The sequence below is a fragment of the Coffea eugenioides genome, chromosome 3 (assembly GCF_003713205.1).
Source record: "Coffea eugenioides isolate CCC68of chromosome 3, Ceug_1.0, whole genome shotgun sequence".
NCBI lineage: Eukaryota > Viridiplantae > Streptophyta > Magnoliopsida > Gentianales > Rubiaceae > Coffea > Coffea eugenioides.
In genome coordinates, this window is record NC_040037.1 from 40,132,177 (window position 1) to 40,204,265 (window position 72,089).

General features: G+C 36.1%; 4 protein-coding genes and 1 long non-coding RNA gene across 13 annotated transcripts in view; 1 reads left to right on the top strand and 4 right to left on the bottom strand.

The window, feature by feature from the left end:
* Positions 1-5,327: 5,327 nt before the first annotated feature.
* On the bottom strand, positions 5,328-6,542 carry LOC113764473. The gene is made up of 3 exons (XR_003467624.1): positions 6,031-6,542; positions 5,649-5,709; positions 5,328-5,517 (listed from the first exon to the last, which is right to left on the bottom strand). It is a non-coding gene; the product is annotated as an uncharacterized LOC113764473 (long non-coding RNA).
* Positions 6,543-12,368: 5,826 nt separating this feature from the next.
* Positions 12,369-27,664, top strand: LOC113765711 (LRR receptor-like serine/threonine-protein kinase ERECTA). 9 transcript variants are annotated; one of them, XR_003467764.1, is made up of 12 exons: positions 12,369-12,460; positions 12,629-12,676; positions 12,773-12,844; positions 13,022-13,093; positions 13,218-13,284; positions 25,644-25,732; positions 25,853-25,924; positions 26,007-26,090; positions 26,178-26,246; positions 26,518-26,618; positions 26,932-27,245; positions 27,571-27,593. XR_003467764.1 is itself a non-coding variant. In XM_027309957.1 (12 exons), exons 1-11 carry the CDS (start codon positions 12,387-12,389, stop codon positions 27,135-27,137), a joined length of 942 nt encoding a protein of 313 aa, XP_027165758.1. In that variant the 5' UTR covers positions 12,369-12,386; the 3' UTR covers positions 27,138-27,173; positions 27,571-27,628. The 9 variants fall into 9 exon arrangements, 7 of the variants coding, with proteins under 7 accessions (XP_027165758.1, XP_027165756.1, XP_027165757.1 ...); XM_027309957.1 differs by having other exon boundaries at positions 13,218-13,289; positions 25,661-25,732; positions 26,932-27,173; positions 27,571-27,628; XM_027309955.1 differs by having other exon boundaries at positions 26,932-27,173; positions 27,571-27,628.
* An 8,944-nt stretch (positions 27,665-36,608) lies between these two features.
* LOC113765780 (pectinesterase 2-like) lies at positions 36,609-38,686 on the bottom strand. The gene is made up of 2 exons (XM_027310029.1): positions 37,780-38,686; positions 36,609-37,490 (listed from the first exon to the last, which is right to left on the bottom strand). Exons 1-2 carry the CDS (start codon positions 38,669-38,671, stop codon positions 36,802-36,804), a joined length of 1,581 nt encoding a protein of 526 aa, XP_027165830.1. The 5' UTR covers positions 38,672-38,686; the 3' UTR covers positions 36,609-36,801.
* A 5,742-nt stretch (positions 38,687-44,428) lies between these two features.
* On the bottom strand, positions 44,429-46,441 carry LOC113766829 (pectinesterase 2-like). The gene is made up of 2 exons (XM_027310989.1): positions 45,574-46,441; positions 44,429-45,239 (listed from the first exon to the last, which is right to left on the bottom strand). Exons 1-2 carry the CDS (start codon positions 46,439-46,441, stop codon positions 44,551-44,553), a joined length of 1,557 nt encoding a protein of 518 aa, XP_027166790.1. The 3' UTR covers positions 44,429-44,550.
* A 24,453-nt stretch (positions 46,442-70,894) lies between these two features.
* The window catches only part of LOC113765808 (pectinesterase 2-like), a 1,991-nt gene continuing 796 nt past the window's right edge, over positions 70,895-72,089 (bottom strand). The window contains exons 1-2 of the mRNA XM_027310059.1: positions 71,992-72,089; positions 70,895-71,616 (exon numbers count right to left, since the gene is read on the bottom strand). The exon at positions 71,992-72,089 is cut by the window's right edge and continues 796 nt beyond it. Of these exons, the coding sequence (XP_027165860.1) occupies positions 70,928-71,616; positions 71,992-72,089 (787 nt within the window). The 3' untranslated portion in view covers positions 70,895-70,927. The remainder of the gene's footprint in view (positions 71,617-71,991) is intronic.

The following is a 72,089-nucleotide window of genomic DNA, read 5'->3' on the forward strand; positions in this document are numbered from 1 at the left end:
AAGGACTGATTAGTACGTAATTGGCAATAGATTATCTCTATTCTCTATGGTGCTATTTATTAATTTTTTTTCCAAGATTTTTCATGATTCAAAACAAACAAACACGAGTAGACCCTTTTTGAATAAAATTTTAAAAGGAAAGAAAAAGCTTACACATAGATTAAAAAAATTCAGAGTAGCAAAATGTGATTATCCAAAGCTCAGATGGTTAAGTGCAACACCAAGCTATTCGTTAATATTATATTGATTTCACAATCGTGATATTAAGGACTGATTAGTACGTAATTGGAAATAGATTATTGTTAAAGCGAATTGCACTTCCTCAGTAAAAACCTCTATTGAAGTTTTCATCTAGAGCTGAATGCAGGTTTGAACGTCAACCACAGCCTTCGAGTTCTTTTTCTTGTTCTTCTTCTTTTTTTTTTTTTTTTGGTAGAGAATATAATTAAATAAAAAGTAAAACGTAGTTTACTCCTAACTATTACATCCCAATAAAAAGTAAAACATGTTCCTCTCACATCCTCATTCAAAACAGAATAAAGTTCTTGAGGAATGGTCCCAAGATTAGTCCATTCCATTCCTTACTTTTATAAAGAGAACTAATCCCAAGATGAGTCTTAGTCTTACTAAAAGATAAAGATGGAAACAGGAGACAGTATAAGATAGTGACAATCAGAACGAGATCGAACTTCTTTTATCTCTGTCTTACTATTTATTAATTTTTTTCTAGGTAGGAGAAGATTTTTCATGATTCAAAGCAAACAAACACGAGTAGACCCTTTTTGAATAAAATTTTAAAAGGAAAGAAAAAATTATATATAGATAAAAAATCGGTGTCTACGGTAAATTCATAATGCATTTTGTGCTATGTTAACTTTGAAACTAAATTGATGTCTTGATTTTATTATCTTTATATTCATGCATATATGAGTTGGGATTTTTTAGGATGAAAGGATTTGATAAATATGTACTATTGGGGATACCTTATTAATTTTGTTCTACTTTATTCAACCAACTTTTCCTATATTTTTTTCTTATAGACCAGGAAATCAAGATTGTTTCAGGAATAATAACTTCTATCGTTTCAGGAAAAAAAAAAAGGAAATCAAGATTGTTTATGTCGGGAAGATAAGAGTGGGCCAAATAGACAGACGACCGAGTTTTTAGATTTATGGACGACAGTGTTCGCTGGTGTATTAAGAGCCTGTATTTTTCATGATAAATTATTTAAACTAATGTTGATGATTTAAGTGTTGGTTGAATAAAATAGTGGTGTCCCTATATTGGTTCCGTTGTCTTGATGGTAGATAACAAGCATTGATTAGAATTTGAGAACTGAACAAGTACTAATATGCATGAGATGACCCTTCCCTGGTTAGTAGGCATATCAGTTGATGTTTGCAACTCAACCACCCACTTTGGATTTACGATTTGAAATGCAAACCAAGACTTGAGACCGAGCATGTTACTTCTCTGTTTGCAAACCAAGTCTGTGGCCAATTAGCCATGAACTCAAGGGGATTAGGAGTTGATGGATGCCTTCGGCTTTAATGTCTCTGTTTTGTTTTATTCTGCACTGAAAGGTTGATAAATATAGAAATATAAACCAAGCTAGTGTTGATTGATTAGTTTATTTTGGCCACATGTCATTTCTTTATTGGCTAGTTTTATTGGCAAGTCTAAAGTTTGTGACATGGGATAAAATCTCATATTGGTAGTACTAATAAGTTGGGGAAGTCCGTAGGGTACAGATGTTGAATAAAGCCTTTGCGGTGTTTTGTTCATTTGTACTTTTGTAGCCACAACCTCCTTTGATTTGAGTAATAGAAGAGAATTTCTTTCCTTTGTCCCATATATCAAATTCTTGAGGGTTTATGTGTGTTTATTTGTTTGGGTCCTACGATAAATTAAACTACTGAGAGAGTGATATTTGATACTCAGAAGACCGTTATGATGGTTTCATGTCATGATTTCGAGATAGAAATGGATCATCAGACTATCTGGCTAAGGTCAATGTTTTAAAATTCGGACGGTTAACTGAACAGGTGAGGCGTTCGGATCGAAGTTCAACCAGTCGGACTGGTTCAACCCTGATTCAATGAATTTTTTTAAAAATAATTTATATAAATATATATGCACAAAATAAGACATGCATTGGACTAATTTAAAACTTTATATGATGAAAAATTAATATTTTCAAAGAACTTGGATTTTCACAAATAAATTTTTTAAATTATAAGTTGAAACAAATAAATTTCATCTCAATCTTAATTGAATTTATCAAAATAATAATGTTAAATCCAACTCAAAAATACCACAATATTTTGAAATTATACAAAATTCACATCTATGAGAATTAGACATTGTGAGTTTAAATTTTAATTCAAGTTTTTGATATTTAGTTATTGCAACTTAAAAAATAAAGAAGTTTTGAATTTGGAGGAAGTCAAGAAAATAGAAAATAAAAATACAAATTTGATAAGGGGCAAAAAATGAGACGAAAATGAGTGAATGTGGCATTTAATAATTAGTTTTTAGGGTTAAGGAAAACATATTCTTTTTTGAATTTTTTTTTCAATTTAATAGGCAAAAACAAAAAAACCGTCGGTTCAACGGTTCAATCTGATTCACACGATTCGTACAGTTTAATCTGGTTTTTAAGTATAATCAACCCAAAGCATAAATCGAACTGGAGCCAAGGCTGGTTCGAGATCCGACAGGTCGAACCGGCCGGTCCGATCCGGTTTTTAAAACACTAGCTAAGGCTGAAAGGTACCCATCTCCATTTTGGACGTGTTATTTTCAGAAAATGTTATTATCTGAGTTGTTAATCGTATATATATATAACGATATGTCAATTTCTTCTAGTTCTCTTGTTGGTATCCATTACTTGTATCGATATGTCAGCATTAGAAGACTGTTGTTCAACTTTTGTGAAGGTAGGAAGAAATGGGAGTGCCATGAAAATGAAAGGTATGCTTATGCACCTAATGTTTGAATTGTTTATTATTGATACAAGAGGGGATAACCCTATTTATGGAGGAGGAGGAGTGCACAAGAATTTAAAATACATGAATTGACTATAATTTTTATCAATTTAGTGATAAGATATTCTCGTAAGTAGTGACAATTATATCATTTCAAAAGTCGTGATAATTTTATTATCTCGAAAATTGTGATAATTTTATCACCTCAAAAATCATGATAAGCTTATTATCGTTTAGGAGATGGGATGAATGTGATAAAAATTCATAATCATTTATTATTTCATAACAATTAAAAGCGATTGCAAGGTGAAAAGATGAGGCAAAAAGCGAAAAGGTGAGAAATGCTTCATTTTTTATTGTGACTGCAGAAGGCACAGCGTGGATTGAACATTTCACTTATACTTTATCGTCAAAGTTTATCTGGATAGGCTGTGATACTGTGAAGCACAAAAAATGTGCTAGACTAAACTTTGACTTAAATGCAAATATCTTTAGATATATCACTTTTTTTTTATATTTATTTATTTATTTTACTGTTAGTGGGAGATTTCGAATTCGAAACTTCTAATTCACATTCACTCCTTTCAAATCATCCAAGCCATCCCACCACCCGACTTAAATGCAAATAGTTTTTATTTTTGAAAAAGAAAGGCAAAAAAATTTTATTAATGAGCTTGCTGGAATTCGTCCAGCACCAGTTGCTTTACGAAATTCGAAGAGGAGTTCCATAGAGATTCAACAGAGTCGGATGTCTTAGCAAAATGTGCTAAAACATGCGTGACTTTGATTGCCTCTCTAGGGATCCAATCTATATTTAAAATATTTTGATCTAATAGTTATATATATATATATATAACTTTCAAAATTAGAGCGTATGTGATACTATTAGAATAAAAAAATTTGCTTATATTGCCAAAGATACGAGATTGCCACAGCCATCGACATCGACATCGTCTGCTGGATGCTTAAATTGCCACCCCTTGAAAGCACTCTCAATTAAGCATGAAATTGAATTCATAAATCGTTAATTGCATGAGTCGAACGGTGAATATTGTGATAGTTTTGCTTAGTAAATTTTGACTATTTAATTTCCAAATCATAAAAATACAACTTTTGCACGCAATTGAATTTAAAATTTGGTATCAAAATCTGTCATGGAAAAAAGGTAGTCTCAAGATTAGATCCAATGTGAACGTACTATAGTAAAATCTCTATAAATTAATACTCGATAGATTAATAACCTCTATTAAATAATAGTTTTTTCTGGTCCTGATTTGGCCTAACGAGTTAAATGAATAATTTTGATAAAATAATAAGATAATAAAATTTTTTGAAAATCCTACGTAACCCTTTGGTCCCATCGATATCATAAATTAATAATTCACTAAAATTACACCATATTTTCTTATTTTTCAAAAATATGAGTCTATTGTTGATTTATGAATGCCTTTTCAATGGAAAGTCATAGTTTAACAATGAGATATATAAAAGAAATTGTTTTTTTTTATTATAAGAAGACTACCTTATCATTTATACCGTAATATTGTTAATGTAATTCATTGTACATATTTAATAGAATGGAACTGGACATATATCATTTAATATTCCTAAGAAATTTTGACCTCTTTATAATAGAAAAACAATATTAGTTACATACATGCATTGAAGACATTTATAGAATTAAATTATGCTTGCAAATCAAGTAGATATGGGTTGATTTATATTCCTTAGACTTTTAGCCTCCTTTTATTAATAGAATAATTTATATTTTTATAAAATAAAATAAAACTTTTGTTGATTAAATGGGTGTTTCTTTGAATTGTAAGTATGCTCGATAAATTAATAAATTATCAACTTATTGATTAACTAATACCTCTTTAAATTAATAAAATTTGTATGGTTCCAAGGTTTTTAATTTATAGAGGTTTTACTTTACCATTAGTTCCAGCAAGGTTAACAGCTTCTCTAGATTAGCAGCATAAGCTTCAGCCAGTTCCACACTTCCTGAACTTGAAACTTAGTCACGAATGATTACCCCAATTCCTATGCATTTATTATGCGTAGCGACAGAGGAGTCAAAATTCACTTTATAATGAAGGGATTTTGTTTTTGTGTGTGGTTGGGGGGGGGGGATGGGACTAACGTAATGGATGACCCTGAGATGTAATACAAGCAGGTTGTAAATTAGTGGGAAAAGCTTTATGGTTGTGAGTTGCAAAACTGACAATTGATAAAGGATCTTGGAGTTTTCCAGCAGAGAGAGCTGCTGGACTATTACGCCAATAAAATATCATTCATCCAAAAATTCCACCAAATACATCAACAAATTCTATCAGCCAACAGAATGGTCTCTGATGAACAAGATGATGATGATAATAATAATGTCCTTATGAGTACGATCGAAGACAAAAACAAGTGAAAAGTAATGGCCCTAGATGATAACAAGAAACTGCATATAAATTTATGAAACAAGCATCCAGAATTGCTTCTTGCTTCGTGAATTCACCACAGATTCGGCATAAACAACCCCCTGTAGCAATCAAAATCAGTCATATTGAGACATTAGTCCCAGAATTGAATGAAACACTTTAGCTTACAATCATAATCTAGAAAATAAAATTAGAAAGTTCCAACTGAGCTTTTCATGTTATAGATCTCAACCTCGTTTCTGTGAGCACCAATTGTCTGGGATATCTAAATCAGGGCTTTTCATCAATTGAACCTGTCAAAAGACAAAGAAGAATGCTCTCAGAGAACAATAATCAAACATGGTTTGCTAAACTAAAATATAAGAAATTACAAGTGGTCAATTATGAAAACTTCCAGAGGTAACAGAATAACATGTACCTAGTTTCAAGACTATCAAAAAGGAAAAGTAATAAAAAAAAGTGAATTCCTATTAAGATTTAAAAAATATTTCCAATCCAGCAGTTTAAAGTTCTTAGAATTTTTCAGCTAGTTGCGTGTCTTCAAGTAGATGGAAATGGAGAAATTGTTAAGAATCCATTAAATAGACTAACAAGTTAGTGAAGAATAAAGTAACCTGATGATTTTGAATATGAACTCCTGATAACAACTTTGATCTGCGGAGTTACTTCCTTGATCTTGTTTGCGGACTTTTCTGCGGACTGCTCACACCAGTGAACTTCAATTGTTTTCAGCGTGGTTATGTACGCAAAGTCATCAGGAATTTCCACAAGTTCTTTGCAATTTTGCAAGACAAGTGTTTGAAGTTTGGGAAGTTGTTCGTAAGAGGCAGTCCATTCCACAAGGTTCAGTGTCTCTAAGCTCAAGAATTTGAGTTTCTGGAACTCTTCGTCCTCCATTTCCCATGTTGGCCCATCAAAGGCACCGGAAAGTAACTTCAGAACTTCTAGGTTTTCTAGTTTTCCAATTGCAGAGATATGACTCCATGGTAGGTGAAAGTTTGATAGAGTCAATTCCTTTAGATTCTCCGGGAGATTGAACTTGCCATTATTAAGAGGGCTCCCGTAGTAAAATATCTTGAGTGACTCCAAATGAATTAGATGGTCCAATCTGGGAAACTGATTGCCATTCGTGGATGAATCTTGTGATTCAAAAAATATGCAGCTCAGTTTGCGAACATTCAGAAACCTCTTTATCATCCTGTCTGCATCCTCACCACAAGAAAGAGATGGTCGAGATAAGGTGACCAAGTTTTCTAATTCGGAGCGGCCATCAAGCTGTTCTTCATCATCCCAGTTGAAAGCAATGTGAGGAGTAACATAAAGATGCCTTAAACTTGTCATGCGCCAAATAGTACTAGGTAAGATGATCTTACCACGCAAACCTTTCACGATAAGAGTTTCCAATCTCCTGAGACTGGCTATCGATGGTGGAATAGATCGCAAATAACCCCCAATTGCTAAATATCTTAGATGAACCAACTGTTCTATTTCTGCAGGAAAAGAAACACCAACATTGATGCATTCAAAATCCAACACCCTGAGTAATTTGAAGTTCTGGCGAATGAACGAGATGTCATAAGGGCATCTGGGTTCTGAATCTGTGGAGGCGAAGAACAACAAAGAACGTGTGCCCGGGCCAAAAGGTCTTGATTCAACAAAATGGCTGCGCTTCAATGACATCGCCAACCGATAGGATGAAAATGAGACAGGACGTGAATTATGGTGAAAATCAAATTCAAAACCATAATCTGAACTAGGAAACGATGCATATGGTTCACTAGACCTGGTTACTGACTGAAAGAACCTCACATCTTTGAGTTTTGACTTGCAGAAATCAAGTATGAGATCATGAAGGCGACATGATTTAGCCTTCCCGTTGGACCTTCGTTTGGAGATTATTACCAAGCTTCTGTCAATCAAATCCATCAAGAAAGCCTCCGCGACTTCTTCAAAACTCTTCTGCTCAGGTCTTGGTATGAACCCTTCTGCAAGCCAAAACCGTATTAACTTGCGGACAAGTATATCTCTTTCTTCACTGAGAACCACCAAATAGCATAAACATGATTTTAGATGTTCCGGCAAGTGGTTGTAGCTCACTTCCAAGACTTCCTTACATCGAGCTTCCCGAGCTTCTGGATTATCAATTACTTCTGAGCTTAAGGTGTCTGCTATTTTTTCCGAAGAACTTGGATTCTTTACTGGGGCTTTCAGTATACCAGCTACAGCAACAAGTGCCAGAGGCAGTCCTTGACAGCGGTGGGCAATTTTTTTTCCGACTTCCAACAACTCCTTGGGGCAACTTTCTCCTTTGAACACCTTCTTTTCCAACAACTTCCAACTTTCCTCCTCAGAAAATGGGCGAAGTGAATGAGGTTCACTATCAGGTTTGAGTTCCAAGGCCACTCCACGGTGGCGACTCGTCAAGAGAATTCTGCTTCCCTTGCCATCGTTCGGGAAGGCATCTTTCAAGTCATTCCAAGCTCGAGCATCCCAAACGTCATCCATAACTATGAGATACTTGTTTCTGAGCAAGGCCTGTTTCAATTTCTCTTCAAGAGTATCATCCGTCATTCGGTGTATCTCATCTGTAAGCCCATGAACGCCGTTTAAGATCTCAATCAACAGTCGCCTTTTCTCGTATGCTTGGGAAACGGTGCACCATGCACGCTGATGGAAGTGATCCATGACGCTTTTACTGTTGTATACTTTTATTGCCAATGTTGTCTTGCCTAAACCAGGCATTCCAACAATAGAAACAATATCTAGTGCCTTTGAGGTTCCTTTAGTAAGTTTGTTAATTGTAAACTGTTCTTCATCTTCGAGATCCACCACAAATTCATCAGTTGTTGGCGTGCTATCCCCTGACAACTTGTCAATTGGAACTTGGTTGACAATTTTGGAATCTTGGACTTCTGCATCGGGGGTTGGCAAATGAATTCCACAGGCCTTCTCATTGGCAAGTCTTATGTCCTCCAGTACATCAATTAACCAGAAGAAATTTTGCGGTTGAGCATCCACCTCAATTGAGTCAACAATACACTCCACTTGATATGCCACATCATTCACACAGTCACCAAGATCTTTCAGCTTTGGATGCTTTTCAATGTCCAATTTCGAAACATTCAACAGAAAAGTATTCAGTGACTTGAGATGTAGTTGAATCTCTTCAAAGTGTTGCTTCACCGATGCAATTGACGTAGGACGACACGTCAGCAGCTCCTCAAGGTTTGTCAACAGAAAATCAAGGAACCTCAGTTTGCAAGTCTTAGGGAAATCAAACATTGGAAATTCAGGAATAATCTCTTTGAGCTCTGCCTTCATCAGATGCTTCACCTTATATAACAGGGCAGAGAATGAAAGGATCATTTTATCTTGTGTGATAAAAAAAGAGTAAGAGAAACTTGTCAGCTTCCTAAAGTACAAGCAGGGTCTGAACACGCTCTCTCTGTCCTTCCTCCGCTCATCCAACAGGATCTGTGAAATATACTTGAGCTTTTGAAGATGGAGGGCAATCTGTTCTTTCCCACAAGCCATGAAAGTTGAATCACCACCGTTCTTCAACTGTAGCAATTCCATGAGAAATGTCTCTTCTTTGAAAATCACAAGCTTAGAAACAAGTGGGAGAAGTGAGTTCTTCACTGCAGATTTTGTGATTTCCTGGTGCCTAAATGACTGATAAAGAAACTCTACCTCCTGGAATATTGACTCAATAAACGCCGACATCTTTTTCCCATCTTCTATCTGGTCATGGTGTAGCTTTTGGAAATATCTGCTCAAATTTCTAGGGAGCTCCCTGCACTCATATATAATATCTTCCCAATCTGAAAGCATAGTGGAGGAGGAAGAAAAGGAGGAACTGCTGCTGTTGATGTTATGGATCTGTACCACGAGTAAAAGCTCTGCCTTGAGGAGACAAATTTTTGTGAGTAACTCAGAACACTGAGGAGAGTTGTCCAGTTTATCCCCCTCCCTGCTGTTCGCCTCAAAGAGAGACACCATCTCTGTGAGCACTGCATTAAGTTCTGGAAAGAAACTTTGTACAAAATCCCTATCATCCAGTTTAGCATTAGTTTTGACAAAAAGGGTTACCAGGGAAGATACCTCATCTCGGAAATCTCCACCTTCGAAGTTGAACAGATAATAGCAGAATTGCATCACGAAATCCACGTCCTCGTCCTTCCTGTGGCTGCTACGGTAGATAGCCATAAGGAAGTTGAGATGGAACTCCATGAAGTAGGGATTCCTAGGATGAATCTCGTGATGCAAATCCTCCACGAACTTAGTCAACTCACCTTTTTCCACTTGGATTTGGCCTGTTTTGCAATCCAGCCAGTGATCACAACACCGATTTGCAATTCGTAGGACCACAGATACCACATGGCCAAGGCAAGCATCAACACTAGGCAATGCATCATCTGGTGTTGCTCCTGCTTCCGCTCCTGCTCCCCCAGGGGATGAGAAATTGCGGTGACTAAATAATGGCGCAACGTAATGCTCGAGTGATTTGAGGCTGTCGTACAAGGAATAGACTTGGTTCCTTACGGTAACATGTTCACTGCCCAAATATTCAGCCGCAATCCGTGAGATCCGGAGCACGTTTGATTGCAAATGCTTGACAAAACTTGGCCAAAAGGAAACATCAAGAGGTGCAGGCGACAGCAGATGGATCTGGAATGAGCTGTTGATGCTGCTGTCTCGGCCACTTGAAGACCAGGACAGGTACAAACGGTCAAGAGCTTCTCCAATTTCAGCCATCAAAAGCTTGGTTTTTGTGCTGCAATCACGGGCTAATTCCAGGAGGGATTCTGATTCAGGGGACTTCTTGTCTCCCAGTTTCTCTCCATTACAAAAACGAACAAGGTTCTGGGCAATCTCCTCAGCAGTAGCTTCAATCTTCAGGCCGGCTGCAGCACCGCTCCTCTTGTGATAGGATTGCCAGAGAATCCTCAGATACCTCCAATCATTGTAAACTTTTTCTACTGCAAATGATCGAGACCGTAATCCTTCCAACGCAGAATCAAGGCGATCCAAACTGGAACCAGCAGCAGCAGCAAAAGCAGAAACAGAAGCCATCATCGCCAGGCTTTGCAAAGAATCTCTCTCAATCAGTTTATGACTTTTTCTGTAAATGGTTGCAAATTTTCTGTATTGAGCCCAGAGCAAAGAAAATTATTGAGGGACTAATGATTCAGACAAATTTTTATGTGTATTTCACTGTCAGCCATGTGAACAGATGTTTACATCTCACCGACTGCGATTTTATATTTTGGATAGCACGACTTTCGCTGTTTCACGGTCTTGGTAGGCACAAAGCATTGATTGATCTAGTAGAGTATTTTAATGCTAATGAGTCCCAGCCCTGTTGGATTTCACCATTACAAATGAAAATAAGGACTTTTGGACAGAAATTTATTGGGTTAAAGTTAGTCACACCTTGCCACCCATGAGCTTTCGAATAATCACATTCTGTCTCCCACTCTCCCCCCGCCCCTCCCCCCCAAACAAAACTTCATATCAGACGTTTGGTGGTTCCTGTTCATTGCTTTTTCATCTGCTCTCCCCGGGGTATGTTGGTCCTTAAAGCCTTTTGGTTGTTCTTTTTCTTGGAGCTAAGACGTTTGGTGGATTAGAGTGTTCGTTACAATTCGTTTGCTCTCTTCAGAGCCATTTTTGTCCTCCAAGCCTTTTCGTTGTTCTTTCTCTTGGAGCTATTACAACTCCTTGTTGCTTATTGCAAGGCTTAGCCGAATGTTAGTGGAACATTGGCTGTTTTGCAGCATTTACAAGAAGCATTAATGAGGTGTGATGTTCATTTTTATCGGCCAGCTCACTTTCTCTTGTTTAATTACATTTGCATCCCTCAAAATACTCATTGAATGGACTATATGTTTTCAACTCATATCTAACAGTGTCATTTTACAATAACTTTTTACTTTTGGTGTGGGAAATTGGAAAATTGTCTTGGAGACCGTTTTTCTGAATTCTGTCGGCCATTACTAATTCAAGCCAATTTACTACTCACAAGTACAAAATTCAACTGGTGGCCTTATCAGACGATATACCGCGCCTTATCAAGCCATTGCCTCATGTGCTTCCGTTTCCCTTTTGTTGGGTTCTCATGGGGTTGCGAGAACAAAATTTACAAAAACTCAACTGTCTGCTCTTTCTCTACTTTTTTTTTTTTCTTTTTTCCACAAACATTAGATGTCATTTTATAGATTAACTTGATCCTACAAGGGCTTAATTACAAAAGGTGACCTCAGCCCTCCAATCTTTGTTGGCTGCTTCTATTAGCCAAGTTGGGAAGTTGTTTCCCAGTCAATGTCATTAACTGCTTCTATTGCCTGCTCTTTCTCTACTAGGTTATTGATTTTGCTTCTGTTTTTTTTTTTTGGAAAGAACTACTGATTTTCTTAATGGGTTTTTGTGCTTAGGAAAAAAAAGGTTTGATTCTTTTGCTGAAATTTGTTTTTGCAAAACGGATATCTTAGTGTGATTGAATTCTTGATGTTTGCTAAAGTATTGTGGATTTTGAAAATAAGTTCCGAATTTTATTTATGTTTGGATGTGCAAGGAGCAAGGACCAAAGCAAAGAAAAAGGAAAAATGAATAAACATATTGTATGAGAGATTGGGAGGACAAAAAATTGTAAGCTTTAGGCTTCTTCATCTGCTTCAAAGAAGGTACTGTTTGCAACTACATTGATGCCTATGTGTCCGTCTAAAACTATTAATTTTTACCATGTTTCTTGAGTTGATGTACTTGTATGTTCTCTTTTTATTTTAACGATTTTCGATTTCTTATTGAGAAAACATGAGACCGTGGCGGAGCTATTGCATCATAATATGAAGGAATTTACAGATTTTCTGACATTTTAGGATTACAATCTGGTATAAAATAATTTTCCCAAAGATTATATAAAATCCATATAATGCTGAAATTTACTCCTTGGATTTGCTAATCCAACAGCATGGAATTATCCTCAAGCAATATGAAATATATTTGCATGCTGAAAGGCGAATTGCAAATGATCCTCAATCTTAGGTACATTTATCCTTAATTGCATTAATATACCCTTCTTATTGCGTAGTCATAAAGATATTAACATCCCTCAAATCATTTGGAATGAGAATGTTCAAAAACCCAATTATTATTTGACTTGCATGCTTGTATGATCAAATATTATATGACTTTTATGTTTGAATTGTGCAGGGAGATTGGACCCCGAATAAACAAGCCTGTAGCTTTACTGCTCTCAATGTACTGTCTTCAAGCTTGTAGCTTTACTCTTTATCTTTGGATTTCATTTTTACTAGTTACTATTATGGAAATTGATTTCACATAACAATGTGACAGTGATCTAAGGGGAAATCGTCTTTCTGGACAAATCCCAGACGAGATTGGTGATTGTTCTGCTTTGACAAGCTTGTAAGCTCCTGATTAGACTTAACATTTATTTAATGTAGCTACATTAGTACATTTGCTAGGGCATGTAGAACCTATGCAGCCATTTCTACTTGATTAAGTCTTTTTAGATGTCCTTCAAATTGTGCTCAGTTTTTTTTTTTTTTTTGGGTTAAACCTTTACTGGATACGTGTGACCAGGGATTTTTCCTTCAACGAGCTGTATGGGGATATTCCCTTTTCAATCTCCAAGCTGAAACAACTAGAATTCTTGTAAGTTTGTTTGGCAGTTGTAGACTATTTACGAAAATTGTGTCAACATACTTTCTTGCGCAACTTTTCTTTGCTATAATCTGGCTTGGTGTCTGAAACCAGTTATTATTTGTGTGGGTGCCAGGATCTTGAAAAATAATCAGTTGATTGGTCCAATTCCTTCTACACTATCTCAGATTCCTAACTTGAAAGTTCTTTTTTTTTTTTTGACGAAACGATAAGATTTTCCATTGACTAAAAGGAGTAAACAGGTGCGAGCAAAGGCTCGAGAAACTTTACAATTAGTGCTCAAAAGCACTGAGGAAAGAAACGTTCCTCATCCAACATAATGCCTAAGGCATATGAACTTAACCTTTTACATCTTAATAAACTTCCTTCACTAGCCAGCTCAAAAGAGCACATGCGAAACATATTCTGTAAAGCGCTAATGTCATCAACCAGAGTTGTTAAGCAGCTGTCAGGTGAGCTCGGATTCTTAAGTTGTCTCAGTAACGCTTTGTTGTGGGACAAAATTTTGATTTTGTCCCAACGTTGATCCAAAGCTTTACACAAGACCAGTTTAATTGCTACTGCAGCGTCCAGGAGCTTAGTTCCAAGTGTTCTCTCCTTCAAAGCCCATTCTGCAATCCTTGTTTGCGAAAATGTCTTTGCTATGACTCCAATTCCCACTGACATTTGCCTTTGCTGACTTGTCGGGAACACCTCAAGGACTATGGACTCCTCATCCGTCTCCTGATGCTGCTCTGTCTGGTTAGAAGCTGTTTCTTTTGTGCTCCTTCTATCCTTGGTTTGCCTTAGCTCCTCTTGTTCCAACCATTCCTGCTGAGCCTTGTTCATTACTCTCACTGGTGGCCTTCTGATTGTACCTTCGAAAGCTTGTTTGTTTCTTTCTTTCCATACTTGCCATAAAATGTTAGCAGTTAGGCCAATATGTTGAGCTCCCTCTGGTCTTGATTTCGCCTCTGATATCTTGCACCACCATCTCTTGAAATCTCCTTTTTGATCACTAACTCCATCCCATTGAACTGGGGCCACCTTCCATATATCCAAAGTACTTGGACAGCTCAATAGGAGGTGTTCCACTGTCTCCTGACTCTCCCCACAGGCTCTGCAAACTGGATCCCCCATTCCTGTTCTTCTAAAGATGGCTTCTTTCACTGGCAATGCTCCTGTAATGCATTTCCAGATAAATAGCTTAATCTTATGTTTTATGTTTAACTTCCAAAGGGTGTCCCACATCTGCTTCAGTTGTTGACTTCCTTCCCTTATGCTTGGCCCAGCTGTTTCTGTATTTACCTTCACAGCACTGTCCCTCTCCTTCATGAGATAGTTGTATCCTGACTTGACCGAATAACAACCTCCCCCATTATGTTGCCAGAAGTAGCTATCCTCCCTGCCTACTAGGCTTATCGGAATACTCAAGATCCTCTCTGCATCAAATTGGTTAAACATACTAAAAATGGTGTTTCTATTCCAGCACTTAAGGCTAATAAGCTCCTGCACCTTCCTCAGAGAATTGTTACCCTGTCGTGGGGTAGTAGGCTTGCCAGTAGGTGTTCCTGGGATCCATTTATGTTCCCAGATGTTTGTGCTCCTTCCGTTCCCAATCCTCCTGATGACACCTTTTTCTATAAAGTTTCTGGCTCCTAGAAGCCCCTGCCAAAACCAAGAAGCATTTTTCTGAGCTTTGCATATGAAAATGGACTCTTTGGGGAAATACTTTGCTCTGAGAACTTTGCTAAGTAGGAGGTTAGGTTTGGTTAAAATCCTCCAAATCTGTTTCCCCAACAAAGCTTTGTTAAAAGCCTCTATATCCTTGAAACCCAAACCCCCCTCAGTTTTATCCAAAGCCAATTTTTTCCAAGATAGCCAGTGTAACTTGCTTTTTCCATTCGTTTCCCCCCACCAGTAGTTGGCCATTGATGCGGTGATGTCTTTGCAAAGCTTCCTTGGCAGTTTAAAACAAGACATGACATATGTCGGCATTGCCATAGAGACAGCCTTCAACATGACCTCCCTGCCCGCACTACTTAGCAGTTTGTTCTTCCAACACTGGAGCTTCTTTCGAATGTTTTCTCTGATGAAGCCAAAAACTTGATTTTTTGTCCTTGTTATCACCATTGGAAGACCAAGATACTTCCCTTGTGCCATTTCCCCCATTCCACCCAGAGCACAGCATACTTCCCTCCTTTGCTCCTGCGGGATGTTCTTGCTGAAGAAAACAGCAGACTTATCAAGATTAATCAGCTGACCTGAAGCCTCTTCATATGTCTTGAGAATTTTCATAATCTCCGTGGCCTGTTGGGTGCTGGCCTTACAAAATATGAGTGAGTCATCCGCAAAAAAGAGATGCGTAATAATAGGCCCTTGCCTGCTGATTTTCAACCCTGTTAGCTCATTTCTTCGTTCTGCTCTTCTGAGCAGGCTTGAAAAACCTTCAGAACAGATTAGGAAGAGGTAGGGAGATAAGGGATCTCCCTGCCTCAATCCTCTCCCTGGTGAGACGTACCCTTTGGTTTCCCCATTGCAGTTGAAAGAGTAAGTAACAGAATGCATGCACGCCGTAATCCAGTTGATCCATTGAAAGCAGAATCCCATCTTCTGCATGACTGCCTGCAAAAAATGCCACTCTACCCTGTCGTAGGCTTTAGCCATGTCCAACTTGATAGCCATGTATCCATCCAACCCTTGCCTTTTATTTTTAAGATAGTGCATATACTCATGAGCTATAATCACATTGTCCAGAATCTGCCTATCTGGAATGAAAGCTGATTGTGTGTTACTAATGCAGATATCTAGGACAGATTTTAGCCTGTTAGCCAGAATTTTAGAGATTATCTTATAGATCACACTGCACAGGCTAATAGGCCTAAAGTCTTTCAAGCAAGTAGGATGCAACCTTTTAGGGATAAGGGAGATGACAGTATGGTTAATCGATTTAAGCATATGACCAGTAAGGAAAAAAGAACTAGTGAAAAACAGAACTAATGGAAGCCACTCCCCCCACACCTAAGACCTACATTGTCCTCAATGTAGAAGAGACAAAATAAAGTAATAGGAGGAAAGAAGAGAAACTTTCCTGGCTCCGGGGGGGGGAAAATGAGATACTAAGGCGGAGGGGGGTGAGGCGGCTGTGTGCACAAGGTGGTGTGGTGGCGGCGGACGCAACACCAACAGGAAGGAGAAGACTGAAGTTTCTTTTTCGAAAGGGTTGGAAGGCGTGGGCACGCCTTAGAAGTTATAGTCGTCTGACCGTCAATTCCAAAACTCCATTCCTTAGGTGTGATGACCTAGCATGGGCATGTCTAGCTGCCAACTCCTGTCACAAAATAACAACCCACTAAATGACACTAACACTTAACAAAAACTTCAAAAATATAAGAAAATTAAAACAAAAGAAGCCTTGGGTTGCCTCCCAAGTAGCGCCTTTCTTTAATGTCTTTGGCTAGACACAACACCACTCTTTAGTCTGGATGTAATTGAATTTTCCTTGTAATTGGTGGCCCTCCTCCAGGATCCACATGGCCATTGAGTGCAACTTTTTTCCTAAATTTTCTCTCCATTTTCACCTCATGAATTGCTTTCATCCTATAGGACTTGTTCGCAGCAACCTTGGATTTACCCCTATAAGCAAACTTAGAAAATTCTTGCACAGAGGGATTAGTGGTATACATAGCAAACACAGAATGAGAGTTAACAGGATGTTTCATTGTATCAAAAATATTAAAGTGGACTATTTCTCCATCAAATTCCATCGTGAGAGTACCCTTACTAACGTCAATTTTAGTCTGGGCAGTACTCAAAAATGGTCTTCCTAATATAATGGGTGATGGATTTGGGGCACTTCTATCATCCATGTAAAGCACATAAAAATCAGCAGAAAAAATTAATCCATCTACTTGCACTAAAACATCCTCAACTATCCCATCCGGATAAGCACATGTACGATCAGCCAATTGAATTATTATCCCCGTTTCTTTTAAAGGTCCTAAATTTAGGGAATCATAGATTGATTTAGGCATCACATTAATAGAAGCTCCTAAATCTATCATGGCATTTTTGATACTAGAATGACCAATCTTACAGGGGATAGCAAACATACCTGGATCTCCGCATTTGGGTGGGAGTTTCCTTTGAAGTACAGCTGATACATTCTCTCCTACCATCACTCTTTCATCACCCCTTAACTTTCTTTTGTTAACGCACAAGTCTTTCAAGAACTTTGCGTACTTGGGTACCTGCTTGATCGCGTCCAATAGGGGGATGTTTACTTGAACTTTGCGGAACACATCCAGGATTTCTTTCTCCTTCTCTGCCTTCTTCGTCTTTGCCAACCTGCAAGGAAAAGGGGGTAAATTAGCTTTAACGGGTATTGATGGTGTGAGAATTACCTCAGGACCTCCACGAATGTGTCCTTCTTCCTCTATCTCCTGCTCGATCTCGTCTTCACTTTTACTCTTTGAGTTCGTGACCTTCGGCCCCTCCACTTCCTTGCCACTCCTTAATGTCATGGCACTTACATTTCTGGGGTTTATCTCAGGTTGCGATGGCAATTTTCCATAGACGTGGGACTCCAGACGATTAATGGCAGTTTCCATTTGACTCATGCGAGTCTCCATGTCCTTCATGCCTGCTTTGGTGTCATGTTGGAACTGAGTAGTACTTGCAACTAAGGACCTAGTCTCCTGCTGGAGCTGAGTGGTGGTCGTGACGAGGTGAGTGGTAGTCGTGGCCAAACTCTTGACAATTTTTTCCAAAGAACTCCCTGAGCTTGAGGACGAGGGTTGAGACTTATGTTGCCAAGGTTGCTGAAAACCTGGTGGACGATTGGGGAATGCATTTTGTGGCCTATTACCATAGCTGAAATTGGAGTGATCTCTCTAACCAGGGTTATACGTGTTGGAGTATGGGTCGTACGGTTTTTGAGGCGCGGGCACGCCTCCAGCCATGTTCACTTGTTCAGCCCCATTCTCTTGCAACATAGGGCATGAGTCAGTGGGGTGGCCCACATTTGTGCAGATTCCACAGGCCTTTGCTTGATGCATGTTTCCCACGGCTAATTGTCGTACAAAAGATGTCAGTTCCGATATCTGCTGTTGAATGGACGACGTCTCTACCTCGTTGACCCTACGGGTAGGGTTACTCTCACGGAAGCCAAACTGTTGAGAATTTTCTGCCATCGACTCAATGAGTAGCCATGCTTCCCTTGGTGTTTTGTTCGCTAATGCTCCCCCACTTGCTGCATCAATGATACTCCTATCAGTTGATTGGAGTCCTTCATAGAAGTATTGGATTAACAGTTGTTCACTAATTTGATGCTGCGGGCATCTAGTGCACAACTTGTTAAATCTTTCCCAATATTCATACAAGGACTCCCCGAGATACTGTTTAATGTTGCAGATTTCCTTACTCAAACTCGCAGCCCTGGATGCAGGGAAAAATTTTTCCAAAAACTTCTTCTTCAACTGTGCCCATATGGTAATGCTACCTGCTGGTAGGTAGTACAACCAATCTTTAGCTGCATCTTTGAGAGAGAACGGAAAGGCTCTCAGTCTAATTTGCTCTTCAGTGACCCCAGGAGGTTTCATACTAGAGCAAACCACCTCGAACTCCTTGACGTGCTTGTGGGGTTCTTCACCAGAGAGACCATGGAAAGAAGGTAAGAGGTGAATCAGCCCCGACTTCAGTTCGAAAGCAGTATTCTCAGCCAGAGTGGGGAATGTGATGCATAAGGGCTGGTGAGTCAGCTCCGGGGCAGCTAGCTCCCTCAATGTTTGGGTGTTGGCCATGCTTACTTCGTCTTCCGTTGACTCGTTTGCAGCAAATAAGTGCCCTTCTTTTTGCCTCTTGGTCTCTTGCCTCCGCCTACGCGCTGCCTTCTCAACCTCAGGGTCGTATACTAATTCACCTGTGCGAGAAGAACGGGGCATAAACTAGCAAAAATACCAAGAAGAATAGAATAAAATAAAAATAAGACAAAAACTGAATTTGAAAAGAAACAAATAATCCAAACACCAGCTCCCCGGCAACGGCGCCAAAAATTGACAGGTGCCGACCCTGTGCAATAATAATTACTAAAAAGTCCTAATTACCACCTCAATTAAATAATTATAGAACAAATCCAAGTACTGGAGCAGGGACCCTAGGTGTGCAATGGGTTACTTGATTCACCCTGTTCCCGAAGAGTTTGCTTGATCCGATATACCGGATTTGTCTATAAAAATACTAATTTTGCGTACAATGGCAAGTAGGGTCGATTCCACAGGGAGCAGGTAGGAAATTATTTCTTTCCAAATTAGTAGAACGAAATTGGGGGATTTTCAATGGGAGGCAAATAAAAATAAAATAAAATAAAACAAACAAAATTCAAAACTAACTCACAAAGCACAATTCACTGAAAATAGCAATTAACAAAAGTTCTACCCAAAGGATCAACTGCTCAGGTACGGTCCAATTAAATGATCATCGATGCAAAGATATTTCATCCATTTATCACTAGGTTGGTTATAGTTATCAATAAGCTCTGACAACCAGTTCTTCCTTACCTTTTCGACAGTCAAGGTATGACCATTGACTGCTTCCCTAACCAGATAACAACCCTAGGTACGACCAAAGGAATTTAATTACCCAATTGCATTAAAGCTAGAAGAACCCAACCCTAACCAATAAACGCGCTAAGAGGGTTTATTTAAATTAGATCTTGCGTTTCCCTAACATAAAACCAATTATGGTGGTTGCCACGAGGTGCTAACTAAATGAACAATTACGGATTCTATTTAATTAACATGGCAATAGGCTATTAAATTAAATCAAATACCCGGCCGTTGATATTCAATTAATAAAATACCCATGAACAATTAATTCAGAAAACGCACGAATAGCAATAACTTGGAAGGAATAATGAAGATTTGATTAGATCTCACAGATATTATGGACTGCGCCATCGCGTCGACCTTTGGGCAGAGAAGAGAATTAGCCGCTCCTCATCGTGTCAATCCCGCGTGATTTAATTGAACTCATTCAATTATTTGACGAAGAATTGGGGAAAGGAATTAATTGCAATAACAACAGAGAAGGCCCTGCCTTCGTCTTTGCTTCAGAATCGCAATTACAAAGCAAAAAGCTACGAAGGAACTGTCCAGCGGAAAAGTTGAAAGTCAAAAGAGAAAGGGACGTCTAGCGCCTGGGGAAAAAAAAAAACTAAAGCTACCGTTTTGATTCGATGTAAATCTCCCTATCTAATTTGCTGCCCAAGAAGAAAACAAAAGCGAAGGGAGCCGTCTGACAAAAAGTAGCCAAAAGAAAACTAAAGCTAGGGTCTTCCTCCCCTGATTCTGAATCTCCTTTTCCTTTTATATGTAGCGCCGCCCAAGAGAAGTCAAGAAGAAAACAAATGTCTGGCCCAATTGATTGCAACAAAAGCTAGCTTTTGGAGTTTTAATCCCATGCTCCTCGCGGTTCACGTGGACCAGGGTCCGGCTTTCGGTTTCGTCCACCTTCTAAGGCGTGGCCACACCTTGGAACGGTAAGTCTTCTGGAAATTCACCCCGCGAGATCATTTTCCATGCTTACCACCTACAATTCACACAAATATCGAATATGAGTGAAATTCCAATTCTTAGTACCGTGAATAGCCAAAATTAGGACAAGATAGTAGTGCAAAATACGCCAAATAACCGTTCTATCAACCAGTATTAAAGAAAAAAAGAATTGCAGGAATGATGTCTCCTTTAAGGATATTCCAGAATCTTTGGAAGAACAGGGGTGGCATACCATCCTGTCCAGGAGCTTTCTCAGGCTGCATGGAAGAAAGTGCATTTTTTATCTCTTTCTCTTCTACTGGTTTAGTTAGCTTTGCATTCATCTCATGAGTTATGGAACAGGGAATACCCTCTATAACCTCTGATATATCCCTTTTATCTCCACCAGTGAAAAGCTCTCGAAAATAATCAGAGATCTCAGAAACAACTTCCTCCTCATTCTCAGTCCACGAGCCATCCTCCCTCTGCAATTTTCTGATTCTATTGTAAGATCTCCTCCCCTTAACGTGAGCATGGAAATACTTGGTGTTTTTGTCACCTTCTCTTAGCCAATTAATTCTGGCTTTCTGGCTCCAGAAATTTTCTTCTTCAAAGTAGGCTACTTTGAGTTGATGCTTAAGCTCTGCAATCTTTTTTTTCCTGTTCTCGCAATCTGAGTTTTTCACTCTATCCAGCTCCTTCTTAATCTCCTGAATCCTATTTTTGGAATTGGCATTAAAAGTATTTCTCCATTTCAGAAGTTCAATCCTGCAGTTCCTAATCTTTCTAGTAACCTTAAACATACGGGATCCAACTTCCTCTTTTTGCCAAGCTCTTTCCACTACCTGGTACACCTCTTCCCTTTGAAGCCACCTTTTATCAAAAAAGAACCTCTTCTTCTTTCCCCCCCCATACAAGTGTTTAAACACAAGATACTATGGTCAGAGGCGTAAGTGTCAATATGCTGACAACTAGCCTTATCAAAAATCTGGTACCACTCAATACTTCCTAAACATCTGTCCAGTCTTTGCCTAACCTCACCATCATTATCCCAGTGATTACTCCAGGTCCAAGGATGACCCTCGAACCCAATGTCAATCAGATGGTTATGAGCCAGAAAATCCTTAAAGTCTCTAAAACTCCTCTCCTCCCTAGCCACACCACCCCACTTCTCATCATTAGACAGAATGTCATTGAAATCCCCTGCTATCATAAATCTACTTCCCCATAATCTGCTTCTCTCTTTGAGAACCTGCCATTGATTCTTCCTGATTTGAGCATCACAGCTCGCATACACACCTATAAACCACCAATTACAATTGAGGTCCATATCCTCAATCCTGGCTTCAATGGTAAAAGCAGTTTGGTACACCTCAACCACTTGAGTATCTTCCTTCCACAGCAAAGCCATCCCACCTGCCTTATGCATGGCTTCTACCACTGCACTATTATCAAACCTCAGACCCCTAGCTATCCTATCTACTACAGGTTTCCTATTTTTGGTTTCACTTAAGAAGATCAAGTTTGGAGAGAGGAGGTTATTCACCTCCCTCAGATGGGAAACTGTCAAGGGGCTCCCCACTCCTTGACAGTTCCACACCAAGGCTCTCATAGTTGCATGGGGGCCCCATTCAGGATGAGCCCCTCCTCCTCTCCCTCCCTCACAGACTGGGTAACCTCCAACACGGATTTGGTCTTTTTACAACCTACTTGTTGGTGTTGTAAGTCCTCCATCTCTTCATCACAAAGCAGCAACTTCCTTTTACCATTCCCTATGAGGTTAATATCCTGATCAGACAACTCCTTCAAGGGCCTTCTAATGACACCTGGAGGCTTCAGTTTCCTGAAGGACCTCTTAATCTGTTTCTTAGCTGCCTCCTGGATCTTACTAATAGTAAGAAGATCTTCCTGGCTGTCTGTCTCCCCAACACCATGATCCTGGATCCTGACAGCTTGATCTATCCCTGGTGGTAACATGTCAATGTCCTCCTCCCTCACTTCCACACTTGCTAGCTCCTGTCTCTCACCCATATTGACATGATCATTCAAGCAAGTTCCCTGGTTCCCCAGGACCCTTTGCTGATAACCATCGTCAGAGTATCTTTCTTTAGTACTAGCATCAACATTCCTAGGTGTGCTACTATTCGGAATCCCCAATCTCTTCACCTCCCCTTCCTTATCCAGGGGTTGTTTAGCTCTATTTTCCTTCTCTGCATTCTCCAGGAACTCCAAAATCCTAACTCCTGTTTGCGACCTGCTCCTCTCTCTCTCCACCAGCTCTCCATCCTGAAATTTCCAATATCTTCTGTCCTTGTTCAGCTCTGCTTTCAAAGGTTTATCCTTACTGGGGCTTCTGATACTACCTGCTCTCATCCATGGGCCATATTGGTTCTCAGAGAGCCTAGCCTCCGTAATTCTCTGCTCTTTACAAGATCTTTCACTATGGCCTACCACTCCACAATTATAACAGAAGTCTGGACACCTCTCATACTTAAACACTACCCACTTAAAAATTCCTGCTGTTTGAACTACTGTACCTCTAAGGAGAGGTCCTGATAGGTCTACGAGGGCCAGGATTTTGAGGTGTCTACCCTCTTTTCCCCCAGTCTGAGGTATAATAACCTCTCTCACTCCTTTAAAAACAGCACCAATCTTCCTTCCCACCTCTTTAGTTAGCCAATGTACAGGCAAGTTCCATAGTTGCACCCACAGGGGAGCTATAGCAAAAGCTCCATAATTTTCTTCAATCCCTTCTGACCACCTCCTAAGAACCATCACTTGGTTATCTATCACCCACGGACCCCCTTCCACAATCCTATCTCTCTCCAAATTAGGAATGTTAAACTGGTATAAGTTGGGCCCTAGTTCTATAACAATCAAGTTTTTGGGGTAGCTCCAAGCAGCAGCAGCAAAGTTCTTTACCCCTGTAAAGTTGGCTACTTTTTCCCCCATAATTCTACCTATCAAGCTTCCTTCACATTCTCTAACTCCACTGTTAAGATCCTCCGAATTCAACATAGCTCCAGCGAGCTCATTTCCAGCTAGGGAAAATTTCTGTAACAGCTCAGTCAACTCACCCTCCATGGATACAGACAGAGGTTCAATAGAGTATTACCCTTCCACCTGATAGGGTGTTAATTGTTGGTTATTTTATTATTAATCTCCCTTTTTATCCTTGCCAAATATTGCTTAATTGTTAATATTTACTCATATTTGGTATCTGTACTTAATTTCAGGAATGAAGCAGAAAACTACCAAAAAGGAGGGACTTTATGGAAAATATGGAGACTTCTAAGGGCTTCAATTCTTGGGCTCTTCAATTGGTGGGGACCAGAAGCTAGTGAAAGGCATTTAGCCATTTGGGCTCTTCAAAAGAAGCTACGTAGAGAGACTTGGAGAAACAAGTACTTTGGAGGTTTTGTCCACATGTGCGGGGACCACGGATAAGAAGCATAAGTCATTTGGACTCTAGGAAAAGAAAGGTACAGGACTTTGAATTTGGTGTGGGGACCACTAGAGATAGCATTAGACTTCCTTTTGGCTTTTAAAAAGGGAGAAACGTACGAGAGGTTAGGAATCAATAGTTTTAGCTTAGTTTTTAGCATAGTTTTAGATTTCTTTTCTTAGCTCTTTCGCATGGTTGTTCTCCATTAATGGAGGACTAATCTCTTAATTCTAGTCAAGGGGACAACTGAAGACTTGGTTCAACCATAACTGTGAGATCTAAATTATTTTAATTGTTTCCTTCATTTATTGGTATTTATATGTTTTCTGCTTTAAATTGTTGTTATAGCTATCGTGTATGATTGAATAGATGCGCAATATTTAATTATTCACGTAGGCTATTTGCTAGTTAGGGGTAATTGAATCCGTAATTGTTCGTTATCTCTACCTCAGTAGCAACTGGCGTAATTGGGTTTATGTCAGGGGAGCATATGATCTAGTTTAGACAAACCCTCGTAGCGTGTTTGTTGGTTAGGATTGGGCATTTCTAATTATTAATGCAAACCAGAAATTAAATCCTACGGTCATACCTGGGGTTGTTTTTGGGTTAGGGAAATAGCTAACGGTCGTACCTTAGCTATCGATAAATTAAGGAAGGGTTGGTTGTTTATCGCGTGCATGACAACTATAACTAATCTATTAATAAATGTTGGAATTATTTCTGCATCAATGATCAGTGCATGAACCATTTCTGAAGTATACCCTTGGCTAGAGTTTCTCTAATTATTTCTTTAAATTAATTATTTTCTGCAGTTAATTTATTTAGTTAATATTTGATCCAAAAACCCCCCATACTTTGGACTCTAGAAGAAACAAATTATCCCCAGTCCCTGTGGATTCGACCATACTCACCGCTATATACAAAATCTGTATTTTTCTCGAGTAGGTATTTATTATTGTACAGGTTCGGCACCTGTCACCACCCCACAAAGAACCAGAGTATAACGTCCACCAGAAGGGAGAAAGACTTGCACAAACACCAACAGAAGAAAAAGAAAAACAAAGAACCAGAAAAAAGCTACCAGAACAACACTACCTCAGAGGACAAAAGCAAGAAAAAGATGATACCAGGGCCATCAAGAGGACAAGTTTTAGCGTACCACAGGGCCATGGCATTTAAGATGCGTACTGTTCCCTTTGGTCGGACATCCCTTGTGAACTTGGGCCACCACTTGTTGATGCTTAGTGTTTCCTTAAGTCGGACATTCTCCACGAACTTTCAATAATAAAAGTGCTATATTAACTCTGTGTTGGATTCAGACCTTTGTGATCTGTAGTTGGATTGTTCTCCATGAATGATGAGTTGCGGGGATTGTGTTTTTTGAAGAAGTTTGAAAAAGCTGAAGTTCCCACCACTGGGGGAAGGGAGGCTCAAAACCCAAGAGAGAGAGTTTCCTCTACACTGAGAGGAGTCTAACTTGAAAGTTCTGTAAGTTCAAGATATTACTGGTCTTAGAGTAATTTAATCTCTAGAGGAAATGAGAGTTTTTTTTTCTTCTACTTAAGCTTTTGGTACTTAACGTCAGAAACTGTACCATTCCAGTGACTTGGCACAAAATAGTTTGAGCGGAGAAATACCAAGACTCATATATTGGAATGAAGTACTGCAATATTTGTGAGTACAGTAATTTGGATTTTAAGTGTATTCAAGTACTACTATGTTTTAATGAACTATTTTTTTAAGTTCTGGATCCAAGTTTAGTTTAAAAACGTGTGCGGCTATGTGCTCTTACAGGGGTTTGCGTGGGAACAAGTTGGTTGGAACTCTCTCACCAAATATGTGTCAGCTCACGGGCCTGTGGTACTTGTAAGTCACCTGTGCTTTACTTCAAACTTGATATATCACCAGCCTGCTACATCAGATCAGGTTCATTGCTCATGTGTTTCAGTTGTCTGTTCAGTGATGTCCGAAACAACAGCTTGACTGGTTCTATTCCAGAGAATATTGGAAATTGTACAGCCTTCCAGGTTTTGTATGTACCTCGACAAAAATGCTTGAACCAAATTTTGAATTGGTTTTAGTGTTTTGAAATTTGAACTGGCTTTTGCATCATTCCTAGGGATTTGTCGTATAATCAGTTGACTGGTGAGATTCCCTTCAATATCGGTTTCTTGCAAGTGGATACCTTGTAAGTGCTTGCATATTCCTGCTTTATCCTGGTGGCTTTGTTATTCCTTTCCAAAAATCCTTTTGTTTTTTGGCCTTATTTATGCTATCACCTTTAAACTAGATTTTGCATTTTGCTGCCTTTTCGAATTTAATCGGCCTGCTATTGTCATGCATAGTGTTAACTTTGGATATTTAGTGTACAATGTCTACAAGTGATGCGTTTGCAAATTTGACGAATAAGAAGATTCTTCGCAATTGAAAATTAAAAGAAAGATATGCTTCCTTATCAGTGGAACAAAAAGAAGCTCGTCGAGTCACACAGAGGGAAGCTTATCAAAAGAGAAAGCAAGAAAAGCAGCTACATCAAGGTCTTCTATAAACCAACAAGAAAGTAAAAGCTGTTGTATATATGTTTCATGTTCTGCCTTTATATTAATCTATTCAGTCTCCTGCTTGACTAGCTTAAATAGATGATTAAAAATCTTTGTGTAAATTCAGACCAAATTCTGTAAGAAACAAATGTGAATGAAGAAATCATTCCAGTGTAATTTTCAGATCACACCAGTATTTTACTCAAAACTGTAATTTTCATTATGATGAACACAGTGTAAATTATCGAAAGCTTTTAACTCATATCCAGACTTTACTTGAACGTGGTCTTTGTCTGACGTTGCACTGCTATACTGAACGTTACACTGTTATAGGTGTAGAAGAAGTTCCAGTTTCATGTGAGCTGCTGCAAAACAGTGACTACAATAACCAGCAGCCTATTGTTATTGAGCCACTTCTACAACAGAATGGAAAAAAAGGGCTGATAGGCAACAATGTATTGCTATCGAACCAGTTGTACAACAAAATTCCAATGATAACTTTTTGTTTAAAGTCATTACTCAGTCAGAAGGCAAGCTAAAGAAACATGTTTCTGTATTGTCAACATTTGAAGAAGGTATATCTATAATAATACCTCGGTATACAATGAAAGCCAGTGTTTCACATGATGTGAAAAATCCTCCTAGAGGTATACATATGTAAAAATCCTCAAACTGAAGGCAAATTTTGTCTACCCCTCTAATTGCAATGTGTAATTTTTGTTCCTCATTTCTTTGTGAATTCTGAAACCTAATGTATTGGGTCTCCGTTTTTTAAAAAATTTTGATTTTGTTATTCGTTTCTTTTTTGGACGAAAATGCTCCATTTTTTCAATGGGTTCTTCTCTTGCAGAAAAAGGAATTTAAATTTTTTTATTTTTCTTTCTTGCAAAAAAGGCTTGATTTTTTGATTATGTTCTTGATTTTCGAAAAAAAAGATTTAAATTTTTCCTTATTGGTATGTTGGATCTGCAGGAAGCAGAGAAATAGGATATGGAAAAGTAGATAAACAAGTGAGCTTCCAATCTGCAGCGAGTGTTATAAGTATCTTTATGAATCTTCACAGCATGTATCACGTAATTTTGTACTTCAAAGAGATTTGAACTTCGGACATTTAATCAATTTATAGGGCCACAATCTTAATAGCAAATCATCTTCTTTAAAGTTCTTTAAAAGTTTGCAGTATCACCAAACACATTCAATAGAACAATGATACATGAAATGAATATAACGTCTGATTATCTTCTCTTCATTGTTCATTTGTATAAAGGTATTAGCGTTATAATAATCCAACTTTATATTCATTTGAAAGAAAAATAAATCTTATATACACTAACAATGTATACACTATCATGGTTGGATGCACGACACATGTACAAAATTTGGGTATCAAATTCAAATTTGGATTCTGTGTCATGCATCCAATGATAAAAGTGTATACACTGTCAGTGTATAGAATATTAATTTTTAAAAGAATACGTTCTAAAAGTAGTGAAAAACGTGAAATCGTCTAATTCGCTTAATTTTGTAGCACTAGTATTCATAGGCATTATTCCTCAGCTGCTTCTTAATCACTACTTTTAATAAAGAAAAAAATACACCAGTATATTGCAAGGACAAATAGCAAGCCAAAATATTCATAACAGTTGAATGAAGTCCTGTCCTCTTCTTCATATAGCGGACTACATGCACCCGGATGCCGCAAACGGCCAAATTTATAACAAAATTGCTGCCCACATCTGCAGCCAAAAGTTTCAGTTCATTAGTATGTAGATGGAACACTCTTATGAAAAAATTGAAACTTGAAGATGTGACTATTAGGAAAGGAAGTAATTTGTAATGTTGAGCAATAGATAAGAGAAGTTAATTAGCTCGTTCTCTGATGTGTAAAAATTGATGCACTTAAGATCTGTCTCGAAAAAGCAATCTATGCACATGTACAAAATTGCTGCCCACATCTGCACATCATTAGTGAACTGTGTGAAGAATAAAGATACATAAGTGTGTGCATATATATGCGTGTGTGTATATATATGTGTGTGTCTGTGATGTATGTATCTAGTCTGCATGTTTGTATAGTTATTTTTTAGGAAACTGTATATTTGGGGGTTCAAATTTGCTTTGTACAATTTACAGGTGCTTCATGATGAGAGTCTTTACCAACTAGCAATTGGTAAAGGGGTACCATACAATATTTTCATAATTATCTAATTATACTAATTCCAGAAAATAGTTGCAAAATTAAATTCGTTTTCAATATCTACAATGTAACAGACATACTTGTTTAATTTTATCTACCAAGGTATGTCCTCCCTATTCAATTAGATTTTTAACTACTTTGTTCTCCTTAAATTGAAAGTCTACTCAAATTTTTATTTATAACTGGATTTCACTTTGTTGAGTTTTAATTGTTAAGGCTAATTTTCAAACTTTACTAACTCATAACTCTTCAGATTTAGTTGTATTGTAGGGATAGTTTAACTGGTAGCAAATCCTCTAAGAGGGCAATTAGCACCTTAAAAAGGTAGCTTTATCACACTTCAAAATCTGCTAAAATCTTCCCTTTGGTTGACACACTAAATATTTGGTTAAACCCCAATTACAAATACATCCCAAATTGGCTAGAGTCTTCTCTAAAGATTTTTTATTAATTGAAAGATTTTCTATGCATTGACGTCAAGATTTTGATTCATAAATTAGTTCCCCGATCCCCATATATTCCCTCTTCATTCTATCTATAACTCAAAAAAGAAAAGACAAAATACTTTTAATTTACTGTGAATAAACTTAATCATCAGCCTCCAAAATCTAACTTAATTAGTAGGGATATTAATCAGATAAGATTCTTGATTTAACTCTCAAACCCTTCTATTTCCCCTTTCTCTGTTGCAAGACTAGAAGTCTTCTTTCGTCCAAGAAAATAGAAAATAAAAATAAACATAGAATACTATATTAAACTTTGATAGAAGGTAGAAACTAATCAATATAAAACTTTATCTTGAATTTAAACAGTGCAAATAGTGCTAACCTGCATCGCATAGTATTGCAACCATGTGTTCGCTCAATAACGTGACCACATCTAGGGAATCTTGCCCACATACTCTCCTGTACTAGCCTCCCAAATTCCAAATCAATTTCATCTCTATATTGACCAGTTTCACTGCATTTAAATCCTGCATGCCACGGCACTTGGCAATTGAAACAAAATAGTCTTTTGCAATTTGGACACAGAGATCTGGTACATCTCTTTTTGCACTCGTTGATGATCAATGTGGAACAATTGTTGTTAGGACAATAACACCTTGGAAACTTTAGCACGAATGAGTTGCAAATACAATCGCTCCATTCGATAAAAAGTTTTTGGGAGATTAATGCTTTACATTCAAGAGGGCTTAAGAATTTGTCACAATCTGAATTGGGGCACTTCAGATTTGCTGTATTCTCATCTTCGACTTTTGCCTTCAAATAATTCGCTATGCAATCCATGCAAAAGTCGTGTTCACAGCCCCCCTTTTTTTGAACTTCTTGTTCGATGACAGGGATCCGAAGCATATCCCCACATGTGAAAGTCGATGTTGATCTTGATCTTGAAGTTGAAGCATTATTGTCACCTCGACGAGATTCATCCATTGCTCTTTTTTACTTCATTTTTGTCTTTTCTTGGAAACTGGATTTTGAGGGCTTTCGTTGTCTAAAGTTTCTTCAGACTAGGAAGGGAAAATTTTCAAGTCATTACTGAATATAAGGATGGGTTTTGATTTTTTTTTTTTTTAAACATAAGAATAGCCAGGGTGGCCTTGATTTATTAGTTTACCCTATTTCTTCATTTTCCATACGGAAGTGGATTTACATCTGGTTGTTTCGAAATAATTCGCTTTCCTAAATAATTTCAGGATCAATTGATTTGATGTGTGTATAGGAGCAATATACATCCCACTCCGACTTGGATTTATACTTATACGTTGACATGGCAAACTAATGCATAATATTCTCTTCCTGTCTACTTAGATCGTTAGGAAAAAAAACTAAACAAGAAAAGTGTTAGGAAAATAAAACCTTCATGATAAACTGTTAGGGAAAACGATACAGGAAAGTGGGGTTTTCTTGAAGTTAAATAAAGTATAATCTTGTGTAGAAGAATCTGATTGAAGTAGGCCAACAGTAAAGGTTAAAGCAATTTTGTAGTGAAAATTTGAGGCAAGAAAAGGAGTTTTCTTTTTTAAAAAAATTAGATTGAGGACAAATTTAAACTGTCACAATTAATACTTGCAATTTTTGTACAATGGCAGGGAATAACCTTGTAATGGCAACGTCAGCCCCCGCCCTGTTGCCCACTACTTCCTCCTGTTCCCGCCCCATCCCCCGCCCAGCTTCTCTCGTGGGGCACCCGCGGGGTTAATAAAAATTTATTATATAATTTTATTGTAGTCAAATTTTAGTAAATAATTAAGTAATAAAATATCAACACATCATCAAATCATTATTCACTGTAATTTTATAATTGAAACCCATAAAAATGATCAAACAAAAACTATTTGAATACAATACAACATGATGAAACAAATACAACTAAAATAATCAAGTTTTCACTTTTATAATAAATACAATCATTAAGTCATTATTGTATTTTTTTTTTGAGAAAAAGTGTTAATGTGTTAAGTATAATTAGCAATTTAGTATAAATGCATTAGTAAATCTAGTATAACTAATTACTAATTTCTATTAATAGACATGTATAATTATTAGTATAATTGATAATATCAACTATATTACATATGCTAATATATATTATATAATACTTATAACTAATAATAATATTATTATTATAAGTTTGTAACTAATTAAATTAAATATTATATATATATATACATATAAATATACATTAATCAAATATATATATATTTTGTGGGTGGCTGGGCGGGGGATAGGGCGGGGATATATTCCCCCGTCCCCGGCCCAATTTCTTAACGGGGGAGAAAAACTCCCCCCCCCCCTCCACCCCAACCCCTGCCCCATTAACTGCCATCCCTAGAATAAGCAAAAGAATAGGACAGGAAAGAAAAAAGGGAAAATGATATAGAAGAAACTACTAACATAAGAACTGTATTTAATCGATGAACAATATGAACGGAAAAGAAGTAGAACGCTCTACATATTTCTTGGCCGATAAAAACTTATACCGGGATGTAGACTGTGTTTATTTATTGATTGATCACATAATTACCTGCACTGGTGCTGTGGTGCACCTTTATTTAGATAAGAAGTCCCAACCGCCAAGGGAGAACTTTCCATTTTTTTTTTTCTGGGAACAGGTGAACTTTCTATAGTAATTTTTTTTATTGTGTTTCTAATCCTCAAGAAAGATTTAGACTAGGCCATATATCATCCTTTCTTGAATGGGCAAGTCTATAGTTAGCTTATTGTAATAATGATGTATATACAAGTCATGCTACACTTTTCGCCCAATACATTAGGTTCCCTTAACAAGTTCAAATCTAGGATTACGAATTTAAATAAATAAATTTCTTGATTCCTCTAACCTTTTATGTGAAATCAAGTTAAAATTGAAGGAGCTATTTGATTCTTTTCTGTGAAACATGTGCATCAGCTATGCTTATTTGCAACGGTGGACCCAAGATTTTGTTGGGGGGCAAACCGAAAAAAAATATAATAAAAAAATGTTACAGCAAATAAAACATAATAAATTTCAGGGATGATTTTAGAAACCTCCCCAAGAATTCTAGCTATTTCACTTATCTACCTTGAAGTTTGTAATATTTCATTGATCTCCCTTGATAGAAATTTGGGCTTGATTGCTTGCATCACATGGTGTGAACTTACTACTATGCCTAAAGACATTATGTATTACTCCCTCCGTCCCATTGAAAGTGTCATATTTTCTTTTTGGGCTATTTCAAAATATTTGTCATGTTTAATATTTTAAACTATTTAAGCTGTGAAGTCTCATTTCTGTCCTCCACTAATGATGTGACAATGCATGTGCTAGACGTACTTTTTGGTGGCTGAAACAAAGCATTGCTTTTTGATGGGTCCGCTTTGACCCATTTGTTTCTTGGATGAAGAAGATTACGGTAAGGAAACCAATTTTTTGAAACAAAAGAGTGCTTTTTTATGGGATCCATTTGTTTCTTGGATGAGTCAATAAAGGGCAAGCTTGGAACAAACGAGTTTACAGGTAAGTGGATGTTACTGTGATTAAAAAGTGTTGTTTTCGAAGTGCGACGGACTTTGCGGGACGGAGGGAGTATTAGAAGATTAAAATCTGACAAATGAGTAATTGGGGCTCAAATTAATTGATGCCAATTGATTAATAAACATAACTATGATGAAGTTCTTAATAAGAAACTATAACTGCAATTGAAAAAATGGCACCAATTGATATGCTAATATGCTCCATTTTTTGATTGACATCAATAACAAGGACAACAAATAGATTTTATACAATCTGAGAAGAAGGCATCTCATAGAAGAAAGAAAACTAAGAAGAAAGATTGAGAAAATAAAGGCCAAACATGAGGGTAGTTTCCGTTGAAACTCGTGTAGCTGTGATAGTAACAAAGTGATTTCATAGTTTTAAAGGAGAAAGGAAATATTATGAAGACAAAATTTGAGATTTTTTTCTGCTGTAAGTCGTAATAATCACAGCAATACAGTAATCAATCTCTTGTTCTCTCAGTCTAATATTAGATCGAGTTTGACAAATAGCAAAACGTGACAAAAGTTATCATCTGTTATATTTATAATAATTGTTTATAGCTTTTATTAATTTTAATTGTTTTACTAATACAACTTGTACAGTTACAAAAGGAGCATTTGTGGGACAATTTTCATCTCTCTCCTCAAAATACTTTTTTAATTTCTTGCATTGGTGCTGTGGTGCACCTTTATTTAGATAAGAAGCCCCCAACTCCCAAAGGTGAACCTATCTTTTCCACTCTTTTTTTCTCTGGGAACAGGTTGAACTTTCTAAAGTATTTTGCACACGAGAGAGATTGTGTTTCTAATCCTCAAGTAAGGTTTAGACTAGGCGGTATATTATCCTTTCCTGGATGGGCATTTCCTAGAATTCAAGTATATAGTTAGCTTATTATAATAATGATGTATATACAAGTATGCTACATCTTTCACCTTATGCATTAGGTTCCGTTAATAAGTTCTAATCTATGATTACGAAATTAAATAAATCATTTGTTGATTCCTCTTACCTTGTTTGTGAAATCAAGTCAAATTTCCTCGCTGTCAAGTTTAAAACTTGAATTCTAAGTCTAGTAATTGGGGTGGAAAGGCTGTGGAAGGTATTTTTTTTTTTAAGTTAAAATTGAAAGAACTAGGTGATTCTTTTCTGTGAAACATGTGCACCAGCTATGCTTATTTTCAATGGCAACCAAAGATTTCGTTAGCACAGTAAGCAGTCAAAATATAATAAAAATGTTATAGCAAATAAAGCATAATAAATTGAGAACAAAAGTTCAATAGATGTTGACCAGCAATAAGATGTTTTTTAGTTACAAAACATAAAGTATAAAACAGATATAAAAATTAAGCTCTCTAGTCATTTTTTACCTAATATTGATGCGTGGCATGCATAATTGTATTTTATAATCCTTCATTTAGTCAAATACATCTATTATTGAATCAACATTGATTTCTCAAATTATTCCTTTCTTAATACATATATAATCAATGTATGAATAAGAAAATCATCATTAAAAGACTCAACAGATATATGAATGATGGATACTTCGATAACATTTAGAAAAGCTAAGACATTTGAGCTTTTCTTTTGTTTTAAAAAAAATTAATGTGGCTTTTTTTTTTTTTACATCCAAGTCAATCTGACATTTTGGGATTGGTTTTATTGCATTTTCAAACTCAAATCACACTTACATTAGGGGCTGGCTTGTTATATATAGGGAAAGGAAAATAACTAACCAATTTTGGGTTCCCAATTTTCACTAAACCAACCTGTTTAATGTTTAGCATCTCCACAGATAAATTCATTACAAATGTGGGAGATTTTAGATTTATTCCAACCCCAATCATTAGATGAACAACAACAATTCTCTATACTACGTGCCTTGAGATCTAACTTAAATACTAATAGGATATTAATAACAAGAACAAGAGATCAAAGTTCAAACTCTCTGGGCAAAAAAACCGAACCCGGCCCAGCCCGGCCCGGCTCGACCCGAAAAATAGGATATCCGATCCGATTTCTCTTAGCAGGGCATATGAGGGTCGGGTACCCATAAAAACGGATATGGATATGGATCAGAAAAATAAAAATTTGTGAGTACCCAACCTGCAGGGTATATTATATAAATATTAAAAAATTAGGGATCATTTTATAATTTTTAATCCAAAGTGTAAATATAGTAGCTCACAGCCTCATATTCTAATCTCATATGACCTGCCTCTCTTCGTATTGTCTGAAGAAAGTGAATATTCTCGGTGAAACTTGAATAAAACGAAGAAAAATTTGTGAAACTTTACCATAAAATTGTTCATTCCTTTCATTCTTTTCATTTGTATTCTACCTTCATCGATCTTTCCTACAAATTTTTCATCAATTCAATCAAAGATTTGTGTTTGGAGTTCTAATTTTTTGTTAGCTAGATAATTAAAACATTTGTGTCTTTCATTTATTTATTTATTTGATTTATTTTATTGCAATTATGTCTCTTAAATTTGTCTCTTTTATTTTAGTGCAAGAAATTTATTTTTCTTTTTCATCACCTTTAATGCCATAGGTCTATTCCAAAGATGTAAGGAAGTTGAGGAAGATTTTTCAAGTTTATTTTGGTTATACTTGCTCCAAAAATAATTAGCTCTGTTTAATTCTTTTTCGGATTTGATTCCATAGTCGACTCATTTGGGATGCAGTCTTGTACTATACACATCCTTAAGGAAGCTGGGGAAGTTGCTAGATACTTATTATTCTTGTGTTTGTTGTGTTGTAGAAGGATGAAATGTGTGAGAATGGTGATGTACTCAAAATTATTATGAAACTTTTTTTTGTCTATTAGATATTATAATTTTAATATGTACTAAATTTATGAGATCGATTTGATTGTTGGATGAAATGTGTGAGAATAGTGATATGTGGACTTTGATTACAATATCTCTACCAATATTATTGGAAAGCATGTTTTTTTTTATTTGAAAACATGTTGATATTAAGTGCAAAACAAATTTTTTTATTGGAAAATAGTTTTTTTTAGGGGCGGGTCATAGGGTAAAGATATGTGAAAATTGAATCAATAAAATTGTATTAGTATTAAATACTCAAATAAAAATAGAAAAAAAACGAGATTTTGTTATTCTTTCTTTTCAAACTTTTCTATTCCTTAAAATATCCGTAAAAAAATTTCTTTTGATTGTTAAATTTTATTAGGAGCGGTTACCTGATGGCTATAAATCGTAATAGCACCAACGGATACCTGAGTAGCGGGTACTCGAAGATATTAGGAGCGGTTTAGGGTCACAAACTGGCTGATCCGATATATTAGGGTCAGATCAGCCAAATTATGTTAAGAGCGGGTATCCGACCCATGCCCACCCCTAACCACAATAAGGTTTGACAGAGGGTGATAGGACCATTCGTTTGGTTTTCCGAATACGAAAAAAAGAAAGAAAATTCAAAGTTCATCGAATACGTCCTTATTAATTGAATAAGACAGAAAAGTAAAAAATGAACTTGTGGGTGTAAAAGTCTCTGACCATTGCTATTGCTATCTTGGCAAATGTTGACAAACGCGATGGTCAACTCACAGTGGTTAAATCTTTTTTTTTTTTTTTTGACAGGCAAAAAAAAAATCAGTGGTTAAATCTTGAAAAAGTCATCGAAATCCTAATTAATGGCCGTCATCTTGAAATTTCATACTTTGATTGGACCAATTATGAAAATAGGATAAGATATTCAGCACCCTTAGTCTCCCAAATCCAGAAAGAATGGTAATTCAAATAATCAACTTGCTATTTATGGACAATAATCATTATTACAGGAAGTATGAAAGAATGACAACTTAACTAGGTAAGATACACTTGTAGTACTATGATAAAAAACAATTGCTGAAGAGATCCTATTCCATGGTTTTCTTTCCATGAATAGAAAATGAACATTATTCACTCGCTGCTAAATACAAAATAATGAATTCAACTTTTGGGAGTAGAGAATGAATTGAATTAGAGACCGGAAGTGAAAGGCACGTTGGTGGCTGGCAACCAAGAATTGCCAGCAATGAAGTTTCCGACGGTGAATTTAGAAGCCTCTGTTGCACTAGTTATCACGTGATACCCCTTCCAGTTTACCCTATTTGCAGTTGACGAACCAGGCCCTGTATTAGCATATTCTCCGTAGTATAAGGTATCTAGAGCAAAATTACCACTCCAGGGCAGCCAACCAGCCGGATCAATTAAACCATCAAGAAATGTTTTCATAAACACCGTTCTTGAATATTGTTGCCATGGCCTTCCAAGATATGTCTTGACTGAGCTCTGCACTGGCTTCAAATCCGAGGCAGCTGTAACTCTGGAATTGTGGATAGATATTCCAGTGTTTTGGTTGGGATCGGTTCTACCTTGTGCTGTGATAGTGTTTGTCTTGTTCGGAGGATTTCTTGAATAAAGATTGCAATTCTGGAAAACAACAGCAGCATTTCCAAATATGTAGTCAACAGTTCCATAGACATCGCATTCGCTGTAAAATTGTCTTTGCGAGTGGACGTAAAGGGTGTCTTGATAGCCTTCAAAGCTGCACTGGTAGAAGACAGAGAGATCGGAACCAGATCGAAGAGCTACCGCTTGGTGATTTTGAGGTCCGGCTGTGTTCCTAAATGTAATTCCTCGAGCAATGAATCCATCACCAACAACCGCTGAAATTATGTAGACAGGAATATTGTCAGCTCCGTTACAATTTTCTACACATGAATATTCAAATACAATTTGAAAACCAACATCACTTTAGAGGGCTGCCATGCACGGACAGAAGAAGTTCTTTATACATCGAGCATGCATGTTGTTAACAAACAATTTCGTGGTGCAATTTGTGCTTGAGAGAAACCTTCCTTGATATTCACTTAAGTTCCAAGTTATGTAAAATCTCTTCTAGCTAGTTGTGTATATATATAAACTAAAATTGCTTTCTTTGTAGGCTTAACTTACCAACTGTTGCAGATTTGAAAGTGGTGGTACCACCGCCAACGCTACTGCTTCCCGTGATAATGGTTTTTCCAATACCATCACCAACCAACATGATATTCTTCAACTTAGTTCCAATCTCCACATTTTCCTTATACGTTCCAGCCTTTACGTGTATCACATACCTTCCATTACCCGATCGTGTCGCTGCAGCAGCTACAGCTGCTGCAACCGTCTTAAAGTTGCCCGAACCATCTTGTGCTACCACAGCATTCGGTGTTGGAGATGAAGACTGCAAGAGTTTCCTGTCGCCCGGAGTCACCCAAGTTGGGAACCCCTCCTTATAACTTGGCTCATTATATCCCACTTTGTTTAGGGATAATGTGTTACTAATCAAACAGCTAACGTTGTTTGACATCAAGGGCACAAGATGATCAGCGACACCAAGTTCAATGAACCCTTGTTTGCAGGTCTCAAGATTGGTGAGTGCTGTGCTGAGCCAAGTTTGTGCATCAACTTCACTGCATTTGGTGGTGTAAGGATCAACAGTTTTGTTAATCTTGACAATGGTGCTTTCATATAGCTCTAAACAATCTTCCCATGCGGCCTTTTCACGCTCATTTCGACATTTTGAGCCGAGGTTATTGGTGTTTTCTTGGGCATGTACGGCACGTTCTAAGGCAAGATTGAGTGACATCTTGAGAAAATCGGACTTCCCTTTTATGGGATAATTATAGCCGTATTTAGGGTTTTGGGACAAGAAATATTCACATGGTTGTGGATATGGGGTTTGTGCACACCATGATTTTATTGATGGTGTTGGAGGAATATTTCTAGAGATAGCTGGAGAAACAAAAACAGTCATGAAAAGAAAAATTGCCAAAGGGAATGCCATTGCTAGCTTAGAGATCAACATGTCAATGGATCGACTTGATCAAGATGGTGAAATCGGAAATGTAAGGGAATAGAATGCTTTGTAATTAGCAAGCTTGTGTGGAGTACTTTCAGGATGAGCTTTGGGTTGCTATATATAGAAGTGCAGGCAAAAACATTGGGCGGTCTAGTCTAAAACGTTGGATGTGGGGTAGGGATGCACCTTCTTCGTTCCTTTTATCATATAGTTGATAAGTAGTAAAGCAATTCAATATTCTGAATTTTCTGATTTTGCCTGCGGAGACTAAATCTAATCATGAAATATAGTAACAGCTGTATTGAGCTATCTATTATTTTCGTTGACTTGATGACAATCCAGGAATGGATGAGGAAATTAGACTCAGCACATGACGCGTCTAGGTCATATTCTGATCTTTAGTTTATGATTACCTTATTGCAGAGAATGATTGTAACGGAATATTCAGCATTGACAGGTAGTGTTGAATGGGTTACGGGGAAGCTAGCTAGACAAGGACGCACAGGCTTTTGTTGGGATTGGAGTATCATAAGTTGAGTTGTTATACAATTTAAATAAGTTGTATAATTTTTACAAACATCTAATGGAAACTTGCACAATTTTAGTGTGAATTCATATAAATAAATTTATGCAAAATTACGATTACACTATAACTGCATGAATTTACCGGCAATGTTATTAAATGTATACAATTGATTTGAATTGAACCTTGTGAGACCTCAAACCCTTCTGGTTCCTGATCACCTTTCACATTTGCTTTTGACTGTTGTTGGCCTCAGCACATTTCCCATTTTGGAAGCTAAATCACTTGATCGAATAAATAAAAAATAAAAGATTGAGGGACTAACTGAAAATCGGCCAAGAAATCAAGAAAGCAGCTTAGTAATAAAATCATCAACAGTGCTAATAAATTCTTTCGCGTATGTAACGGACTTGGATGTGAATTCATTCAAGGAGTGATCGAGAACCCAAACAGAATGGGCATGTCATATCTGTATTAATTGTTTCTGCACAGATTTGAAAGTGAATGGTATCATTTTTCTGGAAATGATCTAAGTAACTTTTCCATGAGATGAATAGTGCTATTTTGGACTTGTATTAACCAAATGAAGAAACCAATTTGTACTTTGGTTTTAAAAAACTGCTGAGTGGACTTAGCTGTTAGGCATTTCAGAAAACCAGTCTTAACATTGGACGCTGACATTTCAATGCCTTTTTCTTTTGGGGGTGACAATTCATGCGTAAATTACCTTGGCTTCTTAAGAGCAGTATTTCATTTTGCACCTCAAATGTATATTTGTCCAACTATTATATGACCAAATGGCACTTCTTTTTTTTTTTTTTTTTTCTTTTTCTGCTTGGGGAGAACCCATCTTGGATTGGTGTTGGGGCATTTAGGTACAGCAATTGTTGATACAAATAATTCGTATATATTCCTGAGTCATATTTTGTGAACACAGTTTACGTTGATATTCATATGTCTCAAGAAGAAAATTTCAAAACAAAGTCAACATGCAATTCCTGTATACTTTGTCAAATCGAGACTATAGTGAGGTTCTAAGGAATTAGAGAAAAATCCTTGGTAGGTTGCTAAGGCTTAAAGAGGACGTGTGGAATACTGGAATTAAAGGCACACGAAATTTGGGTCATTCACGTGCTTTATTGCGATTGTGGCCACCATTCTCTTAGTCAATTATCCAAAAAGATGTGGTGGGGAAGGACACCAAAGTCTAAGCTTAGCTGTTAGTTAGTTAAGGATGCCAATATTCTTGATGTTATGAAAAGTAAAAGGTGAAAACAAAAGTGAGTAGGACTTTTCTTTTTATTTGCGCTGTAACGAGGTTGCAGGCCTCGATATTTGGCTAAATTATACATATTTCCCCTGTAGTTAAGCTCATTATCACATGATCTCTTTAAGGGTTCAAATATCCAGTTTAACTCCTATAATTTTATATAAAGTGAAAATTTGGCAAAAAAATAATCTTTATCACATCGTTAGTTGAAATACTAACATTACCCATAGTTAAGTACTGATTTAATAGAAAAGTTTTAGCCAACTTTACATAGATCATAAGAGGATTATGTAAACAATTGTAAAAGCCATAGAAAGGTAAAGTAAATATTCATGCAAATTATAAGGGAGTTAAGTGGATGTTACGATTCCATCACAATTATTTTTTGAAGCATGTGTACTTCAATCACTTGGATAGTATTTATTTGCATACTTTTTATTTGCTTGAATCATCAACACATTTTTCAATTATCTTTTTATCTCATATAAATTACATAAAAAAGTGTTACATTATTTTTTTTCAAAAAATTATCCCAAATAATCTCCTATCCAAAAATACAAACTATTACTAGTAGTACTTTCTATTCATATTTCACTTTGTACAGAACAATAAGGGGTTGTATGATTATTTTGAAACTTTAGGGGGTCTTATGACATTATTCAAAGTTACAAGAAGGTTATATGTATTTTACCCTTGAGAATTAGACTCCTAAATGTCAAAAAAAAAAGTGATCATACAGATTTGCGTTTCAATACATAACACCAAAACTAAAAATCAAACTGTCTCATTAACTAGTAATCTTGCATATGTCTTTCTGATAATTATCGAAGACTTGAAATGTCCTCTACCTAGAAATTTGACATCACTAGTCTGCTTTGTGACTAGTATATTCAATATCTGAATTCTGCAACTGGGTTCAAATTCAAGTAGCTATCCTGTCTATTTTGATGGTTTTCTTTCACATTACACAAGCCACATAATTCATGGACAGGATAGCATTAATTTGTTGAATTACTTCGTTGAGTGCTGCTGCTCTTTTGCTTCGTGGAAACAACTCTTAATAAGAAAAAAAAAATGCAATGCTGATGACTGCTGAGCTTTCGACTTCAAATTATTCCATTTTTTCTAACTTTTAATTGTCGTCATTTCTCTATTTTCTATTTATTTATCTCTTTGTCTGTTAGACAACTAAGGATAAAGCAAATTAAGCTAAATCTCCTAATAATTTACAGAGAATTGTAAGAGACTTGTTATTATTTTTTGTGGTATGAATTGAGGATGTTTGAAACAATTCCTAACAACTCATGGCAGATCTATATATTGGCTGATAAGTAGATATTTTACATGTTTTAAGTGTGTTTTATTGGTTAGTTTTGATGTGTTTTATTTAGTTTTATAGCTAATTAACTAAGTTTCTAGTGAAAATATACATTTTATGGTTTAAGAGATAAAAATTACATTTCTATGGATTTTAATGGTAAAAACTCCATGTTTTTGTTGGTTTAAAGATTCAATCATTAAATGGCATGATATGAGAAGATAGTTTGATGATTGATGATGATCTGAAGTAGTTTAAAAAATATATGAAGTGCAAGAAAGGAAATGCAATCAAGAATAAAAGGAAGCAAGTTTCACAACTTTGACACCTTGTGATATTTTGGTAATATCTTGAGTTACAATAATCGGATTGAGGTGATTCTTAAACCATTTTGAAGTTAAGAGGCAGATCTACATTTGGTATGAAGACATCGAAATCCAATTCAGTCATTTTCATAGTCAAAAAGTCAAAATATAGAAGCGAAACTCTGTTGTTGAAAGCTAAAATAGAGCTCTGACCAATTGATGGTATTTCGGTCATATCTCCTGCAGCCATTCTTGCCCTTGTCCCTAAACTCCAGCTTCTTCCTTTCGTCTGATGAGAGAAAAAAGAAATAGACAGGAAAGAAATGGGAATGAAGCAGAAAAATGGTAGGCTAAAAGTCAGAAGAAGCGGAAAGTGATAGTACAAAGGAAGAAGGGAAAGGCACGGAAGAACAGGAGGAAAGGTGCAGGTGAAAAACCAAAATTCAGCCCAAATAGTGAGCTACTATTCTGGAAGCCTGTTATGTCTAGAAAGGCAAACACATAATTTTAAGGAAAAAGACAAAAATGCCCTAGAATAGTTATACACTGTTTAGACTAGGGTACACTTTATGAGGTTATTGCTGGAAAAACAAAAACACAATAGCTGCTTCATTTTGCAACGTGGATCAACGTGGGAGACCTATTTGGATTGCAATTTTCTAAATTTTTTGTAGAAAAATTACTATAGTTATTTGATATATGTGAGGTAAAAAAGCGATTGAAAATATGTTCACGGAAAATATAGCAATTTTTCTTCGGAAAATTACTGTCCACACAAGGCAAGTATATATATATATATATATATATATATATATATGTAAGATCTAGAAGAAAACCATTAAAAACAACAAAACATAAAGAAAAACATGATTCCAATTTCCAATTTCCAATTAACATCACCCGCTAACAAGAATGTCAATCGATGCTACTTAATCCATTTCGTATTTATATAAGGTTATAATAAACAGATTGTGATCTTTGGTTGGTTTGAAGAAGTTTGCTAGTTTGACGTATATATATATATATATATATATATATATATATATATATGAAAGTAACTATTTTAATTAGATCTATTTCTCACTCCTACATGGCAAGTCTAATTGAAGAGAATTAATAAGTTATGGATCACTTGGGTTTTACCCATATTGAATCTTATTTAGAATATATTACATGTTTAAAAATTATCTCTAATTTTAAAATAACTTTAAAAAATAACTAATTTTATCTTAATGATATTGCTTTAACAAACAACTAATCTTATCTCAATGATTCTGCTTTCTATCAAATTATTACATGTAGGACTATAGTAAAATCTTTTTTAAATCACAATTATTGAAATCTTAGATATCCCAAATTACTTTCTTAATCATATTTATTGAAATCTTACATATCCCAAATTACTTCCTTTCACCATTGTACTGTTGATTAACATTCAAAATTTTCATCATTTCTTCCTTTAATTTTGAATTAACTTAGTGTAAAAAAGAGATTTAATTGTTACACTGACAGATTTATCAATATTGTTCGAAATTGAATATTTATTTATGAAGAAAAATGGATTTTTGGATTTTTTCCTACTTAATTAAATATGAATATATAATTCTAGGTTTATGGTCATTATAAAAATTAAATTATCTAAAAGCATATTTGTAAAGAAAAGGAATATCTACCAAGTTTTTTATATGGAATACATTATTTGATATATACTATGATATTATAGTGAAAGTATGTAAACAAATTTTTAAAAATTAGTAAATAATTGAACATTTAGAATATATTAATTTTTAAAGTTAATACAAATGAACATGTAGGATTACTATTAATTTTTGTATTTAAATTATTTATATTTGTATAAATTCACAATAAATAAAAAAAAAGACCTTGTTAAAGCATGGATAAAATTCTAGTGTATGTTGAAAAAATCTATGGTTTAACAATCAAATTTGACAATTCCATCCTTTTTCTGCTTATCAAGTCGAAAAAGACAGAATAAGTTAAAATGTACTTCTGGGTACAAAGTCTCCGACCGTTGCTTTATTGACTAATGTTGACAAGTGCGACGGTCAACACAAAGTGCCTAAATCTTGAAGAAGTCATCGAAATCCTAATTAACCATGACCATGAACTTGAAATTTCATCCATGACAATCAACTTGAAATTTCATACTTTGATCAGATCAATTATGTGGATAGTAGTATAAGATATTCAGCACCATTAGTCTCCCAAATCAAGAAAAAATGGTAATCCAAATAATTAACTTGATATTTAAGACAACCATCATTACAGGAGGTGTGAAAGAATGACAAATTAACTAATAAATTAAGATACGGTCGTACTACTAGGATAAAAACCAATTGCTGTAGCTGAGATCCTATTCCGTGGTTTTCCTTACCAGGAATAGGTATAGACATTAATTTTTTCAGTGCTAAATAAAAAATAAAGAATTGAACTTGTGGGAGTATAGAATTAGAGACCAGAAGTGAAAGGCACATTGGTGGCTGGCAACCAAGAATTGCCGGCAACGAAGTTTCCGACTGTGAATTTAGAAGCCTCTGTTGCACTAGTTATCACATGATACCCCTTCCAGTTTACCCTGTTTGCAGTTGACGAACCAGGCCCTGTATTAGCATATTCTCCGTAGTATAAGGTATCTAGAGCAAAATTACCACTCCAGGGCAGCCAACCAGCTGGATCAAGTAAACCATCAAGAAATGTTTTCATAAACACCGTTCTTGAATATTGTTGCCATGGCCTTCCAAGATATGTCTTGACTGAGCTCTGCGCTGGCTTCAAATCCGATGCAGCTGTAACTCTGGAATTGTGGATAGATATTCCAGTGTTTTGGTTGGGATCGGTTCTACCTTGTGCTGTGATAGTGTTTATCTTGTTCGGAGGATTTCTTGAATAAAGATTGCAATTCTGGAAAACCACAGCAGCATTTCCGAATATATAGTCAACAGTTCCATAAACATCGCATTCCCTGTAAAATTGTCTGTCGGAGTGGACGTAAAGGGTATCTTGATAGCCTTCAAAGCTGCACTGGTAGAAAACAGAGAGATCGGAACCAGATCGAAGAGCTACTGCTTGGTGATTTTGAGGTCCGGCTGTGTTCCTAAATGTAATTCCTTGAGCAATGAATCCATCACCAACAACCGCTGAAATTATGTAGACACGAATATTGTCAGCTCCGTTACAATTTTCTACAAATGAATATTCAAATACAAGTCGAAAACCAACATCACTTTATAGGGCTGCCATGCATGCAAAGAAGTTCTTTATACATCGAGCATACATCGTGTGTAATTTGTGCTTTAGAGAAACCTTTCTTGATATTCATTTCATTTCTGTTCCAAGTTATGTAAAATCTCTTCCAGCTAGGTGTTATATATATATATATATATATATATTTGAAAACAAACATCACCACAACTTATGTGTGTGTGTGCATATATATAAACTATAATTGCTTTCTTTGTAAGCTTAACTTACCAACTGTTGCAGATTTGAAAGTGGTGGTACCACCGCCAACGCTGTTGCTTCCCGTGATAATAGTTTTTCCAATACCATCACCAACCAACATGATATTCTTCAACTTAGTTCCAATCTCCACATTTTCCTTATACGTTCCAGCCTTTACGTGTATCACATACCTTCCATTACCCGATCGTGTCGCTGCAGCAGCTACAGCTGCAGCAACCGTCTTAAAGTTGCCCGAACCATCTTGAGCTACCACAGCATTTGGTGTTGGAGATGAAGACTGCAAGAGTTTCCTGTCGCCCGGAGTCACCCAAGTTGGGAACCCCTCCTTGTAACTTGGCTCATTATATCCCACTTTGTTTAGGGATAAAGTGTTACTAATCAAACAGCTGACATTGTTTGACATCAAGGGCACAAGATGATCAGCAACACCAAGCTCAATGAACCCTTGTTTGCAGGTCTCAAGATTGGTGAGTGCTGTGCTGAGCCAAGTTTGTGCTTCAACTGCATTGCACTTGGTGTAAGGATCAACAGTTTTGTTAATCTTGACAATGGTGCTTTCATATAGCTCTAAGCAATCTTCCCACGCAGCCTTTTCACGCTCATTTTGACATTTTGAGCCGAGATTATTGGTGTTTTCTTGGGCATGCACGGCACGTTCTAAGGCAAGATTGAGTGACATCTTGAGAAAATCGGACTTCCCTTTTATGGGATAACCATAGCCATATTTAGGGTTTTGAGACAAGAAATATTCGCATGGTTGTGGATATGGGGTTTGTGCACACCATGATTTTACTGATGGTGGAGGAGGAATGTTTCTAGAAATGGCCGGAGAAACAAAAGCAGTCATGAACAGAAAAATTGCCAAAGGGAATGCCATTGCTACCTTAGGGAACATGTCAAAATATAGGTAGATTTGATCAAGATGATGAAATGGAAGACTAAGGGAATTGAAAGCCTTGTAATTAGCTAGCTTGTGTGGAGTACTTTCAGGATGAGTTTTGGGTTACTATATATAGAAGTGCAGGCAAAAGCATTGGATGTGGGGGTGGGATGCACCTTCTTCATTCGTTTTATTATATAATTGAAAAGTAGTAAAGCAATTCAATATTCTGAATTTTCTGGCGCTGCCTGCGGAGACTAAATCTAATCATGAAATATAGTAACAGCTACTTTTGAGTTGTATATTATTTTCATAGACTTGATGGCCAAATAAAAATCAGGAGGAAACGCGTCTTATTGTAGAGAACATTGGCTGCGTATAAACATGAATGGAAATGCACAGTGCGTTGAACGGACGCAAATTTGCTCTCTTGATTGTTGTTGGTTATTGGCATCGACAGAATATTTCCCATTTTGCAAGTGCAAATAAGTGATTGAATAAATATAGTTGAGTCTGATTGGATCGAAGATTAGTTGAAAATTTTTTTCATAATGCTACTGTAGCACTTTTTATGAAGAAGTGATATATTAAATATATATAGGTGATTCAAAATAGGGAAAATGACCTGTTTCATCCCTCACATTTCGCAAAAATATTCTTTTCGTCCCTCACTTTTAAAATGAAGCAAATTCATCCCTGACATTTAAAAATTAAAACTATTACATCCCTGAACCTAATTTTCAATTTGAATCAAACCATCCAATAACCCAGTAATAAATTTCTAAAATAGAATTGATAGATCATTCGGTCAACTTCATTGTATTCACATGACATTTATTAAACCAAAAAAATAAAAATTATAACATAAAAGGCCATTCTTTGTCTTGGAATAGTAGAGTTTTTTTTTTATAAATCTTTTCATGCACCGTTAGTATATCCGCTTGCGAATCTAGATGTGTATTATAAATATAAAATTTGGTATTTAAATTTAAATTAAAATGATATGGCGGTACATAAAACCGTCAGTGTATACAATGATAATGTAGAAAAGAATAATCTTTCTTTTTTATATTATAATTTTTTCTTTTTTCTTTTTAGGTTCATTAAATTTTATATGAATATCAAGTTGAGTTAACCAAGTGATCTACCAATTACACCCCCAAAATTTGTAATCAGGTTGATTGGTGGTTTGATTCAGATTGAAATTTGGGTTCAGGGATGTAATAATTTTAGTTTTTAAATGTCAAGGACGAAATTGCTTCATTTTAAAAGTGAGGGATGAAAAAAATATTTTTGTGAAATGTGAAGGATGAAACCGATCATTTTCCCTTCAAAATATAAAAAAGTGATTAAAAAATATGTTTATAATGTCATAAAAATATGTTTACATTTTATAGTACCAAGTCGTGGTAGGGACATATTGATTATTTTATTACATATTGCAATGTGTAAGTGGTTTCGGCTGAGATTAGGTGGATTGTGATGGAATACTCTGCATTGGAAAAAAAACCATGCAATTGGAATGTTTATTATCTGAACTTTGCATGAAGAAACGCCTGTTTAGACGCTGTACACGAGCTAAGCAACTTTTCCATAGGATGAACTGTGCTATCTTGGACTCGTATTAACCAAATGAAGAAACCAATTTGTACTTTGGTTTTAAAAACCTGCTGAGCGGATTTAGCTGTTAGGAATTTCAGAAAACCAGTCTTAACATTGGACGTTGACAACGTTGGCATTCAGTATTTTTTTTGTTGTTTTTGGGGGGGGGGGGGGGGGGGGGTGTTTGAGGATGTGGTGGACAATTCAAATCACATTTCATAACATTTTTTTTATTGTGTACTTTTTGCCTACTTAGCTTTGATATCTTCTATTTTTATTTTATTTTTTGTTTCAACTGCTAATGTGTTTTCCGTTTATATTACCATTTGAATTCAACTAAATTTATTTTTTTCATAGACGTATAAAGTCCTAGAATTTATAGTAATTTGTCCCTTGGTGGAGTAAATATCCCTTACTAGGAGTGTTGTTATAACAGACTCTGCAACATAAATGCAGTCTTTATTTATAAGTGTGCATTTTTTAGAGAGCATGAGGTTATATATATATATATATATATGTGTGTGTGTGTGTGTGTGTGTGTGTGTGTGTTTAGAAATTAAACTTTATCTACATATTGGCCGTGGGTGTGAAATTAGAATCCAGTTTGCGGTTGGAGTCAGAAATACTTTCTTGAATAGCTTTTACGTATTCTGGTGGCCTTTAGTCGAAAACAATTCCATGCATATATAAATCACCTTTGTTTCTTGGAGGAGCCATGTATTTCATTCTGCACCTAAAATGTATATTTCTATAGTTATTTACCACCTAAATTCTAGAATGGAATGAAAAGTGAGAGAAAATTGATTTGAACGCAAGAAAGTTCCATGGCTTGGGGGTTTTGACTTGAGAATGTTAAGGAATTGAAGAAAAATCGCGACTAGTAGGTTGCTAAGGTTTAAATAAAACGTGCGGAGTTAGAGCGGCACGTAATTTGGGTCATTCACGCGCTTGTATTGCTCAACTCTACAACACAACCTCGATTGCGGCCACCATTCTTAGACTTATCCAAAAGATGTGGTGGGGAAGGACCCTAAGCGTAGCTGTTAGTTATGAAAAGTAAAACACGACAACAATGGTAAACGGACCTTTACTTTATCTTCTTTGCATTTTTCTCTATAATTAGGTTGGAGGCCTTGATAATTAGACTCCTAAATGTCAAAAAAAAGGGTAAATTACCATAACTTCCTATGGTTTCATGTATTGGCACATGATCATCCTAACATTTCAAAACATCTATTTTACCTTCATGTGATCTCATGTAAAATAAAAATTTGATAGAAAATAGCCTCTATAATGTCTTTGGTTATAATACTAATATTGCCTGACTTAAGTAGTAAATCTAACGGCAACTAAACTACCTTGCATAAAATTATAAAAAAATTATGTGGATAAATGCAAATCCTATAAGGAAGTAACGTGGATATTCATGCAAATCATAAGGGGTTTAATTGGATTTTATGATTTCAACATATGCAATTTTGGAGCGTGTCTTGTTTAATTCCTGTAATTGGTGGTATTTTTTGTCTATTGTTCACTTTACATAAAATCACAAGTGCTATTACAAGACGTTCATGGAATATTATGTCATCATGCAAAATTACAAGGGGTTGATCATTAGACTCCTAAAGGTCAAAACAATTGCTCATACAGGCTTGCGTTTCAATGCATAACACCCTGCTGTCTACAATACACCTTCATGGTACGTATCAGATGTACAAAACTAAAACCCAAATAAGATATTGCCTCACATCCCATGTCGCACGCTAATGTTCAATTACTGACAATAAATTTGTAACTTTAAAAGATGCCATTGATTGCCTTATCGATTCAAAAACAACATGTAGGTCGGACCATCTGTTTCATTACCTAGTAATCTACCAGTCGTCTTCATGCTAATTATTGAAGACTAGAAATGTCGTCCACCTAGAAATTTGACATCACTAGTCTGCTTTGTGACTAGTATATTCAATACCTAAATTCTGATACTGGGTTCAAATTCAAGTAGCTATCATGTCCATTTTGGTGGTTTTCTTTCACGTTACATCTGCCATATAGTTCAGGGACAGGTGCTTCATTGAGTTTTGCTGTTCTCTGCTTCGAGGAAACAACTCACACTACGAGGGCGATCGGGGAAGGGTGGAGGATTTAACTGTTTAAGAAAAACAATTGAAACGCTGGTGATTGCTAAGCTTTCAACATCAAATTATTCCATTCTTAATTGTTGTGACTTCTCTATTTTTAATTTATTTTTCTGGCTGTTAGACCAACTAAGCTAAACCAAAGCTAAAGCGCCTGATAAATAAAAAATAATTGATAAATTGCAAATAATTGTAAAAGGATTGGAATCTCGAACTCAAAATCATTAACTCAAGTTAGTATGAGTCGATACTTGTTAGTATTTTTTTCTGATATGAATTAAGGATGTTTGAAATAATTGCTAGAAGTGAATATTATTTAGAGCGAATTGTAGTTTTGATCCCCCAATATGTGGTCGGTGTGCTAAATTGGTTTCTAATGTTTAGACCAAAACAAATATAGTCAAAAATTTTGTAATTTTAGGCAGATTTAGAACAGCTAACTGAAATAAAGCAATGATCAATTGTCAATATCAAATTGCCGTTAGTCAATAATTTTGAATTTGAACTTTCAGTCCCTAATGTTTCGATTTTGAATTATTACATTTTCGTAATTTTTAAATAGTGATATTAAGAGTTTTAGCATGAATTGAGATGCAAATTAGAATGAAATAGTATTAAATGGGTAATAAAATTGCTAATTAAACTTCTTTTTCTTCTTTTTTATTTTTATTTCATTTACTCATGCTAATAATATATCATGTGTTTCTTTTCTTTTGCATATTTAGTATCAAATTTGGTATAATGTATGTACATCATTATTTCTCACTATTAGTTATGACACTTTATATTGGTGCAATTTTGAATTTGCGGCATTTTCACGCTCATTCTGACACTTTGAGCTGAGGTTGTAGGTGTTTTTTCGGGCATGCATCGCGCGTTCTAAGGCAAAATTGAGTGACATCTTGAGAAAATCGGACTTCCCTTTTATGTGATAGCCATAGCCATATTTAGGGTTTTGGGCCAAGAAATATTCACATGGTTGTGGATATTTAATTTTATACTTCCATAATATTAGTACCAAAAACTACAGCTTTAAGGCACTCATTAAACAAACTCATAAGCTATGTTCCAGAAGTACAAATCATTCAAAATAATTTAAATTTTAGAGTAAAGTAGGGGTTTAGACGTTTAAATTTATGTCCTATGCTATATAGGGATTAGGCATTTGAATTTAACTAAAGAGATAACCTCTTACTTTGTATGTGAAATCAGATCAAAATTGAAGTAACTGTTTGATCCTTTCTCTGAAACACATGCACCAGTTATGCTTATTTGCAATTAAGGTTCCAGGCCTTTATGTTAGAGGGTTACAGTCAAAGATATAATTAAAAAGCATTACAGCAAATAAAGCACAATAAATTTAAAATGAAAATTCAATATATAGATGATATCTTGCAATAAGATGTTTTTATTTGTAAATGACAAGTATAACATAAATATAAAAATTACACTCTCTTTTTTTAGAGAAAAAAAAAAGACTCTCTACTCATTTTATTTCCTAACAATGCACGGCATGCAAAACTACGTTTCATGATCATTCATTTAGTCAAAAACATTCATCATTTGATCATCCTCAATTTGTCAAATTATTCATTAAAAGGCTCAGTAGAGTTGTGGATGACAAATACTTTGATAACACACAGAAAAGCTAATATATATATATATATATATTACTAACACTCTTCTTTTTTTTTAATGTTTTAATGCAAGTCGATCTTACATTTTCTAGTTCATTTTCTTTCTTTCTTTCTTTCTTTCTTTCTTTCTTTCTTTTTTTAAGCTTAAATCAATCTTATATCAGGATTTGGATCGTTAGAGATAGGAACAAAGAAAAGTGACTGGTGAATTCTCCATTCACAATTTTCACTAGTCCCAACTAAACCGGCCTATTCAATGTTTAGTATCTTGACAAGATAAATTAATTCAGACACCGATCATAAGATAAACAACAACAATAATCTTGGCACAGGCTTTAAGATCCAACTTAGATAGTAGGAACATTAGTTAGGGGAGCAAAAGGCCAACTTTCAAACTCTTCCCTTTTCCTTATCTCTTATAAGTCTTTGAATCTCACTTGAACTAAAAAAAGAGAATGAGGATCCATTTGGAGTTGCGGCACCTTCAAAAGTGCTTTTCCAATAGAGTTTTCAATAAAGTATTTATTAAGTGTTTAGCTACTTTTAACTACACTGTTTGGAGATATAGTTTAATAAGTACCTATTGTACTGGATAATGTGTGATTTGAAAATTTTTAAATGTATTTATCTCTTTATTTAATTTATAATACAAGATAAATTAATTAAATTTAATATTTTATTTTTTAAATCACGAAAGCTACTCTAAAAGCACCAAATTTGAGTTTTTACTAAAATTGCTTTTAATACCAAAAACTATATTCCTAACTTTATGGAATAATAATGCGGTAGCGGAAGCGTAGGAAACAAAGGGATTTCACGACCACCCTCCCAATCAAAATCGTTACTCGAACGAAACCCTACCATGAATCATAGATTCATGAACACGAGAGAAAACCCTCATAATTTGTAAACACCAACCGGTAATATATTTATTTGGGAGGAAAAATCTTATATTGTCTAGTTACAAAAGCCCTAATTATGCCTATTTATAGCCTACAAAGAGTTCTACTCTAAAAAAAAGAAACAAACACCACTAAAGCCCTAATAAATAAAGTTACTTATTTGGTTGGGATGATGACCGGCAATATTTGGCTCTATGTCGGAATCAATGATCACCACCCATGTTAGTAGCTCTGCATAGTAAATAGGAACTAGAACATAACGGGTCTTAGGAAGGGTCCGATGTCGGGTGCTCAACTCATCTTGACTTAGCTTCATTCACAGCCTTTCTTCTTTCTCATACAATTACAACTCTTATTCATAAAATTAATAAGAAGACTAATAAAAATACTACTAAAAACACTACGACTATCCAATTATTCAATCTAATTAACTTTCTAGGTAGCGCTATTAATACGGATTGATAGATTGAAGAAACAAGGGTTTCTCAAACCGGATCAGACTCCCTTAGTTAACAAGAACTCGCGCTCGGGTTCTATAGGAAATTACAACACAAACACGGGATCTAATACCCCTGACCAATATTGTCCCACAGTTAGCCGCCCAGAAGGCCGTGGGTTTTGTTCCTGGAGGTGGAGTTATAGCCCACAACAAGTGAACAGCCCAAGCCCGCAGGCCAAGAAACCCAGCACCCCTCCAAAAGGCCTCGGTCAGGTGAGGAGACACTCACAACAGGTGATATAGCGGCCTGGACTCTCCTCCCTAACCGATGTGGGATCATTACAATCCACCCCCCTTAGGAGACCCAGCGTCCTCGCTGGCACACCGGGGTTGGGAGTTGGGAGTTGGTTCTGATACCAACTCTAACACCCCTGATCAATATTGTCCCACAGTTAGCCGCCCAGAAGGCCGTGGGTTTTGTTCCTAGAGGTGGGGTTATAGCCCACAACAAGTGAAGACCCCAAACCCGCAGGCCAAGAAGCCCAGCACCCCTCCAAAAGGCCTCGGTCAGGTGAGAAGACACTCACAACAGGTGATATAGCGGTCAGGACTCTCCTTCCTAGCTGATGTGGGATCATTACATGGGATAACAAGCCAATGATCCTCCCACAAATATTGTAAGGCCGAAATAACATCACAGAAGTTTGCACTTGATCACGAATACTAGAAAATCTTGAGAAGATCTCAAATCCAACAATTCTGCCATCTCCCTTTGTCAACACAAATTTGATGAGTTTTCCTTGGATAACATGGAACTCCACTTGCCTAATCTTGGTGCGAAAATTATTAATAGATAAAGTCTTTTCAAAAATAACTTTCTCACCAATTGCCCTAATCGAGTCACTAGGCAATGGAATCGTTGAGGATGGATTTGTCAATGGATTTGCCTGTGGAATTGTTGGGGACTAATCCATAAACAATTTGTCAATCTCCAAATCTTGGAACACGTCCAACCCCTCCGGTTTCACGATTATAGAATCGAGCTTTGCTTATGGTTCATTAATAGGGAAAGATGAAAAAAACTCTGCCTCGGCCTCACCACTGTTTGGTCCACATATGAACTCCTCGATCACTTCCTCCTCGAACTTGGGCTTAATATTTTAGATTCAGATTTTACTACAACAGTGGACATTGTAGCTGGATAGATCCGATGCTGCTGTTTAGTAATCCAATGTTGATTTTCATAGATCTGATAATTATGAGATATCAAAGAGACTACACGATCATCGATGTTGTCAGGAGCGAACCTCCTGCTTGTGCATCTACGATGAACAGGTCTCTTAAATAACTCTTTACTTCAAGCCTTACATATAAATCATGAAGAAGTCAGTCCACAAGATCTACGCTAGTGCCAAAACGATCAAGGTTAGGGCAAAGTGCATCAACGGGCATTGCAAGAGAAGCTTGCTCTAATACCACTTGATAAGGTTGCGAATGATGAGCGCGGGACATACATATAACAATTAGCTCACAGTCAAATTTTACATTTATAAATTCCTAAATACCCCACACAAGATTTTTCGCAAGTATACGAGTCGTTTATTGAGCATAGGGGTATTAGTGTCGATCCCACATGAAAAATTGTCAATTACCGATATTTTTCAAACTCCTTTATTATTTAAACTATCACAAGTACTAAATATTAAATCTACACTATAAACATGAGATAAAAGTAATAAAAATAATAATAGAAAGCTCCTAGAGGTATAGAATTCCTTACTACTCTTGCAAATGAAATTACTGGTTAATTAAATGTTATTATCTTGGCTAGTTATGGCATAATTTCCTAATATACGTGATACCCGCTTTTGCCGGTGTACCAACTATACCTATAGTTAATTCATACCTACTTTCGTGGTTATAAAACTAACTACAAGTTCATTTCTTCTATGAAACTACATGAAACAAGTCATTAAAACCACAAAGGTGCACCTTTATTCTCATAAGTGTACTTCCTAGGTTTATCACTTCCTTGAATTAGTGTTAAATTCCAATTTTCATTGCAAACTTAACAGCTTAAGATTATCACAATTAATGGCCGATTAATCACTGTTAGAAAAGCAAAATTAATAAATAACTTGCTCAAAATAATATCAGAAAATAACCAAGTAAATATCACTAACCAGTTTTAGAAAGTTCATCCATAACTCTAGGCATAAACTTTAGAAACACATATTGAAACACAAATCTAAAACTTGCATATTAACCATACTTAAGAATCTAATACAAAAGATAAAGAGTTGGAGAAGAGATAACCCTTGTCATATGAGATTTAACCCCCCTTCTTCATCCCCATTTTCATTCTAATCTAGCCAATATACAAGAGTGGATAATAACTATACTACTCTATACTAAACTACTAAACTAAACTGATGAACTAAGGAAATTCTAATGAAGAATATATTTTTTGTGAGCTTCTCTAGCCTTCCAAAGTTGCAAAAATGTTCTCCAAGGCTGCTATTTATAGAGAGATTCAAACTCAAGATGGATTGTTTCTAATTGGCATTTTTGACTCTTGAAACTTTCAAAGATTTCTTCTCAAAGTTTCCATGCTCATATGCTCATTTCCAGCCAGAATCTTTATAGAAAAAATGGTCAAAAAGATTGTGTGAAAAGAACACAAGTTGCAGAGCAACTTGCAGCCAAAATCCATGAAAATGCGGGCAAGAAAACACAGCCTAGCTCGCATTTTGACACCTCTCCCCCCCAGTTTTACTCTTTTTGCAAGTTTGCTCATTTTGGGTAGATTTCATTCTTACTCTGTTTTTTGTCCAAATTTAACTGATATTTTCTCGATGATGGAGGCTGGACTAGTTCTTGTATAAAACATGAAAGTTGTAGCTCTTTGAGTTAGTTTTTCAATAAGAATCATCCAATTTGGAGCTCTATGGGCCAAGAAATGATCAAAATATCCTCGACTAATTAGAACTCTGTTTCAACTTTCGACAATGAAAATGCACTTCTGTATTTGACATATTGACAATGAAAACGATTAAACTAAACTTTGATGTTTTCATATTAAATGTAGATATATCTCTTAGCTTCCAAATGGTACAAAATCACCTCAATCCAATAATTGTAACTCAAGATATAGCCAAAATAACACAATGTGTCAAAGTTAGCGATAGGTCGCAATTTTGATAGATATTTTATAATTAATTTTTCCTATTACCTTATCAAATATTGTAAGGATCGAAGACAACCTAAGAGGGGGGTGAATTAGGCTTTCAAAAACCTGCTAAGATATAGTCCACTTTTTCACAGACTACCTTTCTTTTCTCAAATACCTCCCAATGAACGAGATAACACAAGAGAACAAGTATTCGTGAGATGAAGAGAAGAACAGTTTATGTAGAAAAGCAGTAAATGAAAGTAAAGAAACAAACCAGGCTTCAAACACAACTGAGGTTTGAACACCACTTTTATATACCAAATTACTTCAAGTTGAACAAACTTGCAACCAATCTTTTGTGTACAAGGAAGGGATCACTTCCTTCTTGCCCCAAACCACACTTGGTCAAGCAAGGAAGTTTTAGAAACACTCGCAAACCCTCACTATGCTACACTATTGAAGAAGCTGTGTCACACTTGAAAAAACTACACGAAGATTGCACAAGCAAAGAGTACAAATGTTCCTTTTGAGTATTCTAGCACTAGAATCACTCACAATCTGATGTAGGCTTGATGTGCAAAGTTGTCTTGAGGTGGTTGACTTTGTTCTTTTTATAGGAGACCAGAGAGTTCTTCAATTAATGCTGTCAACGAGTAGAAGGCAACCGAAGAGTCAACTAGCCGTTGGTGCTGTCGGACGTCCGATGTTTGGTTTTTATGCGTCCGAACGAGATCAATGAGTTCTGGAAGTTTTCTTGAATCCCTTAGGACGTCCGATCATGCGTCCGAGGGTAGGATGAATACTTGGACTTTCTTCTTCAATTCCTTCGGACGGCCGATGCGTCCAGAGTGTTGCGTCCGAAGAGCAGCAACACTTGTCGGACGTCCGATACTCATGTGTTGAGCGTCCGATCATGATCAGTAATCATAGAAGCCCTGGCTTGTCTTCTTCGGACGTCCGAGTCTGAGTTCTTCACACGTCCGAAGATACTCAAAAGATGTCGGACGTCCGGTACTCTCCTTTTGTGCGTCCGACATCATCCTCAGCACTCTTCATCCTTTTTGATCTTCTTTTTCTGCTTTAAATCCACAGACCTGTTTGGTGACATTTCTGAAAAGGATCTCTACAAAAAGTATTAGTAGCATCCATTTGTTTTGTAATCATCAAAAGATATGAATTGAGATAAACAAATATGGATTAATTGTCAGATTTTACTCATTTTTAGCATTTGTACTTATCACAGGGAGTTGAAGCAAAATATGGTAAATGAGTGAAAAATCTCGCATTACAATTGCTGTTTGGCGGAGTCGTGTCAACTCAGATCTTCACATGTTCAGAAGGTACGAGAAAGACGTGTGATATCAACCACCAATTGAAAGTGCAATATGGGAGCCGCAAATACTCTATTAGCTGGTCATTTGATTTGAATTAACAAGTTTCCTTATTTTTGGGATGGAGGCTCAACAAGAAAGAAGAAAGTCAAAGTTTGATTAGGACTCTAGTGCTTTTGGGAGTAGGGCCGGCCGCAAGATAGAAACAAAAAGGCAACAGACTTAGTTTGGGCGGCAGTTCCTTTACTTTGTGTTATTCCCGTAAGCCTCTGGCTAGGGGCTACGGAGAAGACATTAGCATTCCCTTTAACTTTGTACTTTTCCTCTGATTCTTAATTATTCGGATTTCTTTATCATATAGAGAAGAATGTCCTCGACAATTACTTCTGCAATTTTGCATGCGACTTCCTCCATGAAGATGAACTAATTCCTTTTTTTTTAGTCAAGGGTTAATTTGAAGACGCGGTTCCAAACATCTGTGATATCGAAATATTTTACTTATTTCTTTTACTCATTGGTATTCGTACGTTTTCTGATTTAATTGCTTATGATTGTTTTGTTATTTGAATGTCAAGGACCCGATATTCGAATTAACCTAATAATTTACTGTCATATTAATTGATTGAATCCGTAATTGTTCTATTGATTAATACCAGTGGTGACTAGCGTGATTGGTTTCATGTTAGGGAAACGTATGATCTAACTTAAATAAACTCTCGTAGCGTGTTTGTTGGTTAAGGTTGGGCTTTTCTAATTATTAATGCAATCGAGAAATTAAATCTTACGGTCGTACGTAGGGTTGTTTCTTAGTTAGAGAAATAGTCAACGGTCGTACCTTGGCTATCGATAAAGTAAGGAAAAGTTGGTTATCAGAGCTTGCTGATGGCTATAACCAATCTAGTAATGAGTAATTGAATTATCTTTGCATCGATGATCAGTTGAATGGACCGTGTCTGAAAAGTTGCACCTTTGGCTAAAGTCGTATTGGCTATTGATTAATTTTTGTTTAATTCTATTAGTAGTTTCATTAGTTAGTTAATTAATTATTTTATATTCTCCAAAAATCCCCCATACTTCGGACTCTGGAAGAAACAAATTATCCCCAATCCCTGTGGATTCGACCCTACTCACCGCTATATATAAAATTTGTAATTTTCCTGAGTAGATAATTATTATTGCATAGGCTCGACACCTGTCAGTTAGAAAACTTGTATTTCATCCTTTGAGTATTTTGCACTTCATGTCTTCTTTAAATTATTTCAAATCATCAATAATCATCTAACTATCTTCTCAATTCATGCCATTTGATGGTTGAATCCTTAAATCTATAAAAACATGAAGTTTTCACCATTAAGATCCATAGAAATGCAATTTTTGATATTTTAAACCACAAAATGTATATTTTCACTAGAATCCTAACTAATTAACTATAAAACTAAATAAAACACACCAAAACTAACTAATAAAACACACTTAAAACATGTAAAATACACACTTAACAGTGAAAACGTAGGAAACGAAGGAGTTTCAAAAACACTCTCCCAATGAAAATCGTTACTTGAACGAAACATGACCATGATGAATCATAGATTCATGAAAATGAGAGAAAAGTCTCACAATTGGTAAACACCAGCCAACGATATATTTATTTTGGACAAAAAAGTCTTGTATTGTCTAGTTACCAAAGCCCTAACTACGCCTATTTATAGGCTACAAAGAGTTCTACTCTGAAAAGGAGTCAAACACCACTAAAACCCTAATAAATAAAGTTACGTCTTTGGTTGGATGATGACTGGCAATGTTTGGCTCTATGTCGGATTCAATTATCACCACCCATCTTAGTAGCTCTGCAAGGTAAATAGAAACCAAAATATAACGGGCCTTAGGACGGATCCTACGTCGGGTGCTTGACTCATCTCCATTCACAATCTTTCTTCTTTTTCCGTACAATTGCAATCCTTGTTCATAAAATTAATAAGAAAACTAATAAGAATACTACTAAAAATACTACGACTACCCAATTATTCAATCTAATTAACTTTCTAGGTAGCCCTATTGATACGGATTGATAGATTGAAAAACCAAGGATTCCTTGTATAGTTATTAAACTCGGCTCGGCCCGGCGGTCGAACCGGTAAAACTGATGAACCGGACATTGGTCTGGGCTGGGTTTTAAATCAGATCGTTTAAGCAAGTAAACCGTTAACTAGTCAATGATCCGACGGTCCGACCGGATTAAACCGAAAACCTGGCCGGTTTTACCCACGAACCGGGTTTTGTGGAAAAATTCTATTGCTTTTGCTGGAGTTTGAACCTTGGACCTCTAGCCAACAATACAACATGCTTACTACCAGGCTACTTCAAAATATGTTAATGGAATAGCTTTATTATAATATATAAACGTTTTGTCAATTCTATCTTTTTTTTTCTCTAAAACAAATTTATTTGGAATCTTTTAATAAAAATTTATGACCCTCCAAACTCTATAAGTTATAAAATGGATTTCAAAAATAACATATTACATAATTCATTTTAAAGACAATATTATTTTTAATAATTTTTTGTACTTAAAATTCATAAATAAGCTAGATAATTACACTAAACATAGATAAAATTTTACACTTGAAGTTTGGTGTATTACTAAATAACTTTATATTGATTGATTCTTATATGAATTAATTATTTTATAGCAAATTAAATTAAATGAGCTTTTGCTATGGCATTATTTATTACAATTTATATCATATATATTATATCAAAAATTATGAAATATAATATTTAAATATATTTAGTGACCCATCGGTTGAACTACTCACCCACTGGTTGAACCAGTAACCCTTTGACCCACCTCCTTCGCCGGGTTCCTTCCCGAGTTGGGTTTAATAACTATGGTTCTTTGAACCGTATTAGATGATAATTATCAAACACCTTAAAAGTATTTTTAATACCTAAAAGTGTTTTCTTACCAAAAGTACTGCAACTCCAAATGAAGCTGGAATGTCAAAGGGAGGTAGGACCACAACAAAGAAAATTCAAAGTTCTGGGCTGCCCTTGGAATGTTAAACTTCACTCTTCATTTTCAAGTCTCGCATCTCTATTCATCTTTCTAACTACCTTTAAGCCCTTCTACAAAAATATAGAAGAAAACCATTAAAAAGAACAAAACATAAAGAAAACAACTCACCGCCAAAATCAGAATTTATCACAGAAGGTTACGGTATTCTTTTTAATATAAAAAGGGGATCAATTTTTGAATCTAACAATTAATAACATTCGATAATATTCTAAACATATACAAAAAGCTGAAAAGAAGGAAAAAACGAAGCAATTGCACATATTTAATTACTTTAACATCTTGAGGAATAATTCCTTTTTTTTTTTGTGGAGAGTGGCAGCATTTATACTAATTCTATAATATCCATACTAGGGAATGGTCTGACTATAATGAGAGAAATCCATTGCACTAATAAATTTAACAAGGATAGAGTCCGGCGATAGCAGTAGAAAATAGTAGAAAAGGCTTCTTGCCTTTTTTTTTTGAAGACCTTCTTGCCTTGAAATCAACATATTTCAAGGCAGATGATTTAAAAGGATTATGCACCACTAAAACATGATTCCAATTTCCAATTAACATAAACATGCTAACAAAAATGTCTATGCATGTTACTTGATGCATTTCTTATTTGTATATGATGTAACGTCATAATAAACAGATTGTGATCTTTGGTTTGTTTGAAGAAGTTTACTAGTCGGACTAAATGTTGAAAACTCTATGGTTTAACAATCTAATTTGATGCTTCAAAAAAATCTAATTTGAAAATTCTATCATTTTTGTGCTGATTAAGTCAAATAAGGCAGAACAAAATAAAAAAGTACTTTTGGATGTAAAAGGTTTTGACCATTGCTATCTTGGCCAATGTGAAAAATGGGCTAATTACTCAGAATATTGCTGAAAAAAACAATTCGAAAGAATGGTGGTTTGACAACGGGTTAACGCAAAACTATTGCTGACACAGCTCGACAGCAAATGAAAATATTTTTTTTTTTAAAAAAAAAGATTGGCTGCCGGGCTATGCGGGCTGACATAGCCCCGCAGTTGTCAGCCCGGCAGCCAGTTGTGTCAGTCCTGAGCCCGACAGGAGCTGCAAAAGTTAAAAAAAAAAAAAACCAGGGCTCGATTAGATATGTGAGCTCAGATTCCATTGACTGGAATCTTTTTTTTCATAGCCCCGCAGTTGTCAGCCCGGCAGCCAGTTGTGTCAGTCCTGAGCCCGACAGGAGCTGTAAAAGTTAAAAAAAAAAAAAAAACCTAGGCTCGATTAGATATGTGAGCTCAGATTCCATTGACTGGAATCTTTTTTTTCATAATCCCGCGAGCAACCTTTTTCAGAATCCTCTGAGCAACCTTTTTTTTTTTCAAGTAGTTGTCCCCTACCGACCTTTGTCTGCCCAGTAGTGTGGTTAAGTTTAAAAAAAATTTTGGTTTTGTAATCTAGCCGTTCATTTGAATGGCTAGATTTTCACCAAGGCTTTGTATAAATAGACCAAGGTAGCAAACTTCACTCCACACTATCCCATTTCCTGCCTTCCGAGAATAATTCTCACTCTCTCCCATCTCAATTGGTCTCTCATCCCAATCGATTCTAACTTTTAGAATCGCTGCCTACCAGAATTGGCCAAAGCTCCGCGAGTGCTTGCGATTATTGCCTTGACCAGAATTGGTGCCTTCGATTATTGCCTTGCTCGCCAGCAGAATTGACAAGTGCCTCTTGGTGTCGCAATTTTTGCTAAGACCACTGTGCTAATTATTTGCAGTGCTTTTGTTAAGGTCGCCGTGCTGATTACTCACTATGCTCATAAGGCAATCAATTTTTTAAATACCAAAAGCTCGGAAGAGGTTAGTGATATGTATTATATGAAAGTTGTTATATTTTTTATTTATATTATGTTAGTTAATTGGTGGTAAATATTTTATGTTATTTTATTGTTATATTATGTTATTAAATAAATATTTAATTTATTGTAGAAGTAGTTGTAGAAAGATAATGTAATTTATTTTGTTATGTAAGTTAGCTAATATTAGTTTAACAGTATGGCACATACTTAGTTGAATTAGTTTAGTGGTTTAATTAGTTTAAGCAGTTTAATTTGTTGTTTAAATTTGTTTAATGAATTAATTTGAAGAGACTGATTAAATGAATGTAGATGTAATTTATGTAGTATTGACTTATGATTATGATAGCTGTTTAATTAGTTAGGGTAATTTAAGTAATTGAAATAATTGGCATCTTTAATAAATTCAATACATAAAATTGATGTAATTAGTATAGCTTAATGTTGAAATTAGTGTTATTAGTTTAATGCAATTTACTTTATTACGTAAGTTAGTTGATAATTAGTTTATGTTTTTTAGTAAATGATTAGTTTAATTAGTTTAGTGGTTTAATTAGTTTAATTATTATTTTAATTAGTTTAATGAATTAATTTTAAGAGGTCGATTAAATGAATTTAGATGCATTTGTCGAGGCATGTCTTGACTTTTGATTATGATAGCAATTTAGTTGGGGTAATTTAAGTAATTTAAATAATTGATGCATTTAATAAATTAAATATATAAAATTAATGTAATTAGTATATCTAAATGTCAAAATAGGTGTTTTTAATATGAGTAAGATACGGTATTAGAATGGTTATTTAATTGATAGAATGTGAAATGTAGGTGCATGATATTGATAGAGTTAGCATAAGAAAAAAAATAAATGTAAATAAGTGTAGTAATTAAGGTGATTAATTAGGTTTAATCTGTTATTTATTTAATTATACAATTATTTAATTATAAAGCATTATTTGTTATAATTATAGAAATCACAATTATTTATTTATTTGTTATAATTAAATATATTTGATTCAATTAATTATTCAAATAAGCATATTAATGGGGTTTTAAAATGATATCAACACTCGCCTCTAATAGGTGTAACATATCAAGTGATAATTGCTTGGTGATTCAACTATATTGCGGTGGAAAATTATATATGCAGGAGGGTCAATTTCATATGACCCCCTATACCGAAAAAAGGTGTTGTTCCTTACAGAGAGGGTAGGTTATGATGATTTGGTATACAGAATATACAATATTATGGATTTAGATCAAAACAGCCAGAAGATTAGTTTGATATTTCAGAGTTGCCTCCAAAATGGCATGTTTGGTGCAATGCCTTTGGTGGATGACAATAGAGTTGCTGGACTGTACTACTTACAATTTGGTAGTAGACATGCAACCAAAATGTATGTGGAGGTTGAGGAGCTCTTTGGCTTGAAAGAGCATGATACTCAAACCTTGAAAATTGTAAGTGCTAATCTTGAGCGAGGTAGCAATAGTTCGGAACATGTAACTTTGTTCCAGTCAGTCGGCGCTTTTTAGAGTCAAATGACCCAATTAGATGTAGGAGATGTCCAACCACAACATAAAGGGTGAAGAAGGGATAATGATCAGCGAACGAATAATAATCCTTCAAGTACAAGTGGTCAATCGATAATACACAAGTCAACATTTCAAACTCGAGGTACGGATATTGAATCTGTATCGATGTTCAATGCACTGCCATCTACTGACGTTGAGTTTGTAGATGTTAACATGGACTCCGAACCGGAGCCGGATCTTGATGGTTCCGATAATGAGAACCACCAACATAATATCGACGCGCAGGAAGGGTATCCAGAGCTCCCAATTACGACCCATGCTCCTTGGATAAACAGTGAGGGACCACAACTCTGTTATGAAGCTGGTGTTGACGCTGCATTGAACTTTGACCCCCTTGATTTTGGGCGAGTGGAGAAATTAAAGTTGTGGAACGAACACACCAAAGATTTGGAATTGGGCCAACTGTTCAAATACAAAGGAGCATGTCAAACGAGTTGTGAAGTTGTGGTCCATAAAGGGGAATAAGGAGTTCAAAGTCCGTGAGAGTACTCCAATGACTTGGTATGTCTGTTGTCGGGCTCGTAACTCCGTACCTCCATGTAATTAGTAGTTTCGTGCAACCTTGCACAGCTCGAACAACATATGGATGATTGTCACACTTGCCGATAAGCATACCTATATCCGTGTTTGTTATAGTAACGACCACCGTGGGTTGAGTAGTGACATAATTGCCGAGCACATTATTCCCCATATTATGAATGTTCTAGTGTACAAAATCAAGGAAATTTAGGCATCAGTGAAATAGGAGTTTCATTGCGATGTGTCATATAAAAAGGCTTGGTACGCCAGACGCCGTGCTATTGATATATTATATGGGGATTGGCCGAATCCATAGCGCAGCTACCGACATAGATTCAGGAGTTACAACAGTCCAATCTGAATACGATAGTTGTTTGGAACTATCATCCATTAAGTATCCCTTCCATAATAATTTTTTACTACATATTTTGGACATTTACTCCTGCCATCCAAGCCTTCCGTCATCTAAAACCGGTCATATGCGTAGATGGTACCTTTTTGAAAGGACCTTATTGGGAAAAATTTCTTGTCGCCATAGGTTTTTATGCTAGCAACTCAATGTTTCCCTTGGCATTTTCCCTAGTTAATAAGGAGAATAATCGGGATTAGCCTTGGTTCATGAGGTTATTATGCATTCAGGTGTGTGGTGATGTGCAGAATATATGCGTTATTTCTGATCATTACCACGACATCATTAGTAATATGCGTACACTCAAAGAATGGTAGGAGCCATTAGGGATGCACCGATTCTATTTCATTCACATTCTGAGCAATTTTACACAAAAATTCAAAAATGAAAGGTAAACTGTCTCTGGACCCTTACATATTTGACATGTTTTCATATTCCTACGTCATTAACTTACAGTCGATCCTATTCTGACGACATTTTGCGATGCTTGGTAGACTTAAGAACCTGATGTTCGCCGCTGGTGTGGCAAATTAGCCGCACAAGTATAAAGAATTCATGAATGTGATTTTCTCCCTAAATATGGAGGAATATGCATGGCTAAGGGGTGGATCAGTTCGACCTGAACAATGGGTTTTGGTGCAAAGATGAGGGATATCATTGGAGGCACATATCCACAAATATGATTGAATGTTTCAACAATTTATTGAGGGACGCTCGGTTGCTGCCAATTACTGCATATATACGGTTCACATTTAACCAAATGATTGTTCTGCTTGTCAAAAATCACAAGGCTACATGGGATCAGGTATACGTTTTCCCGTGGAAATGTTGGGATAAATATGTCAAAAATGAAAAAAAAGAAAAAGAAAAGGCACATGCAGTTTAAGTGCTCGATCATAAGAGGGGTATTTACTGCATCGTGACTGTTTATCGAAAAAGTCATCAAGGAGGTAATGCCTAGACTGTTGACATTGAAAATCGCACATGTACATGTGAAAAATGGAGAGAATTGTGATTCTCATGTTCACATGCCATGGCTGCGTGTTTTAAGTATGGCATTAGTCCAATGATACTTGTTGCTCCTGAACATACGTTTCCCGCTTATTAGTCTATATTTAGCGGTCCTTTCCAACAATTAAGGGTCTCAAAATATTGGCTCGTAGCGGAATTAAAACTAAACATCATGGGAGATTAGTTGAAACAAAAGATGCCAGGACCGTTGCAAACTACTAGGATCAGAAATCAGATGGATAGAAGATATTCTGATGCACCATATCGGTGCAGTAACTGTTTACAGCCGAGTCACACTACCCCTAATTATCCATATGATGGTTACTTTTATAAATAGTATTTTGTATGAGTTGTGGTAGAAGTTCGAGATAGTAACTAAGACCGTATTCATGCTACTTTGATATGAACTGCTATTTTATGTTAATAAATATTGAAATTTTTATAATATCTGGTACGATGAATTATTAATTAAATCATCCTATTATTATTTATGTAACTTTTATTTGAAAATAGAATTCAAAATATAGCGATGGAACACAACCATAGCACCCCCTCATCTCGGACCTTTGGATGGGAGAGTTTTATATCTACAATTCGAACATAGGTCCTCTGCCATTTTTCAAGGCACAGGTGTGGATCTAAATATTCGGCGTTGTGATAAGAGGTTTTTTCAACCTCTGATAGATTTAGATCTACAGGTTGCTCAATATATTGATGCAGTTGGCTTTAATGGCATTCGCAGAGCCGGTTATCTCACAGTAAATCATAAGTTTATAAATGCGCTTGTGGAGCGTTGGAGGCAAGAGACACACATTTTTCACCTTACAATTATGGGAGAGGCGATAGTAACTTTGCAGGATGTGGAGGTTTTATGGGGTCTACATGTTGATGGTCTACCAGTTATATTAATACACACTAGACGTAATTCATTACAGCATAAATAGTTGGTGCATGATATTTTAGGATACTAACTAGAAGATAACATGCTCAACCACAGTTGTCTAAAGTTATCATCTATATCCTGACGGTTGAGTACACAACTTCTTGCAGATGTTCCTGATGAGATGGTTTGCCAGTATGCTCGTATGTACATCCTGATTCTATTGGGTAGACTGCTATTTACGGATTCATGCCAGAATCTCGTTAGTTTAAATTGGATCGAATATGTTCGTCACTTGGATGCCATGAGTCAGTACAGTTGGGGGTTCGCGATGTTGGCCTGTTTGTACTCACGAATGTGCTACGCATCGTGCGCTGCTACAATCACAATTGATGGTCTGTACTTGTTACTACAACTTTGGGCATGGGAGTGGATTCCCGTGATTCGTCCTGATGTACACCCATGTATTGAAATTAGGGATTTTCCTAGAGAAGAAAGACGGGCTGCCGAATGAACCGGGGTTGACCCTTCTAGCCAATCCAGCATACATTATCGTGACCAACTAGCCTTACTACGGACGGATCAGGTCTTTCCTCTTATATCTCAACTAGTTATGTTTTATAGTAATTTCGCAATTTTGGTCCACACCTAAAAAATTGTTATGGTATCAGTTTATTTGGATACGTATAACGATGGTATACTGGCTAGCCTACTTGATTACTATAAATGAGGAGAGCGCATATGGCGAGCAAGAGTCTCTCTTATATTCTGGCATATAATAGAACTATATTGTTCCGATCGTGTCATGTGTAAACTTGGGATGAGGCAGGATATTTCGGAACCAGTTAACACTAATCGAGGTGGCCTACGCCAGTTGGATCTTTCCGATTATTCGGGAAGGAATTGGGCTCATTTTCATAGGGGTTGGATAAGATATTGGAATGCACGTGTAGATGCAAAGATACCTGGTGTGCCCAAAGCAACATTCAGGCCTTTGAAAAAGTATCTCGAGTGGTATCACAATCACACCATTCTGTACATTACACCTCCTATCCAACAGCATGCACAGCTGGGGCAAATGCTGAATGGAGTTTATGGCCAGTTTGAGTATTTAGTAAGTTACTACTACTTCAAATTTTAATTTATTTACTATTGGACAATGATTGGTAATAGTTTCTCTATCTTTGATAATGCCAGATAGATACTATGCAGCACATTGGCCAGCAATCGCATGACACACTTAAACTTGATGACACTGAAGGTCAGTTTCATCCACGTGTATTGACCATTGTTGATGGAGCATATGGATCAATGAAATACCTCCAATGCTTTGATCGCATGGTAGTTTGTGATTTTAACTCTTTCTATCATAATCCTTCCACATCACCAAATATATCATTCCAGAATCCCGTGCGACATGTCCCTATACAACGTGGACCATCATCTAGCAAAAGTCGACGGCAAAAGCATGGCTTCTAAGACGAAGTCATCGGCAAGATGAGCATTCAAAACACCGAGACAGGCACTCAGTCTCGACACAGTCCGACTAGTAAACAATTCATCACATCTATGTCTTTGACGATGGCAGATGCACTTGCAATGCCACATATGCATAATATATCGGCCTTTGGCCCTTAGGTCACGTCATTCCCACACTCACTGCATATTGGTCTAGATGCCACCCCTTCGCCACAGTTTTTGCCTTTTGGTACACATCCCACGCCCTCCCCATATTTTCCTGTATTTGGTGGACAATTTCCATCCTCGTCACATGTGCCTCCATTTGGATCTATTCCCACTACATCGGCCTCATCTTCTGCTTTTGAACTGCATCCAATATTCACTTTTCTTAGTGGAACGGGTGGTACGTCTCCTATTTTAGACCTTCCCGATTATTACAGTTTTGGACAACCTATGGCCGTACCTACGTCGATCCAACCCATATCTACTATTGGATGCGGTCAGTCGGGAGATTTTATCACGTATCATTTTCAAAACGACTATGATAGCAGTACGACTGCAGAGTCGGTTGAGAAGGAGGACATAGGACTTTATGTTGCTTCCATAGATCTCTTGTGCCTCCAATCGATGCACCGCATGAGCCTATAGTTCTTCGTGAACATTGCAGATGACAGCCCAAAAAATTTTGCTGTCTGCCCATAACACCAGGTGATAAAGGCAAGGGCAAAAGGCACACTGAGCGTTGATATTATTATTTCTTGTACATGTTTTTAAATTTTGAATATTTCAATATGGGGATTTAGCGTTATTTTAACCTTTTATTATTTGAATGCTTGTCGTTATTTTTAAATTTCACCATTTCACGTTATCAGATTTTTCTTCTTTTCTATTTTTTGCTGTTTTTGTTTTTATATTACACAATAAATTTATATTTATAAAATTACAGTGTACATTAAATTTTTTTTTTGTTTAACTACCTAGTATCATATTTACTTCTAACTCTATTCTTATACTCAGTTAGGATCATTTAATAATTTATTGGTATATTTTATTTGTATAAATATCAATTTTCTAGACATTCTATAAAAAATTAAAAACAAATCTTATACATAATAATTTTAACGATTGTTTTTCAAAGATTTGAGAAATGCATCTTATTGTAAATTGAATGAGATTTTTTGTTTAAGAAAGGCTTTTTTAGGGTTTAACATAAGATAAGAATAATTGATTTAACAAATCTGTCTTCATCTTTTTCTTACGTTTCAACTTTAGAAAATTTTTTAACTAAAAAGGCTGTCAGGCTTAGTTAGTCAGGCAGCATGAGTTTTTAATTAAAAATTTTACCTCTAAAAAAATTAAAAAAAAGGGATAATATCAGAAACCTCTCTCAACTGTCTTTTAATATCACTTACTACTCCAAAAATTTTAAACATATCGCTTACCTTCCAAGACAAAATCTTGAAAAAACCTTAAGCTACACTTACACTTTTTGTTAATGAAAAATACGCTTAAATGACTTTTATATGCTCCATTAAAATTGCTCATATATATAGGCGAGGATGCCATTTTGGTAATAGTCTAGCTAGCTCCAAAGCTTAAGCTCTAAAGTTTTGGTAGGGAGAATTGAATCCCAATCAAAGCTAGAATCTAGAGGCCATTTTTTTGGCTTTTCGCAGCACAGCCCAGAAGGAGTCAGAGACCTTTTTTTTAAAACTTTTGCAGCTCCTGTCACAATTAATTAGGCGAAGATTTTGTAGCTTCTTCCACAATTAACTTTTGCAACTCCTTTCCAACGACATTCTGAAAAAAAAAAAAAAATTCCAGTCAATGGAATTTAATCGAAGCCAGCTTTTTTTTTTAAAAACTTTTGCGTCTCCTGCCGAGGTGTGTCAACTGGGCAGCCAGTCTTTTTAAAAAAAAAAAAAAATTTCATTTGCTATCGAGCTGACACAGCCCGGCAACCATTGTTTTTTTTTTTTTTTTTTTAATTTTTGGATTTTGTTGTCCGGCTGACTAAGCCTAGCAACAATAGTTTTGCACTAACCCATTGTCAGACCACCATTCTTCTGAATTTTTTTTTATCAGCAATATTCTGAGTAATTAGCCTGAAAAATGCGACGGTCACCTCGGAGTGGTTAAATCTTTGAAGAAGCCATCGAAATCCTATTAATGACCATCAACTTGAAATTTCATACTTTGATTGGATCCATTATGTAGTAATATAAGATATTCAGCCCCACTAGTCCCCCAAATCCAGAAAAAAATGGTAATTCAAATAATTAACTTGATATTTAAGTACAATCATCATTACAGGAAGTATCAAAAGAATGACAACTTAACTAGGTAAAGATACAGTTGTACTACTATGATAAAAAACAATTGCTCAAGCTGGGATCCTATTCCATGGTTTTCTTTCCAGGAATAGAAAATAAAGAATTGAACTTTTGGGTGTAGAGAAAGAATCGAAAAAACCAAAAATAAAATAAAATAAAATAAAATTAGAGACCAGAAGCGAAAGGCACATTGGTGGCCGGCAACCAAGAATTGCCAGCAATGAAGTTTCCGACTGTGAATTTAGAAGCCTCTGCTGCACTAGTTATCACGTGATACCCCTTCCAATTTACCCTCTTTGCAGTTGACGAGCCAGGCCCTGTATTAGCATATTCTCCGTAGTATAGGGTATCCAGAGCAAAATTACCACTCCAGGGCAGCCAACCAGCTGGATCAATTAGACCATCAAGAAATGTTTTCATAAACACCGTTCTTGAATATTGTTGCCATGGCCTTCCAAGATATGTCTTGACTGAGCTCTGCACTGGCTTCAAATCCGAAGCAGCTGTAACTCTGGAATTGTGGATAGATATTCCAGTGTTTTGGTTGGGATCGGTTCTACCTTGTGCTGTGATAGTGTTTGTCTTGTTCGGAGGATTTCTTGAATAAAGATTGCAATTCTGGAAAACGACAGCAGCATTTCCGAATATGTAGTCAACAGTTCCATAAACATCGCATTCGCTGTAAAATTGTCTTTGCGAGTGGACGTAAAGGGTGTCTTGATAGCCTTCAAAGCTGCACTGGTAGAAGACAGAGAGATCGGAACCAGATCGAAGAGCTACTGCTTGGTGATTTTGAGGTCCGGCTGTGTTCCTAAATGTAATTCCTCGAGCAATGAATCCATCACCAACAACCGCTGAAATTATGAAGACAGGAACACTGTCAGCTCCGTTACAATTTCTACACATGAATATTCAAATACAATTCGAAAACCAACATCACTTTATAGGGCTGCCATGCATGCAAAGAAGAAGTCCTTTATTCATCGAGCATGCATGTTGTTAACAAACAAGTTCGTGGTGTAATTTGTGCTAAAAGAAATCTTTGTTGATATTCATTTATGTCCAAGTTATGTAAAATCTCTTCTAGCTAGGTGTAATATATATATATATATATACACACACACACACGCACGCACACACACTTCATATTCGAAAATCAACATTACCACAACTTATGTGTGTGTGTATATATATAAACTAAAATTGCTTTCTTTGTAAGCTTAACTTACCAACGGTTGCAGATTTGAAAGTGGTGGTACCACCGCCAACGCTACTGCTTCCCGTGATAATGGTTTTTCCAATACCATCACCAACCAACATGATATTC

What these genes read in the sequence shown, in the direction of transcription:
- LOC113765711 (XM_027309955.1), top strand. Translation starts at nt 12,387, where the DNA reads ATGGAATTATCCTCAAGCAATATGAAATATATTTGCATGCTGAAAGGC. An exon ending in CTCAGATTCCTAACTTGAAA is followed by an intron (nt 13,285 to 25,643) that starts GTTCTTTTTTTT and finishes ACTTAACGTCAG; the next exon opens with AAACTGTACCATTCCAGTGA. An exon ending in TGTACAGCCTTCCAGGTTTT is followed by an intron (nt 26,091 to 26,177) that starts GTATGTACCTCG and finishes CATCATTCCTAG; the next exon opens with GGATTTGTCGTATAATCAGT.
- LOC113765780 (XM_027310029.1), bottom strand. Translation starts at nt 38,671, where the DNA reads ATGTTGATCTCTAAGCTAGCAATGGCATTCCCTTTGGCAATTTTTCTT. An exon ending in TTTCAAATCTGCAACAGTTG is followed by an intron (nt 37,491 to 37,779) that starts GTAAGTTAAGCC and finishes ACATAATTTCAG; the next exon opens with CGGTTGTTGGTGATGGATTC.
- LOC113766829 (XM_027310989.1), bottom strand. Translation starts at nt 46,441, where the DNA reads ATGGCATTCCCTTTGGCAATTTTTCTGTTCATGACTGCTTTTGTTTCT. An exon ending in TTTCAAATCTGCAACAGTTG is followed by an intron (nt 45,240 to 45,573) that starts GTAAGTTAAGCT and finishes ACATAATTTCAG; the next exon opens with CGGTTGTTGGTGATGGATTC.